This window comes from Drosophila persimilis, unplaced genomic scaffold, assembly GCF_003286085.1.
Source record: "Drosophila persimilis strain 14011-0111.01,24,50 unplaced genomic scaffold, DperRS2 tig00000000-arrow-pilon, whole genome shotgun sequence".
Taxonomy (NCBI): domain Eukaryota; kingdom Metazoa; phylum Arthropoda; class Insecta; order Diptera; family Drosophilidae; genus Drosophila; species Drosophila persimilis.
This window is the reverse complement of record NW_020825288.1, coordinates 18,827,403-18,899,103: the sequence shown is the minus strand read 5'-3', so window position 1 is coordinate 18,899,103 and position 71,701 is coordinate 18,827,403. Positions and strand designations below refer to the sequence as shown.

The window sequence follows — 71,701 nt, the reverse complement described above, 5'->3', positions numbered from 1 at the left end:
CCTGCTGCGGGCCATAGCCATGATGCCGCTGCTATGTCGCTGAATCGACAATGTGGCGACTCGTCCGCTGTAGAAAGGACCAGTGAACGACACCGGAATTGTGGGTTCACGACCACGGGAAAGAATGTCAGCAACCCGCCCATTCATACGCCGCCGAATCACACACTGGGCTTCAACTTCGAGACGCGTAAGTAAATCAGTATATATTTGTGGATACATTTTAAAATATATCTTCCTTCACACAGCGTACCCATTTCACAAGATCAACCTGGCTCAATAATAGCAGAGAAAACTAAATATTTTTGATTGGGGAAAATGTCCTTTATCCTTGATCCATCAAATCAGGGGCATATCTCGGCTATTTATGGGCCGATCGGAGAGCGGCATGTCTTTTCGTGATCGGGCGAGTCCTGCCAATCAACTTCCACCGGAAAAAGGGACATCCATATTTTCACGATTTTCGCAAAAAATCTTGATGGTTAGTTACATCATTAAAATTGCCAAAAATCAGCCTCATTTTCGAAGTCGAGATTTTGATGCCGTTTGACCCTCTGGATCCCCACGGTCCTGGGAAAGTAGGTCCCACACCGATCTGGCCCTTTTAGTCTGAGATATAGCCTACCGAAGATTTGGATTTGCGTATCTTTGAAATACTAGTTTCTTCTGTATGCTATATCTCTGCGATACGGCAGCCGATCTGGGCGTGGCATGTCTTTTCGTGACCGGGCGAGTCCTGCCAATCGACTGCCATTGGAAAAAGGGACATCCATATTTTCACGATTTTCGCAAAAAATCATGATGGTTACATCATTAAAATTGCCAAAAATCAGCCTCATTTTCGAAGTCGAGATTTTGATGCCGTTTGACGCTCTGGGTCCCCACGGTCCTGGGAAAGTAGGTCCCACACCGATCTGGCCCTTTTAGTCTGAGATATAGCCTACCGAAGATTTGGATTTGCGTATCTTTAAAATACTGGTTTCTTCTGTATGCTATATCTCTGCGATACGGCAGCCGATCTGGGCGTGGCATGTCTTTTCGTGACCGGGCGAGTCCTGCCAATCGACTGCCATTGGAAAAAGGGACATCCATATTTTCACGATTTTCGCAAAAAATCATGATGGTTACATCATTAAAATTGCCAAAAATCGGCCTCATTTTCGAGGTCGAGATTTTGATGCCGTTTGACCCTCTGGATCCCCACGGTCCTGGGAAAGTAGGTCCCACACCGATCTGGCCCTTTTAGTCTGAGATATAGCCTACCGAAGATTTGGATTTGCGTATCTTTGAAATACTGGTTTCTTCTGTATGCTATATCTCTGCGATACGGCAGCCGATCTGGGCGTGGCATGTCTTTTCGTGACCGGGCGAGTCCTGCCAATCGACTGCCATTGGAAAAAGGGACATCCATATTTTCACGATTTTCGCAAAAAATCATGATGGTTACATCATTAAAATTGCCAAAAATCGGCCTCATTTTCGAGGTCGAGATTTTGATGCCGTTTGACGCTCTGGATCCCCACGGTCCTGGGAAAGTAGGTCCCACACCGATCTGGCCCTTTTAGTCTGAGATATAGCCTACCGAAGATTTGGATTTGCGTATCTTTGAAATACTGGTTTCTTCTGTATGCTATATCTCTGCAATACGGCAGCCGATCGGAGAGCGGCATGCCTTTTCGTGATCGGGCGAGTCCTGCCAATCAACTTCCACCGGAAAAAGGGACATCCATATTTTCACGATTTTCGCAAAAAATCATGATGGTTACATCATTAAAATTGCCAAAAATCAGCCTCATTTTCGAAGTCGAGATTTTGATGCCGTTTGACTTTCTGGATCCCCACGGTCCTGGGAAAGTAGGTCCCACACCGATCTGGCCCTTTTAGTCTGAGATATAGCCTACCGAAGATTTGGATTTGCGTATCTTTGAAATACTGGTTTCTTCTGTATGCTATATCTCTGCGATACGGCAGCCGATCTGGGCGTGGCATGTCTTTTCGTGACCGGGCGAGTCCTGCCAATCGACTGCCATTGGAAAAAGGGACATCCATATTTTCACGATTTTCGCAAAAAATCATGATGGTTACATCATTAAAATTGCCAAAAATCAGCCTCATTTTCGAAGTCGAGATTTTGATGCCGTTTGACTTTCTGGATCCCCACGGTCCTGGGAAAGTAGGTCCCACACCGATCTGGCCCTTTTAGTCTGAGATATAGCCTACCGAAGATTTGGATTTGCGTATCTTTGAAATACTGGTTTCTTCTGTATGCTATATCTCTGCGATACGGCAGCCGATCTGGGCGTGGCATGTCTTTTCGTGACCGGGCGAGTCCTGCCAATCGACTGCCATTGGAAAAAGGGACATCCATATTTTCACGATTTTCGCAAAAAATCATGATGGTTACATCATTAAAATTGCCAAAAATCAGCCTCATTTTCGAAGTCGAGATTTTGATGCCGTTTGACTTTCTGGATCCCCACGGTCCTGGGAAAGTAGGTCCCACACCGATCTGGCCCTTTTAGTCTGAGATATAGCCTACCGAAGATTTGGATTTGCGTATCTTTAAAATACTGGTTTCTTCTGTATGCTATATCTCTGCGATACGACAGCCGATCGGAGAGCGCCATGTCTTTTCGTGATCGGGAGAAGATTTGAATTGGCGTATCTGTAAAATACTGTTACTTTATTTTATTCTTCCTTTCATTTTAGCAGGTCGCACCCTTCCGTACCTAGAAATACCTCCTGCGTACCCTGCCTACCTACCTACCTGCCTACCATTGTTTCCCAGGGGCATCACCCTTTTGGTCTTCTGGTAACATAGGGGATCCTGCGCACGGGGCCACGATGCCCGATGCCGGTTCCTGTCGCGCGATGCTGAGGCTTTTGGCCTGGCCGACCTTGGGTCCGGCCACTGCCAAGGCCCTCTTCCTTGCTTTTCACGCTGTTTGGTGGCATTGGCTGTCCCGGTGTGCGCCATAGTCCTGATGCCGCTGCTGAGTCGATAATATGGCGTTCCGTCCGCTGGATCCCGCCCACGAGAAATAATGTCAGCAACCCACCCATTCGAAACGCGTAAGTGAATCATTATATAACTGTGGATGTATTTTAAAATATTTATTTTTTCATAGAGGACTTATGTACCCTACGATTGAGGCCACAAAACGAGTCATATCCGATTTCGCCCCGCCAGACGGAGTCCTATCCAAGCATTACCGAGGCGTACTCCAGACAGACTCCAGTCCTAACCCAGCCAGACAGAATCATATCACAGCAGGACAGAAGCGCACCCCTGCAAGATCCTAACCTAACAAGCCATCGTCATCCTTCGACCTGGCCATCGACAACAAGGACTTTGACTAGGTCAATCCAGGGAGGGACTACTCCTGCTACTGGACTCAAGATAGAGATCGTTGCTGTTAGGTTTAAGGATATACGCGTATATGTATATATTTATATTGTAGATACAAATTTGATCCACTTATTAAGTTATTCTAAGCTAAGTTTTGATGAATAAAACTATTGAAAAATCATCCTTGCTTTATTCCTTATGGGGGAAACTATTCCGACTGCAGGCGTGGCACGCCCAGACCTTTTCACAAATAGCGGAGAAAACTAAATATTGTTAATTGGGGAAAATGTCCTTGATCCTTGATAAGGACTCCATCAAATCAGGCACATTTTTTCGATCACAGGAAGCCATCGCACGCCCAGATCGGCCAACAAATAGCCGAGAAAACTAAGTAGGTTAGGTTGGGCTTGTTGTAGTCCTTACTGAAGAATCAAGGACATTTTTCTGATCACGGGGGGCGGATCTGTAATATATGTCTGGAGAAAGTATCCTTGATCCTTGATAAGGACTTCATCAGGTCAAGGATGCTATTCCGAACATAAGAAGCCATCGCACGTCTCGATTGGATAACCAATGATGAATTTATGCCATAAACAACAAATTACAACAACTACATCCAGTTATTACAACAATAACAACTTCTAATTTGGTGGCGCTCGAAACCGAGATTTTTCGATTTTCAGATCTGGGATACCAGGCGAACAGAAATCAGCAGAAGGTCGCTCGATTTTCTTAACCCCCAAAAGTATGCAACGATTTTTAAATAGCTAAAGTTGCTTGCTGCTGATTTATGTTCGCCTGGTATTCTAGATCTAAAATTCTCGTTTTTGGCCATTTGAGCGGTCGCAAGTTGAGGGTTGTTGTACAACAACAACAATTTATTTTATTGTTTTCTCCGTTCTCCGTTCTCCGTCTCCGCCCGATCGGGACGTGCGACGGCTTCCTGTGATCGGTATAATATTCTTGATTTGTTGGAGCCCTTGTGAAGGACCAAGGATCAGGGATATTTTCTCCAGACATATATATCTTGTTTTCTACCTTATTTGTGGCCCGATCAGGGCCTTCCGTTATCAGAAAAATATCCTTGATCCTTCAGTAAGGACTACAACAAGCCCAACCACACCTATTTAGTTTTCTCGGCTATTTATTGGCCGATCTGGGCGTGCGATTGCTTCCTGTGATCGAAAAAATGTGCCTGATTTGATAGAGTCCTCATCAAGGATCAAGGACATTTTCCCCAATTAACAATATTTAGTTTTCTCTCTGAAAAGATCTGGGCGTGCCACGCCTGCAGTCGGAATAGTTTCCCCCATAAGGAATAAAGCAAGGATGATTTTTCAATAGTTTTATTCATCAAAACTTAGCTTAGAATAACTTAATAAGTGGATCAAATTTGTATCTACAATATAAATATATACATATACGCGTATATCCTTAAACCTAACAGCAACGATCTCTATCTTGAGTCCAGTAGCAGGAGTAGTCCCTCCCTGGATTGACCTAGTCAAAGTCCTTGTTGTCGATGGCCAGGTCGAAGGATGACGATGGCTTGTTAGGTTAGGATCTTGCAGGGGTGCGCTTCTGTCCTGCTGTGATATGATTCTGTCTGGCTGGGTTAGGACTGGAGTCTGTCTGGAGTACGCCTCGGTAATGCTTGGATAGGACTCCGTCTGGCGGGGCGAAATCGGATATGACTCGTTTTGTGGCCTCAATCGTAGGGTACATAAGTCCTCTATGAAAAAATAAATATTTTAAAATACATCCACAGTTATATAATGATTCACTTACGCGTTTCGAATGGGTGGGTTGCTGACATTATTTCTCGTGGGCGGGATCCAGCGGACGGAACGCCATATTGTCGACTCAGCAGCGGCATCAGGACTATGGCGCACACCGGGACAGCCAATGCCACCAAACAGCGTGAAAAGCAAGGATGAGGGCCTTGGCAGTGGCCGGACCCAAGGTCGGCCAGGCCAAAAGCCTCAGCATCGCGCGACAGGAACCGGCATCGGGCATCGTGGCCCCGTGCGCAGGATCCCCTATGTTACCAGAAGACCAAAAGGGTGATGCCCCTGGGAAACAATGGTAGGCAGGTAGGTAGGTAGGCAGGGTACGCAGGAGGTATTTCTAGGTACGGAAGGGTGCGACCTGCTAAAATGAAAGGAAGAATAAAATAAAGTAACAGTATTTTACAGATACGCCAATTCAAATCTTCTCCCGATCACGAAAAGACATGCCGCTCTCCGATCGGCTGCCGTATTGCAGAGATATAGCATACAGAAGAAACCAGTATTTTAAAGATACGCAAATCCAAATCTTCGGTAGGCTATATCTCAGTCTAATAAGGCCAGATCGGTGTGGGACCTACTTTCCCAGGTCCGTGGGGATCCAGAGGGTCAAACGGCATCAAAATCTCGACTGTGAAAATGAGGCCGATTTTTGGCAATTTTAATGATGTAACCATCATGATTTTTTGCGAAAATCGTGAAAATATGGATGTCTCTTTTTCCGGTGGATGTCGATTGGCAGGACTCGCCCGATCACGAAAAGGCATGCCACGCCCAGATCGGCTGCCGTATCGCAGAGATATAACATACAGAAGAAACCAGTATTTTAAAGATACGCAAATCCAAATCTTCGGTAGGCTATATCTCAGACTAAAAGGGCCAGATCGATGTGGGACCCACTCTCCCAGGATCGTGGGGATCCAGAAAGTCAAACGGCATCAAAATCTCGACTTCGAAAATGAGGCTGATTTTTGGCAATTTTAATGATGTAACCATCATGATTTTTTGCGAAAATCGTGAAAATATGGATGTCCCTTTTTCCAATGGCAGTCGATTGGCAGGACTCGCCCGGTCACGAAAAGACATGCCACGCCCAGATCGGCTGCCGTATCGCAGAGATATAGCATACAGAAGAAACCAGTATTTTAAAGATACGCAAATCCAAATCTTCGGTAGGCTATATCTTAGACTAAAAGGGCCAGATCGATGTGGGACCCACTCTCCCAGGATCGTGGGGATCCAGAAAGTCAAACGGCATCAAAATCTCGACTTCGAAAATGAGGCTGATTTTTGGCAATTTTAATGATGTAACCATCATGATTTTTTGCGAAAATCGTGAAAATATGGATGTCCCTTTTTCCGGTGGAAGTTGATTGGCAGGACTCGCCCGATCACGAAAAGGCATGCCGCTCTCCGATCGTCTGCCGTATTGCAGAGATATAGCATACAGAAGAAACCAGTATTTTAAAGATACGCAAATCTAAATCTTCGGTAGGCTATATCTCAGACTGAAAGGGCCAGATCGGTGTGGGACCCACTCTCCCAGGATTGTGGGGATCCAGAGAGTCAAACGGCATCAAAATCTCGACTTCGAACATGAGGCCGATTTTTGGCAATTTTAATGATGTAACCATCATGATTTTTTGCGAAAATCGTGAAAATATGGATGTCTCTTTTTCCGGTGGATGTCGATTGGCAGGACTCGCCCGATCACGAAAAGGCATGCCACGCCCAGATCGGCTGCCGTATCGCAGAGATATAACATACAGAAGAAACCAGTATTTTAAAGATACGCAAATCCAAATCTTCGGTAGGCTATATCTCAGACTAAAGGGGCCAGATCGGTGTGGGACCCACTCTCCCAGGATCGTGGGGATCCAGAAAGTCAAACGGCATCAAAATCTCGACTTCGAAAATGAGGCTGATTTTTGGCAATTTTAATGATGTAACCATCATGATTTTTTGCGAAAATCGTGAAAATATGGATGTCCCTTTTTCCAATGGCAGTCGATTGGCAGGACTCGCCCGGTCACGAAAAGACATGCCACGCCCAGATCGGCTGCCGTATCGCAGAGATATAGCATACAGAAGAAACCAGTATTTCAAAGATACGCAAATCCAAATCTTCGGTAGGCTATATCTCAGACTAAAAGGGCCAGATCGGTGTGGGACCCACTCTCCCAGGATTGTGGGGATCCAGAGAGTCAAACGGCATCAAAATCTCGACTTCGAACATGAGGCCGATTTTTGGCAATTTTAATGATGTAACCATCATGATTTTTTGCGAAAATCGTGAAAATATGAATGTCCCTTTTTCCAATGGCAGTCGATTGGCAGGACTCGCCCGGTCACGAAAAGACATGCCACGCCCAGATCGGCTGCCGTATCGCAGAGATATAGCATACAGAAGAAACCAGTATTTTAAAGATACGCAAATCCAAATCTTCGGTAGGCTATATCTCAGACTAAAAGGGCCAGATCGGTGTGGGACCTACTTTCCCAGGACCGTGGGGATCTCGAGGGTCAAACGGCATCAAAATCTCGACTTCGAACATGAGGCCGATTTTTGGCAATTTTAATGATGTAACCATCATGATTTTTTGCGAAAATCGTGAAAAGATGGATGTCCCTTTTTCCGGTGGAAGTTGATTGGCAGGACTCGCCCGATCACGAAAAGGCATGCCGCTCTCCGATCGTCTGCCGTATTGCAGAGATATAGCATACAGAAGAAACCAGTATTTTAAAGATACGCAAATCTAAATCTTCGGTAGGCTATATCTCAGTCTAATAAGGCCAGATCGGTGTAGGACCCACTCTCCCAGGATTGTGGGGATCCAGAGAGTCAAACGGCATCAAAATCTCGACTTCGAACATGAGGCCGATTTTTGGCAATTTTAATGATGTAACCATCATGATTTTTTGCGAAAATCGTGAAAAGATGGATGTCCCTTTTTCCGGTGGAAGTTGATTGGCAGGACTCGCCCGATCACGAAAAGGCATGCCGCTCTCCGATCGTCTGCCGTATTGCAGAGATATAGCATACAGAAGAAACCAGTATTTTAAAGATACGCAAATCTAAATCTTCGGTAGGCTATATCTCAGTCTAATAAGGCCAGATCGGTGTAGGACCCACTCTCCCAGGATTGTGGGGATCCAGAGAGTCAAACGGCATCAAAATCTCGACTTCGAACATGAGGCCGATTTTTGGCAATTTTAATGATGTAACCATCATGATTTTTTGCGAAAATCGTGAAAATATGGATGTCCCTTTTTCCAATGGCAGTCGATTGGCAGGACTCGCCCGGTCACGAAAAGACATGCCACGCCCAGATCGGCTGCCGTATCGCAGAGATATAGCATACAGAAGAAACCAGTATTTTAAAGATACGCAAATCCAAATCTTCGGTATGCCATATCTCAGACTAAAAGGGCCAGATCGGTGTGGGACCTACTTTCCCAGGTTCGTGGGGATCCAGAGAGTCAAACGGCATCAAAATCTCGACTTCGAACATGAGGCCGATTTTTGGCAATTTTAATGATGTAACCATCATGATTTTTTGCGAAAATCGTGAAAATATGGATGTCCCTTTTTCCGGTGGAAGTTGATTGGCAGGACTCGCCCGGTCACGAAAAGACATGCCACGCCCAGATCGGCTGCCGTATCGCAGAGATATAGCATACAGAAGAAACCAGTATTTCAAAGATACGCAAATCGAAATCTTCGGTAGGCTATATCTCAGACTAAAAGGGCCAGATCGATGTGGGACCCACTCTCCCAGGATCGTGGGGATCCAGAAAGTCAAACGGCATCAAAATCTCGACTTCGAAAATGAGGCTGATTTTTGGCAATTTTAATGATGTAACCATCATGATTTTTTGCGAAAATCGTGAAAATATGGATGTCCCTTTTTCCAATGGCAGTCGATTGGCAGGACTCGCCCGGTCACGAAAAGACATGCCACGCCCAGATCGGCTGCCGTATCGCAGAGATATAGCATACAGAAGAAACCAGTATTTCAAAGATACGCAAATCCAAATCTTCGGTAGGCTATATCTCAGACTAAAAGGGCCAGATCGGTGTGGGACCTACTTTCCCAGGACCGTGGGGATCCAGAGCGTCAAACGGCATCAAAATCTCGACCTCGAAAATGAGGCCGATTTTTGGCAATTTTAATGATGTAACCATCATGATTTTTTGCGAAAATCGTGAAAATATGGATGTCCCTTTTTCCAATGGCAGTCGATTGGCAGGACTCGCCCGGTCACGAAAAGACATGCCACGCCCAGATCGGCTGCCGTATCGCAGAGATATAGCATACAGAAGAAACCAGTATTTTAAAGATACGCAAATCCAAATCTTCGGTAGGCTATATCTCAGACTAAAAGGGCCAGATCGATGTGGGACCCACTCTCCCAGGATCGTGGGGATCCAGAAAGTCAAACGGCATCAAAATCTCGACTTCGAAAATGAGGCTGATTTTTGGCAATTTTAATGATGTAACCATCATGATTTTTTGCGAAAATCGTGAAAATATGGATGTCCCTTTTTCCAATGGCAGTCGATTGGCAGGACTCGCCCGGTCACGAAAAGACATGCCACGCCCAGATCGGCTGCCGTATCGCAGAGATATAGCATACAGAAGAAACCAGTATTTTAAAGATACGCAAATCCAAATCTTCGGTAGGCTATATCTTAGACTAAAAGGGCCAGATCGATGTGGGACCCACTCTCCCAGGATCGTGGGGATCCAGAAAGTCAAACGGCATCAAAATCTCGACTTCGAAAATGAGGCTGATTTTTGGCAATTTTAATGATGTAACCATCATGATTTTTTGCGAAAATCGTGAAAATATGGATGTCCCTTTTTCCGGTGGAAGTTGATTGGCAGGACTCGCCCGATCACGAAAAGGCATGCCGCTCTCCGATCGGCTGCCGTATTGCAGAGATATAGCATACAGAAGAAACCAGTATTTCAAAGATACGCAAATCGAAATCTTCGGTAGGCTATATCTCAGACTAAAAGGGCCAGATCGATGTGGGACCCACTCTCCCAGGATCGTGGGGATCCAGAAAGTCAAACGGCATCAAAATCTCGACTTCGAAAATGAGGCTGATTTTTGGCAATTTTAATGATGTAACCATCATGATTTTTTGCGAAAATCGTGAAAATATGGATGTCCCTTTTTCCGGTGGAAGTTGATTGGCAGGACTCGCCCGGTCACGAAAAGACATGCCACGCCCAGATCGGCTGCCGTATCGCAGAGATATAGCATACAGAAGAAACCAGTATTTCAAAGATACGCAAATCCAAATCTTCGGTAGGCTATATCTCAGACTAAAAGGGCCAGATCGGTGTGGGACCTACTTTCCCAGGACCGTGGGGATCCAGAAAGTCAAACGGCATCAAAATCTCGACTTCGAAAATGAGGCTGATTTTTGGCAATTTTAATGATGTAACCATCATGATTTTTTGCGAAAATCGTGAAAATATGGATGTCCCTTTTTCCAATGGCAGTCGATTGGCAGGACTCGCCCGGTCACGAAAAGACATGCCACGCCCAGATCGGCTGCCGTATCGCAGAGATATAGCATACAGAAGAAACCAGTATTTTAAAGATACGCAAATCCAAATCTTCGGTAGGCTATATCTCAGACTAAAAGGGCCAGATCGGTGTGGGACCTACTTTCCCAGGACCGTGGGGATCCAGAGGGTCAAACGGCATCAAAATCTCGACCTCGAAAATGAGGCCGATTTTTGGCAATTTTAATGATGTAACCATCATGATTTTTTGCGAAAATCGTGAAAATATGGATGTCCCTTTTTCCAATGGCAGTCGATTGGCAGGACTCGCCCGGTCACGAAAAGACATGCCACGCCCAGATCGGCTGCCGTATCGCAGAGATATAGCATACAGAAGAAACCAGTATTTTAAAGATACGCAAATCCAAATCTTCGGTAGGCTATATCTCAGACTAAAAGGGCCAGATCGGTGTGGGACCTACTTTCCCAGGACCGTGGGGACCCAGAGCGTCAAACGGCATCAAAATCTCGACTTCGAAAATGAGGCTGATTTTTGGCAATTTTAATGATGTAACCATCATGATTTTTTGCGAAAATCGTGAAAATATGGATGTCCCTTTTTCCAATGGCAGTCGATTGGCAGGACTCGCCCGGTCACGAAAAGACATGCCACGCCCAGATCGGCTGCCGTATCGCAGAGATATAGCATACAGAAGAAACCAGTATTTTAAAGATACGCAAATCCAAATCTTCGGTAGGCTATATCTTAGACTAAAAGGGCCAGATCGATGTGGGACCCACTCTCCCAGGATCGTGGGGATCCAGAAAGTCAAACGGCATCAAAATCTCGACTTCGAAAATGAGGCTGATTTTTGGCAATTTTAATGATGTAACCATCATGATTTTTTGCGAAAATCGTGAAAATATGGATGTCCCTTTTTCCGGTGGAAGTTGATTGGCAGGACTCGCCCGATCACGAAAAGGCATGCCGCTCTCCGATCGGCTGCCGTATTGCAGAGATATAGCATACAGAAGAAACCAGTATTTCAAAGATACGCAAATCGAAATCTTCGGTAGGCTATATCTCAGACTAAAAGGGCCAGATCGATGTGGGACCCACTCTCCCAGGATCGTGGGGATCCAGAAAGTCAAACGGCATCAAAATCTCGACTTCGAAAATGAGGCTGATTTTTGGCAATTTTAATGATGTAACCATCATGATTTTTTGCGAAAATCGTGAAAATATGGATGTCCCTTTTTCCGGTGGAAGTTGATTGGCAGGACTCGCCCGATCACGAAAAGGCATGCCGCTCTCCGATCGGCTGCCGTATTGCAGAGATATAGCATACAGAAGAAACCAGTATTTCAAAGATACGCAAATCCAAATCTTCGGTAGGCTATATCTCAGACTAAAAGGGCCAGATCGGTGTGGGACCTACTTTCCCAGGACCGTGGGGATCCAGAGGGTCAAACGGCATCAAAATCTCGACTTCGAAAATGAGGCCGATTTTTGGCAATTTTAATGATGTAACCATCATGATTTTTTGCGAAAATCGTGAAAATATGGATGTCCCTTTTTCCAATGGCAGTCGATTGGCAGGACTCGCCCGGTCACGAAAAGACATGCCACGCCCAGATCGGCTGCCGTATCGCAGAGATATAGCATACAGAAGAAACCAGTATTTTAAAGATACGCAAATCCAAATCTTCGGTAGGCTATATCTCAGACTAAAAGGGCCAGATCGGTGTGGGACCTACTTTCCCAGGACCGTGGGGATCCAGAGGGTCAAACGGCATCAAAATCTCGACCTCGAAAATGAGGCCGATTTTTGGCAATTTTAATGATGTAACCATCATGATTTTTTGCGAAAATCGTGAAAATATGGATGTCCCTTTTTCCAATGGCAGTCGATTGGCAGGACTCGCCCGGTCACGAAAAGACATGCCACGCCCAGATCGGCTGCCGTATCGCAGAGATATAGCATACAGAAGAAACCAGTATTTTAAAGATACGCAAATCCAAATCTTCGGTAGGCTATATCTCAGACTAAAAGGGCCAGATCGGTGTGGGACCTACTTTCCCAGGACCGTGGGGACCCAGAGCGTCAAACGGCATCAAAATCTCGACTTCGAAAATGAGGCTGATTTTTGGCAATTTTAATGATGTAACCATCATGATTTTTTGCGAAAATCGTGAAAATATGGATGTCCCTTTTTCCAATGGCAGTCGATTGGCAGGACTCGCCCGGTCACGAAAAGACATGCCACGCCCAGATCGGCTGCCGTATCGCAGAGATATAGCATACAGAAGAAACCAGTATTTTAAAGATACGCAAATCCAAATCTTCGGTAGGCTATATCTTAGACTAAAAGGGCCAGATCGATGTGGGACCCACTCTCCCAGGATCGTGGGGATCCAGAAAGTCAAACGGCATCAAAATCTCGACTTCGAAAATGAGGCTGATTTTTGGCAATTTTAATGATGTAACCATCATGATTTTTTGCGAAAATCGTGAAAATATGGATGTCCCTTTTTCCGGTGGAAGTTGATTGGCAGGACTCGCCCGATCACGAAAAGGCATGCCGCTCTCCGATCGGCTGCCGTATTGCAGAGATATAGCATACAGAAGAAACCAGTATTTCAAAGATACGCAAATCGAAATCTTCGGTAGGCTATATCTCAGACTAAAAGGGCCAGATCGATGTGGGACCCACTCTCCCAGGATCGTGGGGATCCAGAAAGTCAAACGGCATCAAAATCTCGACTTCGAAAATGAGGCTGATTTTTGGCAATTTTAATGATGTAACCATCATGATTTTTTGCGAAAATCGTGAAAATATGGATGTCCCTTTTTCCAATGGCAGTCGATTGGCAGGACTCGCCCGGTCACGAAAAGACATGCCACGCCCAGATCGGCTGCCGTATCGCAGAGATATAGCATACAGAAGAAACCAGTATTTCAAAGATACGCAAATCCAAATCTTCGGTAGGCTATATCTCAGACTAAAAGGGCCAGATCGGTGTGGGACCTACTTTCCCAGGACCGTGGGGATCCAGAGCGTCAAACGGCATCAAAATCTCGACCTCGAAAATGAGGCCGATTTTTGGCAATTTTAATGATGTAACCATCATGATTTTTTGCGAAAATCGTGAAAATATGGATGTCCCTTTTTCCAATGGCAGTCGATTGGCAGGACTCGCCCGGTCACGAAAAGACATGCCACGCCCAGATCGGCTGCCGTATCGCAGAGATATAGCATACAGAAGAAACCAGTATTTTAAAGATACGCAAATCCAAATCTTCGGTAGGCTATATCTCAGACTAAAAGGGCCAGATCGATGTGGGACCCACTCTCCCAGGATCGTGGGGATCCAGAAAGTCAAACGGCATCAAAATCTCGACTTCGAAAATGAGGCTGATTTTTGGCAATTTTAATGATGTAACCATCATGATTTTTTGCGAAAATCGTGAAAATATGGATGTCCCTTTTTCCGGTGGAAGTTGATTGGCAGGACTCGCCCGGTCACGAAAAGGCATGCCGCTCTCCGATCGGCTGCCGTATTGCAGAGATATAGCATACAGAAGAAACCAGTATTTCAAAGATACGCAAATCGAAATCTTCGGTAGGCTATATCTCAGACTAAAAGGGCCAGATCGATGTGGGACCCACTCTCCCAGGATCGTGGGGATCCAGAAAGTCAAACGGCATCAAAATCTCGACTTCGAAAATGAGGCTGATTTTTGGCAATTTTAATGATGTAACCATCATGATTTTTTGCGAAAATCGTGAAAATATGGATGTCCCTTTTTCCGGTGGAAGTTGATTGGCAGGACTCGCCCGATCACGAAAAGGCATGCCGCTCTCCGATCGGCTGCCGTATTGCAGAGATATAGCATACAGAAGAAACCAGTATTTCAAAGATACGCAAATCGAAATCTTCGGTAGGCTATATCTCAGACTAAAAGGGCCAGATCGATGTGGGACCCACTCTCCCAGGATCGTGGGGATCCAGAAAGTCAAACGGCATCAAAATCTCGACTTCGAAAATGAGGCTGATTTTTGGCAATTTTAATGATGTAACCATCATGATTTTTTGCGAAAATCGTGAAAATATGGATGTCCCTTTTTCCGGTGGAAGTTGATTGGCAGGACTCGCCCGGTCACGAAAAGACATGCCACGCCCAGATCGGCTGCCGTATCGCAGAGATATAGCATACAGAAGAAACCAGTATTTCAAAGATACGCAAATCCAAATCTTCGGTAGGCTATATCTCAGACTAAAAGGGCCAGATCGGTGTGGGACCTACTTTCCCAGGACCGTGGGGATCCAGAAAGTCAAACGGCATCAAAATCTCGACTTCGAAAATGAGGCTGATTTTTGGCAATTTTAATGATGTAACCATCATGATTTTTTGCGAAAATCGTGAAAATATGGATGTCCCTTTTTCCGGTGGAAGTTGATTGGCAGGACTCGCCCGATCACGAAAAGGCATGCCGCTCTCCGATCGGCTGCCGTATTGCAGAGATATAGCATACAGAAGAAACCAGTATTTCAAAGATACGCAAATCCAAATCTTCGGTAGGCTATATCTCAGACTAAAAGGGCCAGATCGGTGTGGGACCTACTTTCCCAGGACCGTGGGGATCCAGAGGGTCAAACGGCATCAAAATCTCGACCTCGAAAATGAGGCCGATTTTTGGCAATTTTAATGATGTAACCATCATGATTTTTTGCGAAAATCGTGAAAATATGGATGTCCCTTTTTCCAATGGCAGTCGATTGGCAGGACTCGCCCGGTCACGAAAAGACATGCCACGCCCAGATCGGCTGCCGTATCGCAGAGATATAGCATACAGAAGAAACCAGTATTTTAAAGATACGCAAATCCAAATCTTCGGTAGGCTATATCTCAGACTAAAAGGGCCAGATCGGTGTGGGACCTACTTTCCCAGGACCGTGGGGATCCAGAGGGTCAAACGGCATCAAAATCTCGACCTCGAAAATGAGGCCGATTTTTGGCAATTTTAATGATGTAACCATCATGATTTTTTGCGAAAATCGTGAAAATATGGATGTCCCTTTTTCCAATGGCAGTCGATTGGCAGGACTCGCCCGGTCACGAAAAGACATGCCACGCCCAGATCGGCTGCCGTATCGCAGAGATATAGCATACAGAAGAAACCAGTATTTTAAAGATACGCAAATCCAAATCTTCGGTAGGCTATATCTCAGACTAAAAGGGCCAGATCGGTGTGGGACCTACTTTCCCAGGACCGTGGGGATCCAGAGGGTCAAACGGCATCAAAATCTCGACCTCGAAAATGAGGCCGATTTTTGGCAATTTTAATGATGTAACCATCATGATTTTTTGCGAAAATCGTGAAAATATGGATGTCCCTTTTTCCAATGGCAGTCGATTGGCAGGACTCGCCCGGTCACGAAAAGACATGCCACGCCCAGATCGGCTGCCGTATCGCAGAGATATAGCATACAGAAGAAACCAGTATTTTAAAGATACGCAAATCCAAATCTTCGGTAGGCTATATCTCAGACTAAAAGGGCCAGATCGGTGTGGGACCTACTTTCCCAGGACCGTGGGGATCCAGAGGGTCAAACGGCATCAAAATCTCGACTTCGAAAATGAGGCTGATTTTTGGCAATTTTAATGATGTAACCATCATGATTTTTTGCGAAAATCGTGAAAATATGGATGTCCCTTTTTCCGGTGGAAGTTGATTGGCAGGACTCGCCCGATCACGAAAAGACATGCCGCTCTCCGATCGGCCCATAAATAGCCGAGATATGCCCCTGATTTGATGGATCAAGGATAAAGGACATTTTCCCCAATCAAAAATATTTAGTTTTCTCTGCTATTATTGAGCCAGGTTGATCTTGTGAAATGGGTACGCTGTGTGAAGGAAGATATATTTTAAAATGTATCCACAAATATATACTGATTTACTTACGCGTCTCGAAGTTGAAGCCCAGTGTGTGATTCGGCGGCGTATGAATGGGCGGGTTGCTGACATTCTTTCCCGTGGTCGTGAACCCACAATTCCGGTGTCGTTCACTGGTCCTTTCTACAGCGGACGAGTCGCCACATTGTCGATTCAGCGACATAGCAGCGGCATCATGGCTATGGCCCGCAGCAGGACAGTCGGTAGCTGCCGTGCAGGCCAATTCCTGCCATGCCTCAACTTTTAAGTACGTTGGTGCAGAGAGACACAGCAATATCGCGCCCGATCGGTCCACAAATAAGAGGGAAAACAAGATTTATATATCGAGAGAAAATATCCTTGATCCTTGTCCTTGATAGGGACTTCATCTGATCAAGGATGTTATTCCGGTTACAGGAACAACAACCATGTTCCATTTGGCGCAATTTGGATTGCAGGGATAATTTTTTAAAAGCTATATTAATTAAGACATAGCTTAGTATAACATTTGTATCTACTATCTAAATGAATGGACACTGACGCACAATAATAAATAATAATGACGCACTGACGGACCGGGGGTGAATCCCGGATGGTGAGCCTAATCGATCAGATGCTACAATGCAGGACGGTTGAGGCATCACTGGGGACGTCAACGTCCACCAGATTTGTCAACAGAGGCACACAGCCGGGCGGAGTCCTCTCGCCCCTCCTATGGGACGTGGCAGTGAACAAACTGCTGCGGGAGATAGAGGAGGTGGCTGCCGCGTGGTGGCGTATGCGGACGATGTTGCCATAGCATTCTCCGGAAAATTTCCGCAGACGTTGTGTGACAAGTACTTTCACGAAAATTTCGAGATGGGCAGAAAAATTAGGTTTGGTAGTCAACCCGTCTCAAACGGAGCTTGTGCTTTTCACTAAGAAGTAAAAAGTTCCGACACCGACTCCCTCAAAACTCTGTGGGGAAGCGCTAGCCTTTAGCAACAATGCCAAGTATCTTGGCCTAATCGTCGACAGAAAGCTCGATTGGAAACTGAGCATGGAGGATAGCGTAAATAAGGACACAGCTGAGTAACGGCCCCCCGTGAATGTTCTTGAGGCAGTCAGCGAATCGGCACACTCCATCCTTGTTGACTTGCCTTGCACGTTAGTGCTAATAAAAAATTTTTTTTGGTGCTAGATTTTATTTTTATATGTAAAGAGTAATTTAACTCATAATTTGTTGCACCTTAGGAATAGGATTTGTTTTTTAATTTTTTTATAAAATCCTTAGCCTGTTTATCGCCTTGTCTAAATTCCAAAGCACGCAGCGTTTCGGAATCTAAAAAAAAATTTTTTTGTTCTATTAACATACTATGTATTTGTACATGTTTTCGAATAAAACTAGTCACCTGTATACTCTGGTCGAGACAAATTCATAATAATTTGTTTTCCCTCAGATTCCATGAGATCTGTGAATGAAGCATAGCATTCTCCTATGTATTGACTTGACATGCCAAATAGATCCTTATCTTTTACACTGAACAAAATCAAACTATCTTCTGCTGTCCTCTGCTGTTCATTCAAATTTCTAAAGAAAAATAACAAATCAATACCAAAATAAAAATAATAATATAAATTAATGACAAAATATACACATACGCATTTGTACTTACATACAAAATTCCTGATCGTACAATGGAAAACAACTTTTATGGTGAACAGTAGTCTTTACTGGTGATATACCATTGAATCGACTCGTTGGCATAAAACAAGCTTTAGTAAATGAATCGACGAAGCCATTTGAATCCATTGGAAGCAAGTTGCGCGCATTTAATATAGTGAGCTTAAAAATGAAAAAAAAAAAATTATTATTTTTTAATGTTGTGATAATATTTTACTTACTAATAAAGATGAATCTGTAAACTCAGCCCTTATAGTAAGTTGTCCGAAGGGTGATAATGGCTGATTTTTTTGATATTCCAATCGCTCAATATAATATTGATGAATAAGATCTGCTGTTTCAAGAGCATACGCGTCAAGTCTCTTTTGAATTGTAGACAAAATGTTTACGTCCGTTGCAACGTTACCCATTTTAAAACAATATATCATTGTCTGAAGGGTGTCCTTTAAATTTTTGAAATATGCTGGTGGCCGCCGTTTCTATAAAACATAAAAGTTTGTAAGTATTAACAGATACTTATCCGAAAGAATACATACATCAAGATTTGATTGAATTAAGTCATACAGTATTATTGATAGCTCTGACCAAATGCTCTCCAGTATTCTTCCGAAGTTTACTTCATTAAGTGTGTTGTAAAGAGTGTCCAATGAACTTTCTAAATACATCATTAGCTGGTCCATAGAATTTGAGTCCTTATGAAGGACTTCCGCACCTTCAGCCAAATAGAGTTTCATTGGGGGTGCCATTTTATGGGAAACAATTTCAATGAGTTCCACAATTTGATTGCGTTCGGTGTCTAATGCATTTTCAATAACAGCATTAATAGTAGATGAGCATCTGTCCGCCTCCAAATTTGTGCGATATTCTCCCAATTTTTGTATCACATTGTCGATGCCAAGTTCCTGAATGACGTGAATACAGACAAATCAATTACATTTTGGTTACTTGAAAGCCAGATTTTGTTTAATTTATACATAACCGCATAAAATTGTATTGTTATTTTGCTTGTACAAAAACAAACAGCACATCTCTCATTATTGCTAATTCTCTTAATACGCTCTCTTCTATATATATGTATATAGAAAATACTAAAATTAACACAATTTTAACGTTTCAAGCCATACAACCATAAATGGGTTGTATAGTTATAGAATAGTTGAATGCCACCTAATGCTACCTTGCGATAGTCAAACCTATTCTACTCAAGTATGGTGACTGGCTCTATTTAAAACTCCGAACGCTAAGTGACAACCAAAAGATCAAAAAACTTACGCCTATGCTTTAGTTAAGGTCTCGGTTTTAAGGTAAGGTTTTTTTCAAGAGCAGGTCAAAACCCCGCAAATGTGGTAAAACAATAGTAGAAAAAGCCTTACCTTTATAAATGATGGTAAGCTCTGACGGATGTAATCCATATTGTTAATTGCTAGACACCACTCTTCTGATAAAACTAGAGGGTCAAAAATGTAATAAATGACAATTTTTAATGTTAAATTGCTTACTGAATATCTTGTTATTATCCCCGAGTTTAGTTAGCTTTTCGACTCTTTGTGACATTCTTTGAGCATAAAAAATGCAGCATCGACATAGATCCTATTTTGAAATAGTAGATAATAATCCGTTAAGAATATTTTTTTTCTTACTTGTGGTTGAGTTCTTACATTTACAATTTTAGCTATAAATGTATAGCAGCCCTCAACTTCCGGCCAATCCAATTGTTGCCAAAATATTTTAATTTGATAAAAAATTGAAAGAGTATCCACGGCAGAAGAGCTGTATTTTACGGTTTCGTCGACCGCCTTCAGTTGGTCCAGATCGATTGCTTTCTGAATACGATTGAGCGCCTTTATTATTGAAATGTCAAGCCAGTGTGTCACACCTGTCTCAAACCATTGATAGAATCCACTCATTTTCAATTCATCGGTACACAGTGATTTTCCTACAAAATATAAATAAAAAATTGCATAATACATATTTTGTATATCAAAAAAACCACGGCAGACTAGCTTCGACTCCGAAGTTTTTTATAACCTTGCAGATTGTTTCTTCATACTCTTGCTAATTGTATAAGCTATAAAAGCAAGTATTTTATGGGAATTTTTATTATGTTAAACGGGATGTAAAAAAATTAAAAAACTTCTAACACCACTTAACTTTTTCAAGATAATTGCAAAATCGAAAGCGGTATTAAAAAAAGTGTTTCATGTTTCATTGATAGTTTTAAAGCTGACGACTGGTTTGCACAAAAACAGACAAACGGAGTGGGCTCTTTATAAATAATGTTTGGTCACAAATGCTTACTTCTTTACTTTGATAAGACCAGATGGTCGAAGTAATTCGCTCTGCAAGGGTATACAAATGAAGATTTAAATTAAAGTTTTACCCAGTTGGACGTATCGCTTGAGCACCAAATAAAGTTCAAATAATGTAGTTCCCATATTCAAATTATCGATTTTTGGCAAATATTCGAATTGATCGTCTGGCACATCCAATCTTTTAATATTATTGCACACGTCTTTGACAATAGGTTCACAGATTTCATTCAGTTTTGAGTCATATAACAAATAAAGGATAGCTGAATAGTTTAATTGAATTTTGCTGAAAAAAATAAAGTGACAAAATAGTTAAATGCACTATCGACACGTAGGTTATACATTTATTTTTACAATTGGCCTCCCAGCTTTTTTTAATTCCTTGTATCCAAAGTAAATAACTACATTTCGGATCAAGGCTGTAAGTGTCGTAACTTTTTCATTCATTAGACTATTTTCATTATCAGTATCTTGTTTTGGTAGAAGCTAATGCTGCTAACAAAATATTAAAAAATACCTTACTATAAAAAAGTTAATGAGACTATGAGAACCTGGCCTAAAAGCTATTTTTGCCGTTTTTCGCACGTCCCTGTATAACCAATTGACCCCTCTCGAACTAGTTCCGCGCCGTTTACCGTTTACTACGCAACTAGTTACGAGGGAAGCGAGTGCGGACCAGGTCTTCGCCGACTACAATGTACTAGTTCTACACCTGGCTACGCAGGAAGCCGCCTTCGCTCCGTTTTCGAAGTCGACAAATAAAAAAACCAGATAAAGAGTTACAATACACTGCCCACTCAGTTAGTTTTTACCGATGCCACGCCTTGCAATATGCACCAAAATGGTAAGTTAATCGTGATATTTAACTCTAAAATATTTAACTTTAAACTCAAAATTTGGCGGGGCAAATGGTGTCAAATTAAACTAGGCTATCTCCCTGGCATAAGCAATTACATCATTAGATGTGAGGTCAGGGGACAGCAGTGAAACAAAAACTTGTCCTTTTTGTGGGACTCCCACCAGTGGTTTAGGCACCACAGGCCTAGTACCTGTGGTGGCAATATCCGGAGGTCCGGACCTTCTGATCACTGATGGGATCGGAATAGACGGGACAGCTATCGAGCTTGCAGACACCATGGACACGGACGCTGCAGACGTACTTGGCTGCACGTTCTCCGAAGCGCTGAATTCGGCTACCGAATCTGCCTCGGCAGCAGCTGTCGTTGGCCTTGGAGTGGCAAACGAGATCAACTGCTGTACACTTGGAGTGGTCGGAGTCAGTTTTTCTGCTGAGTGACGACTGGCACTTGCAGATCCCGCGGAGTGACCCTTTTACGCCTCAGAGACTCATTCAGCAGTTGCAGACTGCCAAATTGAGACTCCATGACTAGGAGCCGATCGTACTGCTTTTTAAAGCCAACGGTCAGCTCCTTAAAGCCCTTCCGCGTCTGCCTCATAAATATGACCATGTCAGTCTCAACCACACGGCATGCCTTACATCTGTAGTGCAAGACATTACGTTTTGATATGGCAACCCCCACGAGGCTCGTAAACCCAGCGCATTTTGCGTGCACTACGCTATCGCAGAGCCAGCAGGGGATACTCGGCTAATCATGGGTGATCTCTTACCGACAGGATTTTTTGGCACGTGGTATGAAAACTCCATAATACAAAATTTATACAAAATTAAAATCAAATAATGTTTCAAAACAAATGGCTATCAAACTAGTGTGCCAGACAAACGCTAATAGGAGGAGAGGAGAACAGTTGCAGCAGAAGCTAATGAGAGAGAGAGAGCTACTGAACAGAAAGTTAAGAGAGTGAGAGAGAAAGAACAGTTATTGAAGTTGAGGTGATAGCAAGAGAGTGATAAAACAACAAAAGCTACAAGACGAGAGACGAGAGCTTTAATGCAATGTAATGCGTACTCACGGCAACAACACAAACACGACCAGCCGACGCCGAAAAATTAGAAGTTAAATAAATAATGTTTAAACACAAATCAAAAGGCATGCACTCGCGGAATAGAATAGATTTCCAGATTGTAGGCTGGTTAGGAAGTTAATTAAAGTCTATTTATGAAAACACCGGTTGTTTATGAAAAAAAGGGAAAATATGCGGGCGCAAAACAAAAAAGCGTCTGATATACGAAGGAGAACGAACGAACAGATTGAACATATTTCTAACCTATTTGCTTCATTTTTTTAAGTTTGTCAATCTACTCCTTCTAATAACATGCCATCTATTCCCGCTTCACCTAACGACTATCCTGCCGCACACTTATATCCTATCCATCAAGTTGTATCCATCCCCTCTTTATTGATTATGATGGCCTTTTAATTAATTTAAAATCGTGTAAATTTTCTTTCTCCACTGGTCCAGATTTGGTTCCCAGTGCCGTGCCTAAACTTTGTGCGGATTCTCTTTGCGTGCCTCTCTTAAAAAAACTTTCTCGAGCTTGGTGATTTTCCCACCTTCTTAAAAAAATTCATAAAAAGGGGTCTAAATCAGACGTCTCAAACTACCGTTTTATCTCCAATTTATCTGCCATTCCTAAACTCTTCGAAAAAATTTTTATTTTATTTTATTTCCATGTTATCAGAATCACAGCACGGATTTCTAAAACGTCGCTCAGTTTCGTCTAACCTCCTGGAATTTTCCTGATATGTAACTGCCGGATTTGCAAAGCAATGTCAAACTAACGTAGCTTATACTGATTTTAGTAAAGCTTTCGATTCAGTTAATCCACAAACTATCTCTGTTAGGATTTCCGACTAAACTTCTTCTTTGGACTAATGCGTACCTTTCCAATCGTTCTCAGCGTGTCTACTTCCAATCTTCTCTTTCTAAACCAGTTTTTTGTCTCTTCGGGTGTGCCGTAAGGTAGCCATCTCAGGCCGATGTTATTTAACGTCTTTATCAACGATTTCCCCCAAGTTTTAACTAATTCAAGAGTCCTAATGTATGCTGATAATGTCATGTTTTTCCTATATCGATCCGGTGTCCCACGTTATTTCTTTATTCGGATCTCGACGCTCCAAACCATTGGCGTTTTATTAACGCTCTTCCTCTTAACATTTTCAAATGTAACGTCATGACCTTCCATCGCAACAACCCTTGCCTTTTTGACTTCACAATTAACAACATTTCCTTGGAACGCCTGTACAAATTTTGTGACTTAGGCATTATCTTCCTACCTAACTAATGTTTTAATTCTCATATATCCCCTACTTCAAATAAAGCCTACTTCCCGCCCGACTAGGCATTAATTTTCTCTGCGTTTGCCCCTTTGTCCATGGAACTACTCTAACCATGAATCTTTCCGTAGCCTTTTCCGCGACTACAATACATTTTTCCATATTTTTTCCTTTGCTACTTGCGCTTCCAAAGTAAAATCTTTTTTAATGGATAATTTAAGTTAACTTTCTTTTGCCTTGTATTGTGTTACCGAACTTTCCAATAGCAGATCATTTTTATGATTTGTACATTCCTATTTTTACACAGTTTAACTCTCCATAGTTGACCTCCAAACATTAAACATTAATCGAGGGGGGTGGTTCCGACCTAGGACATGCATGTGTTAAATTCTCCGCTGAAATACGATCTGAAACCAGGGAGATGAGAATGGTAGCTAGTGCGGCACCGGTGCGGACCTATGTAGTTGCCTGGTACTAGAGGTACTGTTTAATTGATTAGTCTTTCAGTTTTAACGCTAACTCAATAATCCTTAATTTGTTTCAAAGTATCTTTATAAATAGGTGTTGCCTGAGCAGGCTGTTAAAGGCGAGTTCAAGGATCAAAAATTAAAGACGTAACTATAACAAATTATTTTAAAATTAAACTCGACTAAACAAAAAAATATTGTACCTTCACCATGTACTGTATAATAACATTTGTATTGCGATCACATTGTGGTGCAGCCACAGCGAAACGTGGCCGGGCTGCTAGTTTGAAAAATATATATTTGTGAAAAGATTTCTTTTCGTTGTAATGATTTTTATCCGTACGACAACTGGAGCCAGATCGAGCATCGATAGGCCACGTCCAGTATTAAAAAGGCATGCTGTGCCGACACTTCCACATGCAAGCATGCTCTCTATGGCATTTACTCATGTGGGTTTTGAGCGCAAAACCATTTTTACGAGCATTTCAAAAGCCCGACTGCTATGTTCTTACAAGAATGAAGACACACCTTAACAGCCACATTATAAATTATTACATAAATTATTAAACATTATTCATCGTGTGCTCGTCGCTTTAATTAGTATCTATTATATTATATTATTTGTTTTTAAATACTTACTGGTAAAACAGTTTATCGAAATATTCCATTGCGCGCTGAAGGTCCGACCGGATCATTTGAATAAGTTTAATTATATATTGCAATTTTTCTTCATCAGTTTCATTATCTTTTGAGTATTTGCTACCCTCTACAATATGTTCCAGCCATTCTTTTGTACCGGTATTGATAGCATCGATTATGGCCGAATCAACATTGCATATATTTTTTCCATCATTTCTATGAATCCAACCGTATACAGACGTTGGAAAAATATCTATAGTCACCGGAACTTCAAAAAGTTTAACTTTTCCCAAAATATCTAGCACCTCGCTTACAGCTCTTGTTATGTTCAGATCACTGACGTTTTTATATCGTATCTTTCGTAGCACTGCAAAACAAGAGGGTAGTATACGCCTTACTCCATCCCAATATGTAGCAAGATCTTCCGAATCCTTCTGCATACAGCTAATTACTGGAGTCAATACGTCGAGTATAGAATTAAATAGTGAAAAATTAAGCTTATGAGTTTCATGTATGATACTATATGCATGCCATTGACTGATGGCGCAATCAATCGGAGTTAATCCACTTTGAACAGCATGTTGGGATCGGATAATTTCAGCATTTTCGCTAAATTTCCCACTCCACCAATAAAATGCCACTTGCGAGGATTCTAGCTCATACATCAGTAATAGCTTTAGTAAATTTTTATGCTCCTGTACGGCCACGCTCTTGTTCTTTTCGGCGCTTAGGGTGAGGTTTACTAAAATGGATCCTCGGCTTCGAGCCTTATTTCCTTTTTCTAGGTTATACCAAACGGTCAGTCCAGAAACTGGAATAGACTAATAAATTAAAAGCAGTGAGTAAAACAAAAATTTCGTGTTTTGATTCTAGTAATGGTGGATTAAAATTCTATTAAAATAATATTGCTATAGACCTATTCTTGTTTAATAACAAATTCTGTTTTTCAGTTAGTTAATTTTAGTTAATAACACGTTTGTAACAGTGAAGTAACATTACAATATTTCACAACAAATTAGAAAACAAAACGCGTTGAGTAGGGTTAGAGATAGGACAAAATCCAATCTAGAAGATTCGTTGGGAACCCTTATAAAGAGAGCTTGTGAATGGAATGCCTTGCTAAAGTCCGTAAGAACTGAAAACCACGGTGGATTAAGTTAGAAAACTCAAGAAGGTTAGTCGATGTTGAACTAAGTCTGAAAAAACCGTGTTGCGACGGAGACATTAAACTACAACAAAGATTTTGCAGTTGCCGGGTGACCAGGAAGTCAAGAACCTATCTTGAACCTTTCTTGTGAAGCGGAATGATGTAGGACTCTCGAGATCACTTCCAGCAAAAATGGAATATCTGACGTTGAAAGATTTCACAAAACAATAAATGAAAAATTATCTAGTGAGGATAATCCAGAAGATAAATTCACAAAGTTCGAATTAATCGTTTATACTTATAATCACAAAACTAAACAATACAACGAATAGGACACCAGCCGATATATTCATTTATGCATTTATGCACACAATTGAACAAAGTGAATAAAATCACTCAATTGAACAAGGTTTGAGGTTTGAGGGAACAAACTTCCCCATAACATCAAAACCATTAGGAGCGCAACTCAATTTTACTTTAAAGTTAAAAAACACTTAGGAAATCAATAAAATTAAACTAAAAAATTCATTAAAAAGAAAGAAAAAAAATTATAGAACAAATAAATATAAATAAAAATAGTAGAATAAATAATTAAAATTTAAAAAGTAATAAACAATTTTGTAAAAACAATTATAAGTATCTAAAAATGTTAAACGACATTTATTAGATTTAAGTAAATAACTCTCTGCACAGATTCGTAATGTGATTAGCGCAATAAACATAAGTGGAAACTTGTAGCGCTAGGATAAAGCATGAAAATAAATAATTAAATATACCCGTATACTCATTTTGTTTAATAAAAATAAAAGTTAAAAAAACTATGATCTATTAAGAAATTGTGGGTTTGATGCCAAGATTTTTTTTTTTTACTCTTTGTTATTAACATTTTTGAGAGACGTCCATACTCATACATACCTTTAGTGTAATTGCTGCTCTTCCTATTAATTCATTATCATGTTTGCCAGAAGACGCGGTGACAGCTATTTCTTTCATTAATTTACTAAGCCCCTTTACACCTTTCACATCCAATAATTTGTTAACTTTTTCCTTAATCGTTTCTGCTGCATCAAAATCCCTAATAAAAAAATATATCGTATGTAAAAATATAATTTGTATATGGCCGTAATTGATTAATAATAATAGTACATCGGGCTGTATAGATTTGAAAATTAATTTTAAAATTGAAGACTGAACACTGAAAATGCAAGCATCAATTTGTGTACATTGGCAAATACGAAGTCAAAAGATTTAAGAACACAAAATATTCATCCAGGGGAACCGAGTTCATTTTTCTATAGGGCTCTGTTTCAATTAAAGCTCCCCAACCGGGATAGGTTTTTTTATACCCGGTACTCAAAATGAGTATTGGGGTGTATTAGATTTGTGGTAAAAGTGGATGTGTGTAACGTCCACCTGTGACTGATGAGCTCGTGTGGTGGCTCAAAGGGGCCTAACTGAGACCACCGAACGGGTTGCGGGTTGCGGAAGCAAACGGCCTACCTCGGTAGGTCAGCTGCGAATAAGAGGGCTTCCCCCACGGGAGAGTACCGAAATAAGCAGTCCCGGACAGCCAGCTGGTGTTAGCTAGGTAGCAACACTGACGATGCGCTTGTGGGGCCGCCTCAATAAGTAGCTTACATACTCCCATCCCTAAACGATACCTACCCACATCCCAACCCCCACACCCATCTCACACCGGGCCGGACTAAGTGTGTTACTCGACCCGTGCCGAGAGTCAGGCTGGCCGGGGGTCCGGCATAAAAACTAGCGCAGTCGCTAACGGAGGGCTCAGGGACCTGGCAGCCCCCTGTTCTAATGATGGCTTACCCGGGCAACGTGGATCTCTGCCCGGGCTGAGCGTTCCCCTTCTCTGCATCTCGTGGTATGATTATGGAAAAAACAGCAACAAACACAAAAAAAACCCAAAAAAAACACAAAAAAACCACAAAAAAAAACATATGAGTGTGGCACTCCCCAAACGCCAACTGGGAGCAATCCCAAGCATGGAAAGGCAGCGGCCCAAAGGCCTGGCCATACCAGCTCTACAGCAGGGAATACCAGCAAGGTGGAAGGTGCCTGTGCGAACCCGAGGGGATCCCATCCCGAATCTGGAGTGGGTGGCAAGGTAACTCCCGAAGCTGACACCTTGGAAAGGAAGCTAAGCAATACTGCGGCTCCCTGACCTTCTGGTAAAGCGGAGGGGGTTGACTTGCCGTCGACAAGCGCCCAAGCCAAACGCTACACCTATGCCGAAAAGAGGAGTGCAGGGCACATACTCCGTCGGCAACACGCCAGCAGCAAAGCCAGCCCATCAGCCGACTGGCTGAAGAAGGTGGAATGGGCTTCAGCTGTGCTCCTGGAGTTCACCTTAGAACAGAAAAAGGTGGCTCTCCAAGCTAAAAGACAGCGCTCGCAAGAGACACCGGGACCGGTAGCAAAGCGCTCCAAACAAATTGTTAGAAATAATCAAGAGTTGGAAAGTCCTAAAAGACCATGCCTTTTCGGATCTTCGTCTTGTAAACAGGTTCACGGAGGCATGCAATAAAGCCTTCAAGGCAGCATGCCCTTCTAACAGACAAAGGGGGAAAAAGAAACCCCCCTGGTGGTCAAAAAACTAGACATCCATCGTAGGACTTGTAGGACTCTCGAGCCATAAAAGCTAATGAGGATACTCACTGGGCAGACTATAAAACCAGTCTAGCACTATACAAGAAGGAAACGCGGAAGGAAAGAGAAACCTTGCCAACAGTGTTAAAGGTTACAAAAGGTACAAAAGTGTTATGTCTATAAGAACGGGGTAAATGGAATATGTGTGTGAATATATGTGTTAATGTGGCACTACTATGGATTTGTGAGGGTCAGCAATTGCACCAGTGTACTGTCCGCAGAATTTGCTTCAGTGTCGGTTTTCGTTGACCCAGCTATAGTGCCGTATCGTGAGGTGTTTTATTTAAATGGGTATAAAGGTCACATAACAGTGTCATGTGTATTTCGTAATAATACTTATGTGTATTTCTGGGACTTCAGCTAAGCCACCAGTATAAAAAAACATTATAACGTTCAACGCTAATCGTTTTATTCCAATTGAAATAAAGAGTAGCCAAAAAAGCTTGGCAGCCCAAACAATTAGGAAACGTCGAAAACAAATTATTTCTGGTATCGTGAAAATCATTTAGAACGAGGGGGAACGTTGTGAGTTGCTGGGGATACCGCAACTCTACATTTATACCCGATACTAAGTCAGTATGGCTCTCCTCCGGCAGACGCCGCTAATATTAAACGACCCGACAAAGACTGCTTAGTTTTCTCGTATCTTTAAAATTGTGGATGCCACAGATTTTCGTCCTTTGTGGGGGCGGAAGTGGGCGGGGCGAAATTTTGAAATATTCTTGTAGCAGTGGCTACACAGCTAAATATGATGTGTCATAGTGATATAAGTGCACATAGTCTCTTTGAATGCCAGCTTACAATGTTTTATATGTTTAGCCTCTCAGTATATAAAAGGATATTTATACGTACCAAACTTCGACAATTAAAACTTCTTCACGCGGGTTTTCAGTTATTGGCCTGTAAATACAAAAATATACTATTAAAACAGGGTACAAGTCATAAAGCCCAAGGGCGACCACTCCCAAAGTGTCTTAGCGCCCGCAGGCTCTATGACAAAGAATGAGTGTCATAAAGCCGTAATTTCGAAGAACTGGCAAAGTGCATCAAGAATCAATAAAAGTACCGTTAAATGAGGGGGAACGTTGTGAGTTGCTGCGGCGACCGCAACTCTACATTTATACATAATACATAGTCAGTATGGCTACATTAAACGAAGTTTTTAAATACACTTGTGCAGCTTCGATATCATAGGAATGGGGATACAAAATTTGGTTGCTCTAGCTCTTATAGTCTCTGAGATCTAGGCGCTAATGTTTTGCGTTTTGAGTCAGGGCGAGAAAAAATGAAATTGTTTTATTCATTCTTGCTATAATAATGATACGATCCAAGGACAGACTGACAGACGGACGGACGGACTCGGCTATTGATGCTGATCACACATCTACTTTTACCACAAATCTAATATACCCCAATACTCATTTTGAATATCGGGCATAAAAAGTTTATTGTGTTATCTCGTTTTTATCTCATTCTACATGTTTTCGGCACAATGATCTTCTAATTAGTTTGTCATTGGGCGCTATGACATGCACCCATTATAGCAGGCTTCTATTATGGGATTAAATGTTTCTATATAGTTCCGAGACTTAACATCGTTTATTAACAATAAGTTAAAGTTTAACGCCTTGGACCATATAGTATATATGCCTTTTAATTGTTTTTTACCGAGCACAATGTCCACTGTAGCTCCTGCAGGGTTCTTGCGAGCTCTAGGAATTTCCGGCATTGCCGCACTAATAAAACTCAAAACTGATTAAACTTCTGATATCGGGGAACAATTTTTGATGCAAAATTAAACAGATTCATTAAGTCTTTTAACTGCTGACGACGGAACTCCATGTGTCCTCTTTCAGGCTTCGCACAGTGGGGGCTTAGGCCATTTCAGCTTCCTAAACGCTAAAAGCTTCACAATATTGTGTCAAAGTTGAACTTTATTCCGGTGCAAATTTGCCTGTATAAAATATATTTATTATTTTTTTATCAATAAAGAACGTGTAATGGTCAAGTTCGCCATGCAATTGTATCTAATATAATTTGAAAAAAAAAAAACAAATTTTAATAAAAACATTTTAATTATAAAATATTGTCTAATTTACGAAAAACGGTCAAAAGCGGGACTTGATGGCTGCTCGCATGGTTAATGCCACTCATTCAACGGCTCGCCATACTCTCGAGGAGAATTCGTCTTTGTTCGCATATGATATTAGAGGCCGTTCTCGAATGCCCGAGTTGCAGCTTCCTCGATTTGGTGGAAGCTACATGGATTGGCCAGAATTCTACTCGAATTCTACCGTATCCAAATCATTGAAATATTTCAATACCTTCGTGGATGTCTGGACGGTGCTGCGCTAGATACGATTCGTTCCCTGGAGCTTTCTGAGGAAAATTACGATGAGGCGTTGAGATTATTGAAGTTGCGATTTGACAATAAACTTTTGCATTTCGGGCACACGTCAAGGCTATTTTCGGGCTGCAAGGGGTACTGAAGGGCAAGGCTATCGGCTTGCGCGCGCTCATCGACAAGATTAATGCGCACTTGCGTGCTCTTCAGACCTTGGCAACCCCTCAGGGGATTTCGGATGGGTTACTGATCTACATCATAGGCACGAAATTGGACCACAAGACCAAGGAGAAATGGGAGGAGAACCAGCCGAAGCGAGATGTCGGATGCTGGAGAATTTGGGATCAGCCCTGGCAACAGTTCAACAGGTGGAAGAAAACAAACCTATCGCCCTTATCACCTCCAGTAACGACCATCCTAACCCCACATGTAACCATTGCAATTCCTCCGAGCATTACATATCTAGATTTCAGGCATTCCTAAAGCTCTCTGCGTTTGAACGTTACAAAGAAGCAAGGAAGAGCCGCTTGTGTTTGAACTGCCTTAACAAAGGTCATGAATTGCAGAGGTGCAGGTCAGGATTTCGCAGGCATTGCCAGGCCAAACATCACACGCTACTCCACATCCCATCGGGAACTGGTGCTTCATCTTCATCTTCACCGACCGAGGAATCGATCCAGCAAGACGCCGCTACTGTGCTTCTAGCAAGCGGATGTTCTAGCCGTCCCCCCTCAATTCAGAAGTCTCAGCCTAGCTAGAACCTGTTGCTACCTACTGCACTCGTCCATGGAACAGATCGTTATGAGCATTTATCCAATGTCGTGCCATTTTAGATTCAGCTTCTCTGGTTAACTTTTTAACATGGAGACTCGCCAATCAGCTGCAGTTAAATACTCATTCGTCTCACGTTTAAATCGCCGGTATTGGAGAGTCAATCCTACCGTCCAGCAAGGCTGTAGACATCGTTCTGCAATCCCAAGACGAACGCTATCGCGGTTCCCTCTCGGCAATTATCACTGCCTTAATTAAGGAAATGCAGCCCAAGTTTTACCCGGATGCAAAGAATTGGCCAATTCCGGAAAGTGTGGAGCTAGCTGACCCTGAATACTTCAAGCCCCAACGAGTCGATCTGCTGGCTTATTCTTCGACTATTGTGCGTCACACAGATACGGCTTTCGGCGCAGCTGGCAATTCTACAAGAGACAAAACTTGGTTGGATAGTGTCAGGAAGCATTAATAGTTCGGAGAATAAGCGTGCAGCTTTTGCCGCTTTTCAAAAATTGACGATTTTCGACCCACAACGCTGGAGTACCATAACTTGACGCAGCAATGCAGGAAGCAGCTCCTCAAGTGCCAGGATGGTGGAGAGGTGGAGATATCAGACGGGCATGACCTCCTGAAATCCTTTTAATTGCTAATATTTTTTTTTGGCAACGACTTGGTTTAGAATTCTCTATACGGGTGAGGTCGGGACTCTGCGGTGTCCATTGCAAAACATTGATTCCCTCTTGGTTAAGCCACGACTTGACTATCCTGCAGCAATGTATCGGGTCGTTGTCCTCTTAAAATATCCTGGCAAGTGAAAAATTATCGGCATATTCCCCAGATAAATTGTTTCTCAGAATGTCTCTTCACATTTCGGCGTACATAATACCTTGAATCTTCACCAGGGGACCTAAGCCCATTGCTGTCCATCATGAATGTTAAAAAGCGCCTTCAATTTGCCACAGTGCATGGTCACAAAGGTCCCAATTTTTTAAATATGATTGTTTGGATCGAAAAGTCTTTAGAAGTGATGGTAAACTATATGTATGAGGTCCTCCCAACAAACAATTAAGTCCAAAATACACAAAGAAGACCGTTAAACATTGTCTATATGTATAAATATTTATATATGTATAAATATAATTTGTGAAAATTATGATTATGATTTACTTTAATTTTTATAAAAAGTGCAAAAGTGAGTACATACTCATAATCACTGACTTTCGCCACCCATAACAGACAAACGAATAAAGCCAAGTATACCAAATTTTCCCCCATATCAATACTTGTATTCTTAACAAATAAACAATTATTGCAAGAACTATTGCAGCAGCCTATGCAGCCGTTTTGTTTGCACCTAGCTCTCACCTCTTGCACCTTGGCTACCTTCTTATAATATATCTTCAACTGACACAGTCTTGGAAGGCTTTACTCCGGTTGGATTCACTATGAAAAATGCATATCATGGGCCTATTTTATTGATAAAACGATTAGTGCGGAAAAGAAATGAAAAAAATATGTTTTTTATATTGTTACATTTCGACGATTCGTATTTTGGTTTGAGAAAGGGAGACAAAGAGTCATTTTCTATAATCTAGGAGGGCTTTATTTCCGTTTTATTTAGGTTCCGTAGTATAATCCGGCATGACTACAAAAGTCTACTTAATCTTGCTTCCCTCAAATTTTAATTTACCTGCCTATTCGGCTGCAAAATAAAGAATATTTCTACCAACTGCTTCTATTTCTCCGAGATTTATTCTTTGACAACCAGCGAGAAGTGTAACAGAGAATTCTGTAAGATGCAAAATACAAAAAAAAAAAATACATGTGACAAGCAAAGGAACTCTAGATTGCTGGAGTTGGAAATATACTCTTATTAGATTTATCTTTTTTCACCAACATATGTTCGGGTTGAAAATTGTGGCAAAAGGTGGAAGTGTCATGCTCAAAAAGATGGCCACTATATTATGGGAATTATAGCTAGTTTACTTATTAATGTTTGCTTCTGTGCATTACAAAAATCGGAGCAATTTAAGCATATTGTGAAAGGGTAAAAATGTATAAGCTTACAATGAAAAATGCTCCTCCCATATTGGATTTAGTGTAGCGGGCTTAACAGATGAGTTGTAACGATGAGAGTTCCTTGATTCCAAGTACAATGTCACAAACGGATCAGATAAGCCGTTTGAATCCTTCGATAGTAAATTCTCGGCCTTTATAATCTCGATATTAAGTCTAACATTTGGCGGTTCTTTCCGCACGGCAACTTCAGAAATTTCCAAATGCGTCGAGTTCGGTATTTTGAATGCATCTTGTGCAAATCCAACAAGACTTTCTATGCGTCCTTCGTTATTTTCGCATCCAATATTATTGTAAATTTCAAATAAAATTTCTTCATACAAATCTTCAACCTGCAAGAAAATTGGTTCATAAACAAAGAATATATTAAGCTTTATACCTTTACAAACATATCGTATTTTCAAAATTGTGGATACCACAGAATTTCGTAATTTTTTACTTGATTAAACATGATTCAGTGTGATACCACAGGAGCCACCTGGAGGAAATTTATTTGTTATTATAAAAATAATTCGATCTGATCTAAATTCAGCAATCAGCTAGTTATACATCCTCAATGATTTATTCACAACGCAGAGTGTGTTTTGTGCGTTTTGTGCGGACGGATGGACAGACATACATCGGTACATTGACTCGGCTATTAATGATGATCAAGAATACGTCGGATCCTAATATTATATATATCCTAAAATATATGTATATACTTTTGGACTTTTTTGTTTACTCTGATGTATTTGGTATAAATTAACTGTAATAGTTCGGTTTGAATTTTTGTTTTAAATATTATAGTTCTTGTTGGAAAATAATTTTGATTTGCTTCTATCCAAAAGGCTAAAAGATAAGTAACTAAATAAATAACTACACTATACACACCTGCATTTATACTTACAGTCATTGAGTGGCAAACAGCCTTCGCATGAGAATCAAGTAAATGCTTGTGTACGCCACGCAAGTGCTGACTTGATATGCTGCCATTTCTATTCAAAATGCACATTCGTTTTTCATGTGGATATTTTAATGATTGCGTTGAAGCAATCTTTCTCATATGTTTTTTCTCTTTGTAATCACGTGGAAACGATAAAGAACTCATTTTTTAACTTCTGGTGGAATTTATGTATACACATTGGAAAATACGTATTCTTGAACGCGATGAAAAATACTTTAAAAAATTTAAATCACCACCTTCTTTCAGTCTACATGCAATATATAAAAAAAGATTGCGTACCCAAGTACAATAGCGTCCAACGGTCTCAAAAGTATTTGCCAGATCCGAAATATCTTGACGTTGACCATGAGAAGAAAAACCAATGAGATTGCTTTAATAGACATTTCGAATGTAAGACACCCAGTAATTGTACTTTGTGCGTACAATATATAAAATCTAAACAAATACCCTAAGTAAATTATCTAATCGGAAAAGAAATGTCCAAAGTGATGAAAATGCCGGATTTTTAGCGGTTCAAATAACAAGATCCCATCAACTTTTGGTGGATTGGTATCACAATCTTTACATATTTTGATGTACTGGTAACAAAAGTTAGAAAAGATCTTTCTTATAGAAACCTATGCAACTGGTATATATGGATCTTCCTGGATTAATGTACGGAAAAGTGTAAACATAACATTGTTGTTAAGGAGCTACATACATATAACACATAACATACAACACATATGTATGGTTCCTTGAAGATGATCAAAAACACATCCATCTTGCTTTAACATACATTTGTATAAACACAAAATACCTTTAAATTCTACAAGTACTGGGTATTCAAAGTATACCCTCAATACGATTACAAATGTTTGGATGTACATATAGATAACATATGCATACATATGTGTCAATGTGAAAACAATTTTGAATCGAAAGTGGAAAAATGGTTCAGTTTGGAAGGTAAGGGAACAGGTTCCATTTTGTGTTTACAAAGCAAAAAGAATAATACATACGTAGATATGATGTATGTACATACATTATAATTTAAACATATGTTTTTTACGTACACACATGTTCATTTCAATTCTTTTTATACTAGTTGCATGTACATATGAATCTTCTTGTATACATACATATTTATGTATAATTATAGAGCAATGATACACATCTTTGTTTATTATTATTATTCCACTTCTTCGGATACGTCTTTGTTGGTTTACGTTGACTAAACTCCCAGAACACCGAAAGCAACAGATATAAATACCTGGTAATATACCTGGTAATCATATTTGTATACTCTGTGTGTATATTGATTTTAAATATATGTTTGCAATTCATGGAAGGAAGAATCATCGCTGGCCCTGAGAAGTTTATATTGTTACGCATAGGCAGATCAAGTAGACCGAGGATTGGGTTGCTATGCCGTATTGAGTCAATAGTATTGACTGAGAATACTCAGTCTTGGCTCAAAGTTGTTTGGAACAACATATGTACATACATAAATACATATGTATTTAATTTAAGGTCTACAGTAATTATAAAATTAACTCTCTTTCCATATTCCTCAATATGAAAATACACGTAGTAAAAACGTAACAATATATATATTCTAGAGCAAGTATCAATTAATGTAGGGAAGACAGATTTTAATATCATCAGCATACATTAGAGCATGTATGAGGAAACTCTTTAAAAAATAAAATTAACCGAACCAGACCCAAATGACCTCAAGGTCATCGCTGAAGCGAATGGGGCTGGAACCATCTGGAACCACTCGTGCATCTTTCCCATTAAGGATTCTGTTAAAGGCCTGATCTTTCAATGGGGGGGAGTATGTTCGGAGCAGCAGCCGAACTTGTTAGAGTTTACCTCTTTCATTATTAAAGGCTTTCAAGGTAACTTACAGACGGATGTTATTTACACCGACTTCAGTAATGCATTCGACTCTGTAAACCATTGCCTTCTAGCACATAAACTTGACCTTTTAGGGTTTCCGCCCAAAATGATGGTACTGATACCTGGTCATATAGTAGAGTCTTTCTAGGGTCAATAGTGACACCGAGATGTCCGAGATAATATTTAAAGGTGGCTCATAATCGATTGTACGATTGGGTCGATAAATACAGCCTAATAACATGATCTTATTCATTTGGCTGGACATTTCCAAGAAGAGATATTCAATACGACATTCACTAGGTTGTGTACACTTAACATTATATTTCAATTTCTTATATATTATTTATATATTATATATATTATATATTATTAATTTCTTAATAGCTCTTAAGTCACGTCTTTGTTTCTGTTATCGCGCGTCGAATTGTAACCTTAAAAACGGAGCAATTATTTTCTTGTAAATTTTGGAGTCTGGATGTCATCTCTAGTCATTGTCTCTATGGTAAGGAGTAGTGGCATCTGAGCCGAGCCGACCCCCAGAATCTAAGCAACGCATAAAGCAATTGTTGGGAATCGCTGAACTCACTGTCAAATAGACGGATTTTGCGACGCATCGTTTCGTGTATACGTCTTCTGTTGCAAGCTGCCGAGCTTTTTCGGCAACTCTGACTCCACATTTACAAATTAAGAATTGCTCCGTTGTTAGGGTTACAATTTGGCGTTTATTGCTATTGTTGTTTGTGTGTTTTGTTAGAAGCCGTGGCCGTGAAGTTAGCTTTAGGTATTACCGACTGCCTTGAAGAGGACTGACCGACTGCCTTGAAAAGAACTGGCCGACTGTCTTTTAGGTGTTATGTGCCTTCGACGAAGAGGACTGGCCGACTGACCAACTGAAGGGTCGAAATGGATTATAAGAAGTAAGAACGTTGCATATGTGTGTGCGTGTATGAGAGCGCACATAGGATGAGCACTATAAAAAATAACTTAAGATAGAAGTTCTTGACGTGACCTAAAACCTATTAAGGGCTGCTGCTTGCTTGGACAGGTCGCAGTGAAATTGTTATCTTCTAAGTCTAAAGTAGCAACACTGAAGAAAAAGTCCCTTCCGAAGCTTGAACTTGAACATCGACTTTTCTTTTGCACAGCTAATTCTTACATAGGTTTAAATTCGTCTGCTAGGAATTATTACAGCCCTTGAATAAATAATAATAGCGCTCCTTGTTCAAACACCTACCTTCGATTGTGGTGTTTGGCCGAACGGTTTAAAAAACCTGACTTGTAACGAAGATCTGACCCTCAGATGACTGATGCAGAACTCATAACTTTGTTGGAGGGGCCAAGCTGGATGAGGTAGATAGGAAGCTGATCCAATATATCCGAAAAGCGAAGGTTCTTAAACCAATGGCAGACCTCTCGGATTTGTATTCCATCACAAGGCAGGAAAACTTAGCACCAAGGGTTAGAGGCCGATATTTTACTCAAAACACTGGAAAAGCTGCTGAATCTGCATATCAGTAAAGATTTAGAACGACTGATGTCGAGCAACCACCACACCAAAGGTAAATTGGAAAAGCACTTCACAGCGGAGAGTATGTCGAATGAGTATGTAGGCGCGCCCTAGGAGCGACCAGCATACACCTAGCAATCAATTACTTGATACAAAATTTCTAATTTGTAGGTGGGTTCAATCAGAGTGGCTTCCATGGTAAGTTTTTAAAGTCCAAGTCCACCAAAACCAGCTTTGTTTTTTTCTTGCATCCTTTCTACAAGGTGCGCGCACTGAACTAGGATGAGTGTGTGAAAAGGAGAGAGAGAGAGAGAATGAGTAACCGCGTAGAAGGAAGTAGCGTAGCCAACCCCCGTCTCATTTGCTTAAGTAACAAATAAAAATACCCTCGATGGTCAGACATTTAATTTTTGACACATATGTTTTGAATAAAATATCCGACGACTTTTTATATAAAAGAGAGATCACTTATGGTGTTGACATCACATGTGTAAACAGTACGGTTGATGATTTTGGTGATACTTCTCATACATTTTCAAGAGTATTTAAGTAACCACAGCATTTCATTATTAAATTTTTAATGGAACATTATTAATTTTAAAGTCTAACGGGAATTAAAAGATATTGAAAGATTACTATGTATATACTTACATTCATTACAGTTCCAGAGTCAAAAACTGTATCACCAATATCATTTGTAGGAGCCCAAGGAGGTAAAATTTCCTCCACAAATGTGTCAATGGGATCCGCATGATTTGGCTTCTCTATAATTAATTCGTTTTCTTCTATTTGAATATCCTCTTTTAAAGACGACAGTGGAGTTCTTAAAATGTTTTCATTTAACTGAGATTTCTGTCGTAAAAGCGAACCAAACTTTTCGAAGAACCCACCGTCTCCATCCTGTAACCTATTAAATAGAAATTTTAAATATTGTTTAGCAAACGAAAGACACTTTTTTTATGTATTTCTCAGTCCTTTATATTCCTTTCAAAATGTTTGTCATAGTTTAAAGCTCCATTGAATGATTCGGTTAATTTTCATTCTGATACATGTAAACCGTATAAAGGAAAGCTTTGACGTTTTTTAATGTTTGACTTATTATAATAAGTAAAGTTAAACAATTATTTTTCCTTAAAAAACAATCAAAAACGAGCGAGAGATGCGGCAAGGGCCTCTCCTCGACATTTATGGCCAATGTTCAGTCAGTATGTGTGTTTCTATCTAGCTCCCTTTCACCAGAGGGCGCCCACTGCATGAAGGATACCGTGTGAGAGACAAATAAAATTAGTAAGCGCCTGGCTGAGGTTACGTAGCCACGTAGCCAAACTGCAATCTAATAGATACGGTCATTCTCTATGATTGTGCCTTTTTGGTTTTCTTGCTCATATTTTCGAAATTGTGGATGCCATAGGCTACCCATAACTCTTCCAAATCAGAATCAAACAAATGTGCCATCCTCATCTTCTCATTCTATTTCCAACCTTTCAAAAATCCAATTTCTTCTCTTGACTTAACACTCTTTTTCCGGACAGTATCGAGGTTCCGACTTCCGAAGTATTGGCAGGACCCACAACTTTTAGAAAGGACCGTTTGTCTCGACGTGCTGGAGGGGTTCTAATTGCAGTGGACTCAAACTTCACGTCGGATCACTTCACAGTCTAGGTTCAATAAGAATTGCAATTCCTGTGTGAAAAACGGTTTCTTCCCGCTTTCCTTACATTAATTGCTTGCTCGCATTATTATTTATATTTATAATTTATGAGCAGCACTTGTCATATGATAGATACTTCTTGGTGACTTCAATTTGGCAGGAATTGTTTGATCTTCGGTAAATAAGTCTAGTAACCTAGTGCCCATGTCACGACTTGACTTTGTTCCTGTCTCAAGTCAACCATGTGAAAAGTTCCTTGGTTCGATTGCTTGATCTGTGCTTTGTATCGGATCCGACCATAGTGTTGTTAGCCCAACCCCTTCCACTCACTATACCCATGCGGTTTACCGAAGTCCTACGGCATTTTGGCTTGCTGTTTCATGAGATTCAACTAGTTAAGCCAGTGATTTTACCAAGTCCTGGCTTTTATAATTCCTCTCCATAAGAAAGGTAGTAAGTCTGATGCAAAGAACTATAGAGGCGTATCGAAATTATCCGTTATTCCTAAAATGTTTTAGAAGATTGTAACTCCACACCTGAAACACCTGAGGTTAAGCTCTGTGTCTTCACTTCAATCCCGCTTGCAATCCGATCTCCGATCTCAACTTTCAGTCATGATGTTGTGCAAACTTGATTAACCTTAATGCCTCGAAATGTAAAGTAATGACATTTTATCGTAACAGCCCCTTGTTCGCTCCTTAGACCCTGTGCGGTGATTCTCTTGAGATTATTACCCTTGTTGACAAGGACATGGTTCTGCTAGGGTTTATAAACAAGTGGTCAAAGGAATTTTACGACCTCTATATAACGAAGACACTTCATATCTCGCTAGTTCGTCCGATCTTAGAATACGGCTCTTGTGTATGATGCCATCAGTAAATATTACACCAGGACCGTATAATTCCTATTAGTATTTATATTTCGAATGCATGCTTAGTTCTTTTAGCAAGTTAGGTCTAGTATATTCTCGTATATCAGTCTAACATTTATCGATCGGTTCGTTTGACGAGTCGCGCATCATGCGGCAGCGCTTTTCGGTCGATTGGGCGGGAGGAGACCTGCGTTACTGCCTGAGATCCGCGCGTAACAGGCTTTAGCTTTAGTGCAGCTCCGATCACAAATACACAATAAACACTAATTTAATTATTTACAAATACGTGCGTTATTATTTTGAAAGCAAGGTCATTTATTTGATATCCTCCTCTAAACAAGTTTGGTGGTGGATGTTCCGTTTCCGACCCCATTAAGTATACATATGTGTATATTTCTGATCATCATCAATAGCTCAGTCGATATAGTCTATGTCTATCTCAGAGATCGAGCAACCAAGTTTTGAATCTAGACTGTTACAAGTGTACTAAAAAATGTGGCCCCGCCCCCACAAAGGACAAAAATCTGTGGCATGAACAATTTTAAAGATACGGAAAACATAAAACACACAATTATACAGACTGACCATATCAAGAAGATTGAGGAATCTGGACAATTATTATAGCCAGAAGAAACAAATGAAATTTGCAACTGCTATGCAACCCCTTCCACGCGCCAACTTATTCTCTCTCTCTATATTAAAAAAATTGTTGTCAGCAGGAAAGAGGATAAAATATGTGCAATAATTAACATTAAAACTTAATAAACGGTCGTGGTTTCTCTCTTTCTCTTTATGTTTTTCCCATCACTCGTGAGAAGTGAGAGCAAAACATGGTTTGATCGTGTTCCGAACATAATACCCCCCTCTTTTCGCATTAACCACCAGTTCAATTGGAACCTCCGATAAAAGTTCGGACGCTTACGTGTAATTGCGTTTGTTATTAGATTCTGGGACCAGAAAGCTTCATCCATGGGCATTTTCTTTGCCACTTTTCGCATTTGTGTCTCGCACCGTCAGCTCAGCTCAGCTTGGTTTGATCAGCTCATTCTTTTCTTTCTTTTTTTAGAAATACTAATCTAAAATTCCTAGCAGCATATAGTGCAATTAGGACACTTAAAATTAATATGCTTCTTGCAATTGCCATATAAAAGCCTTTACTAACTGACTAACTGCAAAAACAGAGATGGTTATAGTTTGCATTTAGTCAGTTGCCAAAGTCTAATGTCATGTGGCCATAAGCGTAAACTCTATTCCCCAACAGAGTATTCATTTGTATGATATGGTTAGGTACTCACATACGTACATATGTACATACATACATATGTGTGAGTCACATTTCTTTATTTCTGTTTATTTTCTAAGTTCATGGTCTCTAAGTACATATGTATGTATGAAAGTATGTAGATGTGTGGCGTGATATCGAAACAGAACGATTCCAAAAAATATTCATTAATACATTTATTTGTGATAATGTACATGTCATCATATTCGTGTGCATTATTATGTTTACATACATACATATGTATATTTTCATATGTATTTTATATAGTTGTCTATTAAACTTACTGATATTCGTGTTCTGTGGGTGGATTCATTTTGAGCTCGTGCAATTTCAGGAAAAACCCTTTCCACATTTGTTCCTCATCCATTGTTAATTTTTAGTCACACGAAAAACAGCAGCTAAGAATGAAAGATCAGAATGCACTAGACTTGAACAAGCTCTGAGAAGAAACTGTGATGATTCAAAGCTGAGCTGTCTCACATATAGTATGTACTTTTATTTTTCGTTTAAATTCACAAGTTCCACTATGAATTTACTACTACATCAAAACATGTTCATATATACTTATACTTACATATGTACATACCGGTATACCAGACCAGCGGATCCCACGACATATGTATGTACATATTTATCTATGTAATTATCATTAAAATGAATTATTATGTACAGAAAATTTTAAATATTTTTTTTATTTTTTCATTTGGTATAGTCTTGACCAGACCAGAGTCTTTTCGGCTACGTATGTATATATATTTTTCTGGTATTGTTTTCAGCCCGTTTATTTTTGGCCAAACAGCATCATTGGACGACTAATGAAAATTCGATTATTATCTACCACAATCCACTCTACTCTCCTTTCCTAAAACTACTTTCAGACAATCCAGAGGATGTCTATCATTATTATACCCGATACTCAAAATGAGTATAGGCGTATATTGGATTTGTGGTGAAAATGGATGTGTGTAACGTCCAGAAGGAATCCTTTCCGACCCCATAAAGTATATACATATATTCTTGATCAGCATCAATAGCCGAGTCGATTGAGCCCTGTCTGTCTGTCCGTCCCTATCAGCGCCTAGTGCTCAGAGACTATAAGAGCTAGACCAACGAAATTTTATATCCGGACTTCTGTGATATGTCACTGTGTCACCCGCCCACTTCCGCCCCCACAAAAGACGAACATCTGTGGCATCCACAAGGTTTCATGGTCGGCTTTGCCAATTGCAAAATGTGAGTTCAAGGATCTCAGCGACAATAAGAGCTAGAGCAACCAAATTTGGTATCCACACTCCTGTGATATCGGAACTTCACAAGTTAGTTTCTAAATTTTGCCAAACCCCTTCCGCCCCCGCAAAGGACGAAAATCTGGGGCATCCACAAATCTCAGAGACTATTAAGGCTAGACTACCCAAATTTGGTATCCACACTCCTGTTAGATCTCACTATAAAATGTGTATTAAAAAATTTCGCCCTAGCCCTTTCCGCCCCCACAAAGGACGAAAATCTGTGGCATCCACAATATTGAAGATTTGATAAAACTAAAAACACACAATCATAGAGAATGACCATATCTATCAGATTGCTGAATATGAAGGAGATCGGATCATTTTTATAGCCAAAAGGAACAAATCAATTTGCAGTGGCTACGCAGCGTCCGACGACCCGCTCAGACTGGTTTGCTGTCTCTCTCGCACGCACTCTTTGTCGTATCGTTTAATTTTAGCGGCGTCTGCCGGAGGATAGCCATACTGACTAAGTATCAGGTATAAATGTTGAGTTGCGGTCTCCGCAGCAGCTCACAACTTTCCCCCTCGTTATTATTTGAAAAGAGGAATAGTACGGTCTCGGAAAAATCAGTACAAAAACTTTGAACTTTTTATCAACGTGTACCTTCTCATAATGATCAGGGCATGCTACTATCGTAGTCATGTCTGCAACGATTCCCTGTAGTCCCCAAGTATGATAGGCACGGGTATGATTCTGATAGAGAACGTGATAGATGGTGCTTTATACCGAGAGGTCTCAGGCCTGGGTTTTGTTTAATTTAGTTTGATCCTCGAGTTGGACTTGTAGACTTTCGTTTCTAATTTATTTTAACCACAGAATCTGCAACATGCGTTCAATACATATGTAACTCTTATCGTGTATTAGATTAATAGAATTACTTTTATTTTACAATCCTGAAAAATTTTAATGAATAATTTATATATGTATATGTATGGGCGTTTCCAATAAGGCCAAAAATTTAAAAGGCAATCAATACACACTTCCATATACTTTTGTCCAGATATTATTTTCTAAATTAATTGAAACACAATTACTTCAACCACTTGACATATAATTTCGTTAACTTTGATCTGAAAACCTTTTAAAATAAGCAAAAGTTAACTTTCTCCTATAAGAAAGGTGATTCTTGATATAAGTTGAATGTGAGGTGATAAGGTAAAAAAAATGGAACTATTTTACGTTCGCGACCGGGTCTTTATTCAATTTAAGAACACCAATAAGATTATTGTTTGAGATGCCAAGCTTTTTTGGCACCAATTTGTTTCCAAAATAAAAAAGAGAACTAGGTTAAACTTTATAATATATATTTGATTTTGTGGCTGAGCTGAAGCCGATTGCTTGCTAGGGCCAAATAGGTAAGAGGTATGCAACCGATGCGCAGAGGGGTTAGCATGGAACTAAAACACGAAGGCGGCAGATCATGTGATTGCCGAAGTGGCGGCTGCAGAGAGCCCCTTTAGCGGGAGAGCGCAGCAGCTCTGCAGAACGTCAACGCATGCAAAACATAGGCGGCTCACTCTGCTCATACAATAACAATGTTTAAATTTACGGTTATTCTTCGGCGGCTGGCCCGAACATACTCCCCCCGTTGGGAGCTAGTCTCTCAACAGATTCCTCCTGATGTTTCCTGAGGATGTCTTCAGGTCAGCGACGCGCCACACTCCTTCCTTGCCCATAACGACATCGACCACTCTAGCCAGTGGCCAACGCGTTGGAGGAAGATTTTCGTCATGTTGAACTATGGAGTTGCATGCCGGAACTTTTTTTAATTCAGAGCACATTTGTCGTAACTCTGACATTCCAGCAGACATTATTAGCATATCTTTCCAATATGGGTCTAAGTCATAGTATACGATCATGGTCCACTCAGAAGTTGCTATTCTTGGTGTTCCAAGCTTCTCATAGAATATTCCAGGCTTGTTTGCGTATTGTGTCACATTTATTGACTGTGACACTGTTAATGGAAGCATGAGCAACAGCACTAATGATGTTGATGTTAATATAGGTAACAATATTCTTGTTCGCTGTTTGGGTGGCTCATCATTTTCCGTGCTGTCATTGATCACGTTGTTGGAACGTTTGATTGCCACATCTTCGGGAAATAGCAGCGCTACACGAGTGATCGGGCGCTTGTATACGCCAGATGCTGTCTTAACATCAACTACTCTTACGTTGTTGTCCTGTCCAGGATATGTCTTAATGATTCGACCCATTGGCCACTTCATTACTGGAAGTTTGTCATCCTTCACCAAAACTAATAGTCCTTCAGGTACGTTTGGTGAAGCGGTCTTCCACTTATGCCGAGCTTGCAATTCTTGGAGGTATTCCGCAGACCATAGTTTCCAGAATGAACGCTTTAGGCGCGATACCAATTCTCAGCGCTTTAACAATGTTTTTCCATGTTGATCAACATTGACGTCAGTGGCGTTGTCAATGGTTCAACAATCAAGAAGTGTCATTGGGTGAGTGCTGTTGTATCAGTCGGGCCATTTGACATTGGAGTAATGGGTCGAGAATTGAGAATCGCTTCAATTTCGATTATCACTGTGCTCAATTCTTCAAATGTCAAAGAGGCTGAGTTGGTGGTTGTTATCAACAGCTTCTTGATGATTTTACCGTCGCTTCCCAGAGGCCGCCAAACGATGGAGCTCTGGGAGGAATGAATTTAAATTTCACTTGTTTTTAGCTGTAATGATTCCTGATCAGAGCACTTGCCCATGAGCTGAATATAGATTCTTCTAATTCTTTGAGCTGGTTGTTTGCATCCACACAGTCGCAATGAATAGTTTGGCACTTCCCACGTCTGCTTAAGAATCGTCGCAGGGCTGCCAAGAATGCATCTGTGGTCAGGTCGCTTACCAGCTCCAGGTGCACTGCCTTTGTGGAAAAGCAGAAGAACACCACATGCCTTCGAGGGTCAACCTCAAGCTACTACCTTCCGCACCACGCTGTCTTCGAGCCTGAGAGCACTACCACGAAGGTCTTCGTGGTATTTAACGCATCCAGCCCTTCGACCAACGGAGTGAGTTTGAATGATCTTCTGCACGCCGGCCCGGTCCTCCAATCTGAATTGACGCTCCAGATCCTAAAGTGGCGTTATTTACGGTACGTGTTCAACGCGGACATCACCAAAATGCATCGCCAGATTTGGGTTGATCCGAAATTCCAGCGACTATTATTTCGAAACAAGGAGGGACTTTGGAGTCAGGTGTGCTCCTTTTCTTGCCATCCGGGTGTTGCAACATCTAGTAGGCGACGTCCAGTCCAGATTCCCGAGAGAAAGTTACATTATCCGGTCATTCATGTTTGTCGACGATGTCCTAGCCGGAGCTAAAACTCTCGGGATTCGCTGGAAAGCGACTTCAGACGAGTTCTTTTTTGTCCCTCCTGAGCTGGCACCTGATTCGTCTTACACCAAGCGAGCAGTTCTGTCCTAGATCGCAAGGTTGTTCGACCCCGCGGGGTGGTTCGCCCCATTCATTGTCCGGTCCAAGATCTTCATGCAAGAAATCCAAGCTTCCAAGCGAGATGTGCCAGCGCTGACAAAGTTTCCCGCGGGGTTACCGTTCTCGACGAAATCCGTATTTTTTTGGACGTTGACATGCAATGACTGCATCTATCAAGAGGCGATGCAATTACTGCACCGTCAAGTGGCCCGTGTGACACCAGCAGAAGGCTGTTAAGCGCGGATCCCAGGCAAAACGCAGCCCTCCTCCCGCCCAACCGACCGAGGGGCGCTGCCGCATGACGCGCGGTGCGTAGCCGAACCAAACGCGAGCATGCAAGAAAGATAGATATTAGACTAACATTCGAGGAAAATTAGCACTAAACTTATTAAGAAATTAAGCATGCAATAAAATACAAAATACAAATACCACTACAATTACTAATTACTAGAAAGTTGTGTAAGGATTAGTAATTTAATAAGAGGAAGAGAATTAGTGGAGGATATAATATGGTAGAGGGAATTATAATCCGAGCATAAGACCCTAAACGGTTCATGCAAGGAATAATTCGATCTACAAAGTGGAAGGAACAACGGTATAAAGTTTCTAGTCAGTCTAATAGGAATCGTGAAGTTTATGCGGCTCAACAGATCAGGGCTGTCTATGTCACCCCTGATCAAGTTGTGCATAAATATCACACCAAGCATTTTTCTACGGTTAACTAAGGATGGGAGGTTCACTAATAATAGTCTACTAGAGTAAGATGGGAGTCTTACACCCGCATCCCAGTTAAGGCCCCGCAGAGCAAAGAGTAAAAAGTTTTTCTGTACTGATTCTATACGGTCCTGGTGTACTTTGTACTGAGGGATGGATTGGATTGGCTCCCAACCAACGGTAAAAATCAAACATAGTGGGTTCTGCGATGCATCCGATAAGGCTTACGGTGCCGCGATCTACGTACGCATTGAGGTTGACCATCTCTTTGAGGTGCAGCGTCTCACAGTTTAGAGCTTTGCGGTGCAGCGCTTTTTTCCGAAATGGCGGCGGCTATCCTGCGACCGATATTGAGAAGTGGTGTCACGTTCCATCCGAACAGAACCCCGCGGACGTAGCCAGCAGAGGCGTACCGTTACAGGAGTTAGCTGAGAACCAATTCTGGTGGCACGGACCAACTTGGCTGCAGAGGGGCAGAGATCAATGGCCAGTACCCGTTAACAACTCTCCCATTATGACCTCAGAGCAGAGTACTGTTAAGCTCCATTTCGCACAAAACCCAGCCGAAGACTTCCTCGAAGGATTCTGCAGTCTGGAGAGAGCTCTACGAGTCCGTGCATACATCCTGCGCTTTACGAAGCGCTGCCAGAAATTAGCCACCGCGCAAGAGGGCCATCTTACGAGCGGCGATAGTACCGAAGCTGTCTTACCTGCCTAAGTGGTAAGCGTCCAACGCCAAGGTCAAGTTCTACCCTAAACATTAACCCTTTCCTAGACCGTCATGGGTTTATCAGAGCATGCGGCCGTGTCGCAGGTTCTGAAATGCTAAAATATGACGAACGACATCTAATTATTCTTCCATAAAACATTCGGTGGTGCACCAACACTGCTTTCCAGTGACTTCCTTGACCCGCTTAAGGACTCGGTGACTGATGCGTATCGCCATCAGCGGGAGCTCCACATATGGGATGGGTATGGGGTCTATGTGAAGCCGGAGTGAAGAGTTTCAAAACTCTCTTCTACAAGGCCACGTTCACTCGGAGGTATACGTTTGATGAGCTTTCTACGCTGCTCGCGAAAATTGAAGCGTGCCGCTCTCAGCGATGTCCGACGATCCGACGGAGTTGCAACATAGTGAGAGCAATTTGCTGTCAACCTTCGGGGACTTCTGGATCAGATCGCTTTCTTTAGAACCTACAGGAGGTTCCTCATGATCTTCTTAAGTGACGATTAGACGTTCCCCACGAACGCTAGTTGTCTGCAATAGCTTGTCAATGCATACATGTTGTACGTAAGTCTTTACGAAAATTTACATATTCATCCGTTTTATCGCGAAGTTTGAAGTCTTTTTTATTGAAACGATTCCACGCATTTTCGATTGCCGATATTTTGGCTTGAAAGTAAGAGGCCTTTTGCTTCCTTTCTTGGGGATCTCTTCTAAAGTTCCGAATGCGCCTTGATATCTCCTCGCCAATATCTTGCTGCACATCCATTGCCATATCGGCAGCTTCTTCCTCCTTTGTGTATCCATTCTATCTGTTTGTACTTCTTACTTTTGACCCGTTGGGAGTGTTTTATATGCTTCGCAGCTGGATACGCTCCGAATCGCAACCGTTGTCGGTCAAAAAGGTAATAGTACAGGTGATGTGTTGGATGGAGGGATTTGTGCTGTTTCCAATCTATGGAACGCATGAACAACAAAAATTGATAGCCTCGATGGTAATCGAATTCTGTAGCTGTTTTTTTGTGGGCTGATAACCTGAATATGTCAGATTTTCCAAAGTTATACTTATTGGTAGGAGATGCTACCGTAAGTGTATGGCCTGGTACCAAATTTTACTGAAGATTTCCTGTTGACTTCTTCAATCTGATCTCCAGATCGAATCCTTTGACTATATCTTGTCTGACAGTTTGAAGGGATGACCACGGTCGGGGGTCACCAAATGTGAATGTGTATGTGTGTGTAGGAAGCTGGGATGTATACGGTACATAAACCGTCTACAGTTTGGTCGTCGCAACTAGAACTTGAACCAGTTGGACTGCGGAGTGGGTATCCTACGGTGCGCAAAATGAGGATCTGAAAACACGGCGACAGCCTCTGATGATTGCGATGGGAAAATGAGTGACAGGCAGTTGTGGTACTGTTTCTGATACTGAGTCTTATTGAACGAATGCATCTCTTTATATAGCTAGCAGTTCTACTCTTATTGTATGGGAAGGAACGCACAGGTTCCTTGTGAGTCTATTTTTAGATAGGGTGCACTTACTCTGTGCGGCGGTTACATTTGGAACACCCCCGCTCAGACCATTTTATTTTTATTTTATTTGTCCTAATCTCAGCCCATCCCAGCTCAATTCCAGCCTTTTTCATGGTATTACTATTATGTATATATTATAATAAAATTAATAAATAAGAAATATATCTATTAAACTTACCACTGGAATTTGCTACTCCTTCTTGTTCCATTTTACATTTATTTTCATCTGTTTTATGCTGTGATTGTTGATGTTTTTTGTTCATTTGGTCACAATCATTGCTTACGTTTTCGCAGCTAATACCATTTTTTTGTTGTGAATGACAATTATTTAGAGCTGCATTTGAAAACCATCGGCTAACTATCGCGTAGAAACGTGCGGCGTAGGAACATTCAAAATGGATGGAGAACTAACTGGGAAATTTCCGGAACGGCAAAACCTTACAGATCATCCCCGAAACGGATGGTGGAGTGTTGTCAGTATAAATAGCCTATTAATTCGGATCTAGAGGCCTGGCATATTTGTGCAAAGTTTGAAGTCACTATCGTTAAATTTTAAATACACACAGGTGAATTTTTCCATGTAGATATATCTGTTTTTTCGCTGCACTGCAAACCACGTAAATGGCTGCGTGTAGACCACTGATGTAAATAAATCTATATAATTCCGTTTCAGGCATTCCACTGAAATAATATTAAATGTTGTATAGAATTATCAAATTAAATGAGTACCATTAATGTCTTTCAATCGAATATAATCTATCGATAATTTGCATATAGACAGTTCTAGCCGGTGATTTTTAGACTACGTGTCTAAAAAGAAAATGTGTGGTTGATCGGTTTTAAGTTTTAACTCTTGTCTGGCTTGAATGAAGATATGAATCGAACGCCAAAAATGATAAACAGTAAAGTCGCTGGCTACAGCAGCCTTATTACGTTTTCAATATTATTAATAGCCTGGCTAGCCGGATTTTCTTCACGCCTCTTTGCTGTCATACGATTTGAATCAATTATCCATGAGTTTGATCCCTGGTTTAATTATCGAGCCACGGCTTACATGGTGCAACATGGATGGTACAAGTTTCTTAATTGGTTTGACGAACGAGCTTGGTATCCATTGGGTCGTATCGTTGGTGGAACCGTATATCCAGGATTAATGATAACATCTGGAGGAATTCATTACCTTCTCCACGTACTCAACATTCCCGTCCATATTCGTGACATTTGCGTATTTTTGGCACCTGTTTTTAGTGGCCTAACATCAATTTCCACATATTTATTGACAAAGGAGCTATGGTCGTCTGGAGCTGGATTGTTCGCTGCAAGTTTTATAGCAATTGTGCCCGGATATATTAGCCGCTCAGTGGCTGGATCGTATGACAACGAAGGAATAGCTATATTTGCTCTTCAGTTCACATACTTCCTATGGGTGCGTTCAGTCAAAACAGGATCCGTATTCTGGTCGGCAGGTGCTGCAATTTCGTACTTTTACATGGTTTCTGCATGGGGTGGATATGTATTCATCATCAATCTAATTCCTCTACATGTGTTTGTGCTACTCATAATGGGTAGATACTCGCCCCGACTGCTGACGAGCTATAGCACATTTTACATCCTTGGACTTCTTTTTTCCATGCAAATACCTTTTGTTGGATTCCAGCCAATACGTACAAGCGAACACATGGCAGCACTTGGCGTATTCGTGCTTCTCATGGCTGTGGCTACGTTGCGTCACTTGCAGTCTGTATTATCGCGACACGAATTTAGAAAACTGTTTTTTGTGGGCGCTCTGCTTGTTGGCGTAACGGTATTTGTCGCAGTAGTTCTTCTTACAATGTTTGGCGTTGTTGCACCATGGAGTGGACGATTTTACTCACTTTGGGACACTGGCTATGCAAAGATTCATATTCCAATAATTGCGTCTGTATCGGAACATCAGCCAACCACTTGGTTCTCATTTTTCTTCGATCTGCATATTCTTGTATGCGCTTTTCCGGTTGGTGTCTGGTATTGCATCAAACAAATTAACGATGAGCGAGTTTTTGTGGTGCTTTATGCCATAAGTGCTGTATATTTTGCCGGAGTAATGGTGCGCCTAATGTTGACCCTAACACCTGTGGTATGCATGCTTGCTGGTGTGGCATTCTCCGGATTGTTGGACGTCTTTCTGCAAGAAGATTCTTCAAAACGTATGGGCAGTGCCATGAATGCGGTCACAGAAACCGATGACCAAGAAGACTCTATAGAGAGGAAAACTTTATATGATAAGGTAAATATATTCACATTTAACACAGTCGTATCCCTCCATGTAATTCTGCATAAACTCTGAGATCTCTTTATCTTCGATAGAGTACCCATAATTTGAATTTACACCAAATAGTCCTTTATGTTTTTTCTTTTATTAGAAATCTGAAAATGTTGCCACAATCACAAGGTACATACCTTGCTATCCCTCAGTTTATAATACTTATAAATATTTACATAAGTATGTATGCTTTGCGCTTATTCATACAAGTTGAATTTTCAAGTCTCAGGGTCTGAAACTGTTCCTTTTGTTATAAAACAAGGAAATTTAAAGTTTCAGTCCGACTCGACAACGTTTAGAGGTGACGACTTGAGGTCAAAGTTTAAAAATACGATATTTGGCCAAGGTTTGTATGGCAGCAAAACTATATACATTTTTGTTTCCCGGCAAGTCCAATTCCCTTATTCCCACTACTGAAATTTCGGTAAGGCGAAATTTTGAAATATACGTTTTATAGTGAGATCTAACAGGAGTGTGTACACCAAATTTGGTTACTCTAGTCTTAATAGTCTCTAAGATTTGTGGATGTCCCAGATTTTCGTCTTTTACGGGGGCGCCCCGCCTATTTCCGGGGGCGAAAATCTGAGTTATTCACAATTTTGAAGATGCGAGAATACAAAAACGCCGAGTCATAGAGAATTACTATATCTAGCTGACTGGACAATATAATTCAGATCGGATAATTATTATAGCCAGAAGAAACAAATCAATTAGTCCTGAAGACTTTACTGCAGAGTAATTAAATTTAATTTACAATGAATCAGGCCCATTGAAGGTAAAGTCATTATTGTTTACTAATCGATCAGAGATTCCATTCTTTAAATTCACTTCAAATTTCACTCTGGAACAGTTCGTTATACGGAATTAGTTATTCGTTATAGGAATTGAGAATACAGGTTTAGGGTAACTTCGTATAGATATAATTTTGATTTGATAATTTTAATTAAATTTGATAAATATTTTTGTTTGAATCTGATTAACTTTGATGATGTGTATATAATGTCTTATAATTATTCAAACTACCACTTTCAGGCTGGAAAATTGAAACACCGAACTAAACCTGATTCACCACAAGATAATGGAATAAGCTCAAATTTAAAGAGTATTGTGATTTTGGCGGTTTTAATGCTGTTAATGATGTTTGCTGTGCACTGCACCTGGGTAACTAGCAATGCGTACTCCAGCCCGTCCATAGTGCTTGCCTTTCATAACAGTCAAGATGGGTAAGTAAATTATCTTGTGCCGCTAGTCATTATACCTAGTGATCTTAGATACATACATAGATAAAGCTCCGGTTTGTACGATATCTCCTTCCTCTCGCAGACATCCTTCACTCAAAGGTATACCGAAGATTACGCAAGGGATGGTTAGACTACTAACCATATTATAGCATTATTTGTTAAACCTCTCATTATCACTGCATGCTTTTTCCCAAAGGTTTTATTGCTGGTCTCACACTCAGCGATTGCTAAATTTTTAATGTCAGTTGGACAATAAGCATATACAAAAATTATTAATCATTTTGTTCTTCAATTCCTTGCTTTAACAAAAATTTTAGATTACAAATACTCTAGTAATACATTTTATTGCTTTTAAATAATTTGTGGCGTTGTAATGGGAATCGAGACTCTTTTTGCAACCTACGTGGAATATGTAATCAGTAGATATATATACATATACATAAGCGGTGCGTACTGTACAGCATCATACACCGATGTTACACCAATGTGAACCAATTATGACGGGTGTCTCCGGTAGGGTGTCAGTTCAAAATAGTAAATTTGTTCTCCACGGCGTTCCCTTGGGCCCGTGCTATCCCTCTTTTAATATTACAGTCGGCTATTGTTTGGTACTATGTATATTTGGTAGTTTGTTATTGAACCTAGTAGTTTTTGATTAAATTTGTATTTTTTTTTTTCAGATCTCGCAATATCTTGGATGATTTTCGGGAGGCATATTATTGGCTTTCCCAAAATACGGCTGATGATGCAAGAATAATGTCGTGGTGGGATTATGGGTACCAGATAGCTGGCATGGCAAACAGAACAACTTTAGTGGACAACAATACCTGGAACAACAGTCATATAGCACTAGTCGGAAAGGCTATGTCTTCTACTGAAGAGAAGTCATATGAAATCATGACATCTCTGGATGTTGATTACGTTCTTGTAATATTTGGTGGCGTCATTGGGTACTCTGGTGATGATATAAACAAGTTCCTTTGGATGGTTAGAATTGCCGAGGGAGAGCACCCCAAAGACATTAAAGAAAGCGATTACTTTACTGATAGAGGTGAATTTAGGGTAGATGCTGAAGGCGCTCCAGCCTTACTTAACTGCCTTATGTATAAGCTAAGCTACTACAGATTTGGAGAGCTAAAACTCGACTATAGGTAAGTATCCACATTTCTCGCTGCTGTGAATTAATATTTGACTATTACCACAATTTTAAAGATAACGAGGGGGAACGTTGCAATCATACCAGTCGTTGCAATATTTCTAATTGAGCCGTCGTCGTCGCCAAAACTTATATTTTGGCGGTGATTGGCGGCCCAGCTATGCGAGTGTGCAGGGGGCTTTCCCTCTAGTAATTTAATATATTTAAATACATTTATTTTACAGAGGACCATCCGGATATGACCGAACTCGTAATGCAGTTATCGGAAATAAAGATTTCGACTTGACTTATCTCGAAGAAGCTTATACTACTGAGCACTGGTTAGTGCGTATATACAGGGTCAAAAAACCATTCGAGTTTAATAGACCTTCTTTAAAAGGCACCCAAAGACTTCTTCCCCCAACTAACTTTATATCTAGAAAGGTATTGTAATCAATTTACACTCTTCGCAATGTACTAATGAATATACATTTTCCAGAACTCCAAACGTCGCAAGGGTTACATTCGAAACAGGCCGGTTGTAGTTAAAGGAAAAAGAACTTTGAAATAAATTCTAAATATATTTAAATGAATATATCGCCAATCTATGTCTTTTTAATGTTACATATACATACATATATGTATGTATGCTGAATGTGGGTTTTCTTGCTACCCAAAAAAATTTGTAAAGCACTCAAAGTGTTACTTAAAAAAAAATAAATACATGGTAAGGGGGGAGTGGGAGCGAATTTTCGTGTCTGAAATTTTCGTTTCCCTTAAGCTGCGATACAATTTGATACAAAAAACTATACTAGAGCATTATATACTTCTCTATAACTGTGGGCTTTTTTTTAAGGGTTTAGTACATATTTCTGGTGCCTGTGTGCACTCAGCATGCAGAATCATATGCGGAAAAATTTAAATGATATGATAGCCTTAACACGTCCCAAGAACTAATTGAGCAAATAGTCATGTCACATAATGTAAGATTCAGGCATTCTTGCACATTAGTATGTCCTCCGTCATACTGTTTGCATTGGATACCACACAATTTGAAATCGGCCAAAAAGGGGCTCGGAAGATATAGAATTGAGGAAAACCAGCTTCCAAATACCACATAGCGCCACTCAATACATTTTTATCCAACCAAAAAATCGAATCAAGGGGTTATCTTCCTTGCAGACATTTACTTACGTCTGGAATCTTTTTGTGTTCAGCTATCAAAACAAATTCAACTGATAAATTAGTATAAATGAATCGGTAACAACTAAACAGAGTTTGAACGAACAAGGCTGATGAACTCTTGTTGTAGAGATACTTCCTTCTGAGTGCCAACAGTGTTTAGTACCAAAGTTCGTTTTCTCATAGTTAGGCGACAAACTGAAATAGCAGCCTACTCACCTGGTATTGTACCAGGATCAAGATTTATTTCAAGTAGACCTAATTCGGTAGATTGGTTCCTGAAAAAAAAAGTATAAGAAAAGTCATTGATTGTATGCAAAAATAGGTGATTGGTAAAACCAGTACATAGAGGCGTTTTTAGGATTGTATTAGATCCAAGCTGATACCATTCCATGGATTCATAAATAATTTTGAAAAGTGGTTGCTTGTCGGCATGAAAATATCCCAGAATACCGTGCATTAATTCAACACCAGAATGTGTCATGTTACAAGTACGATAGTTATATTCACAGGGCATAATGAAAAGTTTTTCAGGATAATAATAAAAAAGTATATTTATAATGTCTTGATCGCCCCATATAATACTCAGCTTGTACTCTTCATGTATTGCAACGAACCTAAAAGCGAGCGAGAGAACGCCGGTTCTGAGCTGGAAAAAAAAACGTGGATCAAAGAGTCGATTGGAGAAGCCCAGAGGAGCCAGACGTGCCCGCGGAAAGTTCGAGTGGTTCGCGAAAAGTAAAAACACGTGGCGTACGAGATCCACGCCAACGCGATCAGTGGTACGAGAAAAAATCCTGCACAGACGCCGCACTTACGGAGGAGAAGAAGCTTTCGACGAATACAAGCGTGGGGTAAGCGAGTCTCTAGTCGTGAATACGGGCTGCTGAGCGGTGCGATAGGTAGGGAAATGAGAGAATAAAGTGAAAATTTAATGGATACAACGAAAACATAGCCTGATCACCAACAATCCATACACTAGGGAAACCGGATGTCCGGGGTTTCGCCTTCTCTGTACATCCTTACGCCTCTGGCCCGAGTCTCCTCTTGCCCCGCCCACGTGGTGATCCGTATTCGTTACTACGTCGGTACCCCGCGTGACTCCCTTCAGTAGTTCGTAGCCCGGCAGGATCCCGAGGCCGCTGCCGGCGATCGTCTAAGCACTCTCGGTGACCCCTGTCGGCACTCCCGCATGATCCAGTCCCGTAGTTTGTGGCCCAGCAGGATCCCGAGGCCGCTGTCCGGCGATTGCCTAGGAGCTCTCAGTAGACCGACAGGGTCCCGTAAGTACTGTCCTGCGATAGCCTAGGTACTCTCGGCGATACCTGTCGGCCCTCTTCCGCTTCGTAGTAATTCTCAGGCCGACAGGGTCCCGTAAGTGTTGTCCGGCGATAGCTTAGGCACTCTCGGTGATACCTGCCTGTATTATCGCATAGCAAAGCACCCTTCCGCTTCGTAGTAATTCTTAGGCCGACAGGGTCCCGTAGGTACTGTCCGGCGATAGCCTAGCTACTCTCGGCGATACTTGTCGGTATCTCCGCATAGCAAAGCCCCCTTCCGCTTCGTAGTAATTCTTAGGCCGACAGGGTCCCGTAAGTACTGTCCGGCGATAGCCTAGGTACTCTCGGCGATACTTGTCGGCTTCTCCGCATGGCAAAGTCCCCTTCCGCTTTGTCGTAATTCTTAGGCCGACGGGATCCCGTGAGTGTTGTCCGGCGATAGCCTAGACTCTCTCGGCGATACCGGTCGGTATTTCTGCATAGAAAATCCCCCTTCCGTTTCGTAGTAACTCTTAGGCCGTCGGAGTCCCGTAAGTACTGTCCGGCGATAGCCTAGCTACTCTCGGCGATACTTGTCGGTATCTCCGCATAGCAAAGCCCCCTTCCGCTTCGTAGTAATTCTTTGGCCTACAGGGTCCCATAAGTACTGTCCGGCGATAGCCTAGGTACTCTCGGCGATACCTGTCGGCCCTCTTCCGCTTCGTAGTAATTCTTAGTCCAACAGGGTCCCGTAAGTTTGTCCGGCGATAGCCTAGGCACTCTCGGTGATACCTGCCGGTATTATCGCATAGCAAAGACCTTCGTATTAATTCTGAGTTCGATGGGGTCCTGAAGGCGCTATCCGGCGATAGCCTGAGCGTTTCGGTGAAACCGACGGCCACGTCCCATACGGTTCTCCCCCACTACGATCGCTCCCGTCCGCGGGACTGCCTCTCCGTCCCCATCGTCGGTCCGAAATTTGGAGTCCCGGCAAATTATAAATATTGCTGTAATTTCGACCCTGGAGTAGATGGAGATATGTACCTCAGCCAAGATAACTTCCTTACAGTATTCGCTTTAAGCTCTTTATTGTTTTCGTTTGGTTTCTACATGTTTGTGAGAGTGTGTGTTTTTATTTATTTGTCTTGTGTTATTTTGAACCGTGATAATTGGAATAAAATCGTGTAAAAAAATTTAAAAAAAGTCCTTGGTAAAAAAGGGATTAATTCAAAAATGACATCTCATAATTAATATAAAAAAATAAAAATAAAAAACTATGCAGCGTTTATTAAATAAATATTACTTTTTATTTAAGGGCATGCCAAAGGTTACTGCCTAACCCTGGGTACTCCCTTGCCTAGCTTGGTTACGTTACCTTCAACATCAACAAATCTTTAATGAATTGGGTGCTTACGGATTTAAAGCTTTTTTGGAATACAAATCTGTCCACATCTGTTGCATTTCTATTTTTGGATTTTCCAGGGACTGATTAGATTTTATTTTCGTGTATTCTTCTAAAACATCGTGTTACGTTTGTGTTAGCAAAAATCTGCTCCAAGGCTCACAAGCTGTTGCCAAGACTATCTTACCAACGAGGGGGAACTTTGTGAGTTGCTGATGCGACCGCAACCCTACTTTTATACCCGATACATAGTCATAGACAAAGAGTGCGCGCGGGAGAGACAAAAAACATGTCTGAGCGTGTCGCCGGGCGCAGAGTAACTACTGCAAATTGATTTGTTCCTTTTGGCTTTAAAAATGATCTGATCTGATCCAGATTCGGCAATCTGGTAGATATGGTCATTCTTTATGATTGTGCGTTTTTATTTTTCTCGTATCTTCAATATTGTGAATGCCTCAGATGTTCGTTCTTTGTGGAGGTGGGGCGAAGTTTTAAAATACACTTGTAACAGTGGGATTAACAGGACTATGGATACAAAATTTGGTTGCTCTAGCTCTAATAGTCTTTGCGATTTGTGGATGTCAAAGATTTTCGTCCTTTGCGGGGGCGGAAAGGGGTGGGGCGAAATTTTGAAATAAACTTATGCACGTTCGATATCACAGGCGTGCGGATACCAAATTTGGTTGCTTTAGCTCTTATAGTCTCTGAGATATAGGGGCTTACTTTTTACGACAGGCAAAGCCGACCATGAAACGTGCGTGTTAGAAGGCAGAGCGAGAGAAAATGAAATTGTTTTCTTCATTTCGGCTAATAGTAATAATAAGAGCTGGTTCAGATTCTGCAGTCTAGAAGATATAGTCATTCTCTACGATTCTGCGCTTATGATTTTCTCGTATCTTTGAAATTGTGGATGCGACTGATTTTCGTCCTTTGTGGGGGCGGAAAGGTGCGGGGCGAAGTTTTAAAATACACTTGTAACAGTGACATATCACAGAAGTCTGGATACCAAATGTTGTTGCTATATTCAACGGCGCTTATAGGGACGGACAGACAGACATGGCTCAATTGACTCGGCTATTGATGCTGATCAAGAATATATATACTTTATTAGGGCGGAAACGCTTCCTTCTGGACGTTACACACCTTTTCACCACAAATCTAATATACCCCTATACTCATTTTGAGAATCCTGTATAATAAACAAGATGTTGCATAACGCTCGTAAACACTGTTCTATGGCAGGGCTGTTCCAAACTCGGTTTCGTCTGTTCGTCACTGCCTTGGGCAGCGCTGAGTCAATATGTTTCGGAGTCTTAACCACCTTAATGGAAGCAAAGATCTTCATGAATTCACGACCAAACAATTCACGGGTAAAATATTCGCGACGGCCACTGATCTGGGACAGAACCCCAATGCGAACACCAGAGCATTAGCCAATATTAAAATTATAATACAATTTCTAGCAAATCTTCAAAAGTTTGTAATGATATAAAAAAGTTCAGAGTTGTGTATTCCCCACGCGAAAATTCGGAAGTTTCGAAATAGCCCCAAATTTATTTTCTATTTAGGAATGTATACAACTCTAAAACTAAAGTATATTATGTAAACAGTTGTACAAAAATTGGTTAATTTCTATATTAGCTTGCGTTCTACTTATCTTACGTATAATGTATGCTTTATCCCTTAAAAGCTATTGCCAAAAAGTTTAGTAGCCATTTTCAGCACTTCTGTTGAGATCTTTCCACAGCTAGATTCATTTACTGATTTTTGATTTAAACCAGTACGTAAAGGCATTAAAAAATTGGTGTTTGTATTAGATCCAAGCTGATACCTTTCCATGGATTCATAAATAATTTTGAAAAGTGGTTGCTTGTCGGTATGAAAATATCCCCGAATACCGTGCATCAATTTAACACCAGAATGTGTCATGTTACAAGTACTCATATACATACAGTGATCTGGCCGATAGTTATATTCACAGGGCATAACGAAAAGTTTGTCAGGATAATAATAAAAAAATATATTTATAATGTCTTGATCGCCCCATATAATACGCAGCTTGTACTCTTCGTGTATAGATAAGATATGTTTTTCCCAATGAAATTCACGCATTCGTGTCAGATTCATTAACATGACGCCGGAGTTCACACCAAGTCGGCCATAGAATGGATGACGCGCAAATCGGTTGTACCAACCTATGTTTTCATTCTCGTGCTCGGGCGTCAGTGCGGCCATTTGACTGTCATTAAACTTTTTAAAAAATGCCCATATTTCAGATATTGGTGACAAAAACAGTGTATCCGTGTCAACATATAGCAATGAGTCCACATTGGTCAATAAAGACTAGAAAAAAAAAAATATTATTATTTTACATTTTAAAATTAAGTTTTTAAATTATATTGTGTGCGCATTCAAAAAGTAAAAAAAAAACGAAGGTTACGTCTGAAGGTTTTTCGTCGGTCTTGCTAGACGAATAAAACTTCAGAGACCATAAGATCTAGACCAACTGCAGACTTCTTGTGTAAGTATTCTTGGCATTACAAAAATTAAAAATATGAGAATACGCAGAATCATAAATAATGATCGTAAGTCCTCACTATGCATCAGGTACTTAAACTAGAATAAATGCGAAATAAATTGAATTGTATTTTTTTAAATTTTATTTGTTTGAGTTATGGTTTATACAAATCTGGAAACAAAAGGGACCATACTCGCTCAAAACTCTCAATCTTGCAGTTTACTGTTAAATACTGTTCGGTACGTTGCTTATCCAACTGCCAAAATTTGGGCATAACATTGAGAAGGTTTTGTACTTTTGTTGTATACTTTTATTGGTTCTATCTATCCCTAGTTATACGTATGTATGTAGGTAATAAATAAAATATAAAGTTTCAACCCGATTCGAAAACCCGATGGTTAAAGTTCAAAAATACGATATTTGGACAATGGTTCCTATGGCAGCTATACTATATATTTCTCTGATCCGATTGAATTTTTGTGATTTAGAACATTAAAATATAATCTAGTCTCCAAAATTTCAGCCCATTGGATAACATTTAAGCCAACAATAAATAGTTAAACGACCATTTTTTTATTATATTAAGGCATTTTTATTATTCAATGGATACTGACTAGCATATTCTTTTGCTATGTTTAGAAACTTCTGAAACTCATCTTCTTTTTTGGTAAGTATTTGGTTATAGTCTTGCATAAGTTTAACACCACGTTCGGCTGTATCACCACTTTTATATTTTTTAATATTTTTAAAGCATTTTGAAAATTTTCTTTTCTAGCAAAATTAGTCGTTTTGCAGAAGTTTCGACATCACCATGGTCAACACAAAGTGCCAAGAGTTGCTTTGCCATTTCTCGTTTCTCCATGAAAGTACCTTTATCGTCAAACAATGTGTTGGAAGCTGCCGAGCTTTTTCGGCAACTCTGACTCCACATTTATAAATTAAAATTTCTCCGTTGGTAAGCTCACAATTTGGCGTTTATTGTTCGATATTGTTTGTGTGTTGTTGTTAGAGGCCGTGGCCGTGGATCGGTCATGCAACTGAAATACTCATTTAGACTTACCGGCAAAAAAAGACGCTGGGCGGCACAGGGCTTGAAGAGATTCATCCACTCAATCTTATTTTGACTAGGAAAGTTCAAAGGTAAAATCTCAAAGTCAAAAAACGATGTTAGGATATTTTTCCAGTCTGTTAGCTTTTCTCTCAATTCTTCATCTTTTTCTTTCTCAGTAAAAATCAAAAATTTAAGATACTCTTTTTCATAATTGAAAACGATTGCTGATTTGATCATTACAAGTGTCTCCTGTACTCGTTGACCACAACAGACTACAACGATGTAGAGAGGCGTTCTTGAAGGTTGTCTGTTTAATAAAAGATTATAATACAGTAGATTATTTGTACGTCAGTAAATACTATCAAACACAAACACTTTTACGGCTTCTATGTCTGTCTATGCACATTCAAAAAGCCCATAAACCATTATTATTTGCCTGTTTGTAACATAGCACCTGTCCGTATAGTTAAGGTGATGCAGTTTATCATGAAGTTTATCATTTATCATACATGAACTAAATAAATGCACGAACTGGGATGTTAAGAGTATTGTAACATAGTAATACGGCGTTTAAACTCCCTGGAGTAAATATTTCCAAGAATTGTTTAAGGTAGTGCTGGTGATTAGAGAAATACGTTGAATAGTTAGGAGAACTAGCCTATTATTGTAAGAGGGTAGTCGAACATTTGCCTCATAGCTCACTAATAACAAAACCCTTTTCAGTAAGGAGTAAATTCAAGCTTTGCGATCCTTTTTTTAAGACGTGACCCATATTAAAGAATTTAAGAATAATTTAATATTTTATTAAACGCTTGACAGTAATGTAATCCACTATTTTCTAATTTGCCTTACTTTTTCCATTATTTTGTCTAGTTAAGCTACGGCTCTGGGTGTCTGCTTAGTTATAAAAACGGACCAGTCCAGTGTTTGCAGTGGCTACGCTGCGCCCGGCAACTCGTTCAGACACGTTTTGTGGCTCTCCCGCACGCACTCTTTGTCTGTCAATGTAGCCATAATGACTATGTATCGGGTATAAATGTAGAGTTGCGGTCGCAACTGAGTATAGGGTATATTACATTTGCGGGGAAAGTGGATGTGTTTATATATATATACATTATATATTCTTGATCAGCATCAATAGCCGAGTCGATTGAGCCATGTCTGGCTGCCCTACTGACATTCTTGTTTGACGCCTAGTTCCCAGAGACTGTAAGAACTAGAGCAGCAAAAATTTGTACACACAGGAGTGTGTACATCGACTCGGCTGTTGATGCTGATCAAGTATGTATATACTTCATGGGATCGGAAACGCTTCCTTCTGGTCGTTACACACATTCACTTTCCCCACAAATTTCATATACCTCTATACTCTTTTTGAGTATAGGGTATACAAAGAAGCCCTACTTCTGAAACAAAACAGTAAAAAACTAGGGGGAACGTTGTGATCTGGTTCATATTCTGCCGTCGAAAATATATAATTATTCTATTCGACTCTGCGTTTTTGGTTTTGTCGCATCTTCAAAATTTTGGATGCCACAGATTTTCGTCTACAGCGACATCACAGAAGTCTGGTTACAAAATGTCGTTGCTCTAGCTCTTATAGTCTTTGAGCACTAGGCGCTGATAGGGACGGACAGACAGACAGCGCTCAATCGACTCGGCTATTGATGCTGATCAAGAATATACCTAATGGGGTCGGAAACGCTGCCTTCTGGATGTTACACACATTTTAAGTATCGGGTATAACAAATCAATTTTCGGTCTCTACGCAGCGCCCGACGACACGTTCAGACTGATTTACTGTCTTAGAAATTATTAGAGCCGTCTGCCGGAGGAGAGCCATACTGATTAAGTATCGAGTATAAATGTAAAGTAAAAAAATCAATTTCTTGTTAAGACTTGAGAAGAAAAACAAGCGCTTAAACGATAATCCACTCTTCTCTACCACTTATCAATTTGCCTGCGTTGAAAAAGCCAGCCACTGTTTAGACTGCTATGATTTTACGACCGGTCTCATTCGCGGATGAAAAGGAAGAGGTACATATATTTAAACAATACAAATAATACATGTATATAAAGGTATATATTTAGTACAGGAGTATTTGTACGTACACTTTGTTACGACTCAATAACATTCCTGTATAATCACATGAAGGTCGCTGATGAACGAAATAAATTAATATCCCTATTCCAATGAGGCATAAGAAACACATATGTAGGTGGAGCTGAAATTCTATACAAATTAGTATTCAATTGGTTTAAATACTAATGCATTTCATAGAAATGTATTTACCATTTTCAAAATTGCTATAAGATATACATGTACATATGCGAAAACACACGGCTTCTATTCAGTATACTACAAATATAGAACTTCCACATAAATTTAAAGTGTTTGTTTATAAATGCAGCGTGCTGGAGACGCAAAAGATTGTTTTCAAAAATTCGATAGTGCTATCGATACAATTGATGTAAAATTAGCCAATCATCGACTGTTTCTGCCCACCATTGATAGAATTACCCATACAGTCTATAGATGTGCCAGTTCATGCAATGAACATATCGAACAGCGAACACAGAAAACAAAATCCCAGGGTCTTCGGCTCTGGCGTTCGGCTACCGTCGCGTCGTCATGAGCCAGCCAGCAGATTTATATCCTTATCTTAAGCAGGCTATAAATTATGCACATACATAATATGTAAACGCCGTCTATGTTTATCACATATGAAACAGTGATTTTAGCTAAAAAATTGACATATTTAAATATAGGATCTAACAAAAAATATATATACTAAAATAAATATGCAAGTTAACCACCGACACTGGACGTGTGCTGACCTAGCGTGAGGTCCACGAACAGAGTCACAGGCGCGTCGGATGTGTCGCAACAATGTTGGCAGCCGCTGCAGCAACCCGACACCACCCACAAGTAAGCAGTTCTCATGGGTGCCCAGCAGCTGCCAGCGACGATGGAGCGCCTGGAACGGCGGCGACTGTGCTGTGGCGACGGCAGAGCCGCGGCAGCACCGGCCGCGAAGCCGGCTGCAATCATAGCTTTTAATTTAATTTATGATCAGTCTTAAGTTTGAATCTAATATAAGCGCAGCATATCACTCGAAAAAGATAACTAATTCTCATTCTTCATATCGGCCAGCTACCGTTACCGAATTTGATATCAATTTTGCTCATGCTCATCAGCTGCTTTTTGACGTATGACAGATGGTGAATGGTGCCAGTGCAAATCGGGGTTTCACATCTTTCAACAAATACCACCGTTCCAGCGGGATATTATTAGTGTGCTGATCCTATAAAATGTTTGCACCCAACTCGATGTCTGCACCCAAACATCGATGACATAGATGTTAATATCGATATTTCTCCATGTTCTCTGTGTTTTTCGCTCTCTACACTTGGTCACACTGATAACATTGTTTTCAAGTTACACGTGGTTGAAAATATTAATTAGTAAATAAATAAATATGTTAAGAAAACAAGCCAGGCAGAGAAGAGAATATTTATATTCAAAAGCACTTAGCGAACGCCTCAAATCAAAGAAAAAAGTCCAGGATAGTGTCGTTCAAAGTTTAGATCGCAACAAAACGCTAAATTCTCCGATTGTAACCAAAGGCATAGATGTATATAGTTCTCTAAAATATGATGATAAAGGTACGTATTTACACTCATATGTACCTTACTTTAAGTAGGATTATTATATTATACTTTATTATTCAGTTCGTCAATAAGTTGAAGACTCAAACCAAAACCAGAATGAACCACACGCTCACAAATGATACAAATCTTGGTCCTTAAGTGCAAAATTATTTTTAAATGACCCTGTAGACAATTTTAAAATTGGGGAATTACACAAGCCAAAATTGTAGCACTTGTTTCTTAGTGAAAGTGGTTGGTAGTCCTCTTACACACTTTGTCGAGTTTGTGTTACGCCAGGAAAAGAACTTCGTCACATCCTCGCTTATATTGTAGACAAAATTGCAGCGTTATTTTTAGTGACTTCGGCTTATAGACGATCTGTGGAATCCACAATTTTGCCACATTTTAATGGATCAATTGAGTACCATTCGGATTTAACTTTTTTCCACAAATCCTTTTCTGCACTTACAAACAACAAACTTTTTGTTTAAGATCTCCCAAAGGTTCTCTATGGAATTTACGTCTGGTTCCAAAGAGGTTATTTTTTTTGTCTAGGAAGCATATCATGGCCAGCTTTTATATCTGGACGTTGTTATGCAACGACTGCAAAAGATCAGGGCTATCCACTTCACCCTTGATCAAATTGTCAGACGATCCATCGAGCTATAGAGAGTCTTTGTTATACATATATGGGTCGTCCAATTCCTTTATAAACCCATGCACGCCCATGGCCTTAATTACCATGGTAGAAATGTGTCCGGAAAACTTTAACTTGGGGTCTAACATAACACCCAGATCATCCACCAGGGTAATTCTCTCAAGAGAACCACGAAATAGGGTATAGGGAGCCAACAAAGGGCTAGAACGATGAAATGTCAATACTTTGCATTTCGAGGCATTAAGGTGTAACAAGTTTGCACAACACCATGACTGAAAGCTATTGAGATCGAATTGCCAGCGAGAATGAAATGAAATTTCCTTACACTGGATACAGAGTTTAACATTATCCGCTCACATAAGTACTCGAGAGTATGCTAATACTGAAGGCAATTCATTAAAAAATGAGTGGGAAAAGTTATCCTGCTGGAACTCCCACTTGAATGGCATTTCCTCATCCGCATTATACTGTCGACTATATTTACATAGTGCAAGGCACATATGTTTTCTTGTATCTAATATATTGCAGCAACACCTGAATGGGATAAGCATTCCCACAACATGATGTTTCCATCAGTATTTATGGGCGACTGACAAGTTTTTTTCTCCCCTCATATCCATTGATCTCAGTTTCGTCTGACCACAGCACATTTTCCAATTTAGACGCAATAATTTGTTGTGTTGAGGTATGGTATGATATACCTTTCAAGATAAATGGTGTTTAAAATTGTCATTAGTCAGCCTGTTTCTCATAGTACGGGCTACTAAAAATGTGCATTTAAATCATTTTTCAAATCTTCCGATGACAGAAATGAACAAGGAAGTTGTCGAACTTCTCCAATGTTGCGCGCTTTCTGCCGAGTTTATCTGGTTCTTGTTTGTAGTGAATCGCAATTTTTAGTTGTGGCAATATCTGACTATGGACCTTGGGTTTCATTCAATTTCCATATAATTTACACCGCGAAAAATTCTGAAAGGAATATCTACCCACAAAGAACAATACGGGATCCGCAAGAATATTTATTTTATATCTTTTATCTTTGGTTTATGATATTTTACCTCTATAATTCGATTTCAGTCGCTTTAAACCAAGACAAGAAAAAAATTTGAGTGCGTTTCTATTTTTTCTGCAAGACAAATCAGTAAGACACAATAATATAAAGCAAGCAAAGTGGTTTTCATGGATAATATTTGCTCCAAACACCAATTTTTTCCTAATATTTTTTCTATGACTGTTCATAAGTATACATGTTTGTGTATATTTATATAATGTATGAAATTCGTTCTTTTCTATTTTTTATATAGTTGTGCAAAATTTAAATACCATAAGAAGAGTGTAAAATCGCTTAAAAATAACCATATAATAATAAGTATAAGTAAAAATACCGTATTAATTTTGAAAATGAATTTGATTTTCTGTTTAAAAGGATATTTATATTTTCTTTTTAGGCATTGAAGTCCGCCTTTCAAATGATGAATATGATCACGCTGGTTGCCAAGATCCAAAAATAATGTTAACGACATCACATAACCCTTCATCAAGATTAAAAATGTTCATGAAAGAACTTCGTCTGATTTTTCCAAATGCTCAACAAATGAACAGGGGCAAATATCAATTGACTACACTTATGCACGCTTGTCGAGCAAATAATGTAACTGATTTTTTGATTGTTCATGAGCATCGGGGCATACCAGATAGTCTTGTGATTTGTCATCTTCCATATGGTCCAACCTCATTTTTTAATATATCCGATGTTATAATGCGACATGATATTCCAGATATAGGACACATGAGTGAGCAGAAGCCTCATTTAATTTTTAATAATTTTAAAAGTCCTATTGGATTAAGAACTGTGCAAATACTGAAGCACTTATTTCCGGTACCGAAAGAAAACTCCCAACGAGTAATATCCTTCTTAAACCATAATGATTCCATTATATTTAGACATCATCAGTATAAAAATATAAATAGAGAATTGAGTCTCAGCGAAATAGGTCCAAGATTTGTACTTAAGCTATATCAAATTAAACTTGGAACATTGGAAAATATAAAGGCCGCTGACACCGAATGGGTTAATCGCCCATACTTAAATACTTCAAACAAAAAACAAATTTTTTCAAATGAATCTGGATTGAACAATTAGAGCACAAAATAAAAATAATAGTTTTACTATAAACTGAATAAAATACGAATTATTTAATCAACTGTTGTATTCATTTTATAAAAGTGTAGATCCATTCTTAACAAATATATAATTAATCAATACTTGCAGGGGTATTGTAAAATTGTCAAGAAATTTGTAACGCACACAATTAAGCATCTCAGACCCCATAAAAATTATATACGTACAGAGAATATACAGTAAATAATTATAAAGAAACACATTTAATATTTTCTTTTTAAATTTGATTATTGCAATGATTTGAGTAAAGGTTCAAAGGCTGAGTTGAAGATTTTTCATCTGAGCTCTGCAGACCGTGAAAGTTCAATTAAGCTTTTACCGTTTTTGTATTAAAAGTTTGTTAAGCTTAATATGGTTAATTTCAACCTTGGTTACATTTTGTTCAGTAAATATTAAATTTGTATATTGTTGAACGTTGTTTGATAGTGAAAGTTGTTTTAAGTTTTAAACCAAGTTTTTTTCGTCACATATTCGATGTAATTAATATGTTTTGCTGTAGTTCTGTTTTCGAAATTTCTGAAAAGTTCATGTTGGTGCTCTTGTCTAATAATATAGGCCATACAATGATATTTAAAATGTTATTTTCTAAGAGCATTTAATTGTTGTGAAAATAGAATTTTCCTGCGACACTTTCATTGAGAACACTATGTACATATGCCACGGGAACTCGGACTGGGATGGAAAACTCGCAATAAATCACTGCACTGGTGTTGGGCACAATCGAAGAGTACTTGTCTTGAACTTGGAGCGATCCGCCGATGCTGGCTGGGGTGAGCTTCTCCTTATGGGGAAGGCGAAGATCCGCCTCGAAGGACCGGAGCGCACGGAGTTGGCACAGTGCTCGGCAATTATTTGCTGCTGGCCTGAACACATTGGATCGTCGCTTGTTGTTTTTGTGTGAAATAGGGCAGCCACAATTCAGGAGCTGTCAGAAGGTGGCGTCATGTGCCTTCACTGTCAAATCCAGCGGACTTGGCGTCTCGTAGATGCGACGTCCCTGAACTCGTTGAGTCAATTAGGCTAGATGGTAGGATATTTGTATGTGGGCCTGCTCATTTTTGCCCAGAGAACTCGCAATTTAACATCCCAGCCGATGTGAGCGATTCGGAGGTAAAAAAGTCCGCCCAAGTTTTAATTTGTTGTTGAAGACTTATTTCCCATTGAGATATTTTCTCGCTAAGTTAATTAGAGTATTTGCCTATGTGTGCTGAATATTGAATATCGACAAGGAAAAAGAGCGCTTCAGAGACAGGCTCTGCATTCGAGCATGTAAATGATGACTTCTTTTGTCTAAAGGTTGTCAGAGAAAAAGCGAAAGTTTTCGCTTATCACGCTAGGAGGATTATTTGAGGATTTTACACTTAGTCTGCTTAGACATGAGATTTGGCTCGTAAATGCATGTTGGGAATGTCGGAGAGGAATGAGATGCATCAACTGTTTTCGCTACAAGCCGAAATTGATGAGTCAAATCATGGCAAATCTGCCGGCAGACGGATTTATTCCTGATCTGTGGTGTCGACTTTTGAGGCGCTATTAACATCTCCCCTCGGATTCGAGGACGTACGCCCATATATTGTCCATTTAGAGCTTATCCCGGACTTGTCAACTTATTATTTTCTCCTGTAATTCAAAAGCTTTATCCCAAGACGTGGCGTTTCGCAGAGGATGAATTCCGACAACGCGACCAACTTCGTCGAGCGCGTAAACAGCTGAGGAGGCTGCAGAAAGCGTTTGAGTTGCAGCAGCCCAACCTGAGGATGCTCGCAGCAGGACAAGGGGTGAAAGTGCATCCGCCCACTAGCAACGCACTTCGGCGGTTTGTGATAGGCGGCAGTCAGGTCGGCGAAGTAAATCGTCGTCTGGCAGATCGCAGACGCCGCGCTCACGGAGAGTGAGGTTCGAACGGTGTTGGCCGAGGCAGAGGCCCATTTGAGCTCCAGGCGACTTACTCGGGACAACACGGACCGTCGCAGTTCTTTCAGTGTGGTGGGCGATGATCCGTGTGGATGCCTTGTTCGCTGATGACATGGCCGAGGTAGACTAAACTCTTGCTAAAGAAACTACTTTGGTTTCTGTTCAGTCGGAGGTTCGCTTCTCGCAGCCTCCTGAAAACCTCTCGAAGGTGGTCGACTTGTTCTTCTAACGTGGCTCCGATGACGATGATATCATCGAGATACGCGAACGCGTACGGCTGGAATCTGGTTCGATGAGCTGGCCCTGGATTGATCCAGTGGAGTCACAGCTGTCTCTGCCAATGTCCTCGTTTCGTGGCGTAGTCCTGATGGCGACTCCTGGTTCGACGGGCTGGCCCTGGATTGGTCCAGTGGAGTCACAGCTGTCTCTGCCAATGTCCTCGTTTCGTTGTCTCTGCCAAAGATCTCGCTGTTCTTCGTTGCCCTGTTTGTGTCGTGCTACGGGCTGGGAAACTGGCCATGGTTGGGCCCATCGGTGTCGCAGTTCTTTCCGTCGGAGCTCTCTTCGTGTCCTGTTGCAGTGGTGTAGTCCTGGGGCTGTTGCGTGGTCTGTTTTGGTGGGGACTTGTTGTCGGGGCGGTCGGATGGGTCGTGGGTGGTTGTAGAGTGTCGGTCTGGCGCTGGTCGCGGACGTCAGCGAAATCTGCGAACGTAACGGCCCGCGAGTCGTGGCTGGGCGGTGCAGGTATGGTCCCGGCGGGCTTCTATTACAACTTCAGCTTTGGATTTGCCCGTCCACAGTGGATCCTTGCGCAGATGCTGCATAGGAAATCGAGTCCCAAGATGAAGTCGTCTAATACCTTGGGTAGTATAAGAAGAGATACCTGTGTTTCTCGTTGATCCATTCGCACTGTGACTGCTATAGCTTGGTTGATCTCTTTCCTGGTTCCGTCTGCCAGGCAGATCCTGGTCCTCACCTCTCGCCTGTTCTCGGCCGTCCCTATCTCTTTCGCCAGCCGCTGACTGATGAAGGACCGTGTGGCTCCAGTGTCGAGGGTGGCTTCAAAAGCTCTCCCATCGATATGCACCAGGGTGGCGATCCTTCCTCCTGTCATGCTTAGTGGGTGGGTTTCTCCTGTTCCTGGGTGCGCGTCTCCGTCCATGTCCCTGTTGGTCCTTCTCTTCCTCCTGGCCGATTCCCCGGTTGGCGATCTCGGTTTTCCCGGATGTCTCGTGTGTGGTGACTCGTTGCGTGTTTGTTCCATTGCCGGTGTAGGCGGCTCGGGGTCGATAATTCTGTGTGGTCCCGATGCTACGGAGTGATTCTCGGTCCCGAGCGGTTTCGTAGGCCGAGATGAGCTGGGTCAATTCCGTGACCCCCTCCGGGGCGTGAGACCCGATGTCCCTGGGGAAAACGTGGCTGCTCTCCTGCCATGGTCGTTTGGTGGCTCGATGTGGCAGGGGGTCTAGTGGTATTGGGTCCTGG

At 40.9% G+C, this 71,701-nt stretch overlaps 5 protein-coding genes across 7 annotated transcripts; 2 read left to right on the top strand and 3 right to left on the bottom strand.

The window, feature by feature from the left end:
- Positions 1-4,676: 4,676 nt before the first annotated feature.
- LOC113567363 lies at positions 4,677-5,338 on the bottom strand. The gene is made up of 2 exons (XM_026994922.1): positions 5,135-5,338; positions 4,677-5,078 (listed from the first exon to the last, which is right to left on the bottom strand). The coding sequence occupies exons 1-2, from the start codon at positions 5,220-5,222 to the stop codon at positions 4,693-4,695; spliced, it is 474 nt and encodes a 157-aa protein (XP_026850723.1). The 5' UTR covers positions 5,223-5,338; the 3' UTR covers positions 4,677-4,692.
- A 12,407-nt stretch (positions 5,339-17,745) lies between these two features.
- Positions 17,746-42,787, bottom strand: LOC6591683 (protein unc-13 homolog 4B). Of its 3 annotated transcripts, XM_026984356.1 has the most exons (16): positions 42,588-42,785; positions 42,298-42,411; positions 38,861-39,116; positions 33,864-34,204; positions 29,537-29,584; positions 26,933-27,092; positions 24,871-25,691; positions 20,639-20,853; positions 19,917-20,194; positions 19,758-19,848; positions 19,632-19,705; positions 18,795-19,160; positions 18,480-18,737; positions 18,251-18,420; positions 17,987-18,165; positions 17,747-17,916 (listed from the first exon to the last, which is right to left on the bottom strand). In XM_026984356.1, exons 2-16 carry the CDS (start codon positions 42,378-42,380, stop codon positions 17,825-17,827), a joined length of 3,432 nt encoding a protein of 1,143 aa, XP_026840157.1. In that variant the 5' UTR covers positions 42,381-42,411; positions 42,588-42,785; the 3' UTR covers positions 17,747-17,824. The 3 variants fall into 3 exon arrangements, with proteins under 3 accessions (XP_026840158.1, XP_026840157.1, XP_026840156.1); XM_026984355.1 differs by lacking the exon at positions 42,588-42,785 and having other exon boundaries at positions 42,298-42,461; XM_026984357.1 differs by lacking the exons at positions 24,871-25,691; positions 26,933-27,092; positions 29,537-29,584 and having other exon boundaries at positions 17,746-17,916; positions 42,298-42,787.
- Positions 42,788-50,575: 7,788 nt separating this feature from the next.
- On the top strand, positions 50,576-55,003 carry LOC6591682 (dolichyl-diphosphooligosaccharide--protein glycosyltransferase subunit STT3B). Its single transcript, XM_002016730.2, has 5 exons — positions 50,576-51,987; positions 53,056-53,246; positions 53,945-54,415; positions 54,645-54,843; positions 54,899-55,003. The coding sequence occupies exons 1-5, from the start codon at positions 50,596-50,598 to the stop codon at positions 54,968-54,970; spliced, it is 2,325 nt and encodes a 774-aa protein (XP_002016766.1). The 5' UTR covers positions 50,576-50,595; the 3' UTR covers positions 54,971-55,003.
- Positions 55,004-59,816: 4,813 nt separating this feature from the next.
- On the bottom strand, positions 59,817-64,149 carry LOC6592080 (glucoside xylosyltransferase 2). The gene is made up of 4 exons (XM_002016729.2): positions 64,105-64,149; positions 63,924-64,036; positions 61,821-62,118; positions 59,817-60,585 (listed from the first exon to the last, which is right to left on the bottom strand). The coding sequence occupies exons 1-4, from the start codon at positions 64,105-64,107 to the stop codon at positions 59,926-59,928; spliced, it is 1,074 nt and encodes a 357-aa protein (XP_002016765.2). The 5' UTR covers positions 64,108-64,149; the 3' UTR covers positions 59,817-59,925.
- Positions 64,150-65,272: 1,123 nt separating this feature from the next.
- LOC6592079 (U3 small nucleolar ribonucleoprotein protein IMP4) lies at positions 65,273-68,500 on the top strand. Its single transcript, XM_002016728.2, has 2 exons — positions 65,273-65,477; positions 67,569-68,500. The coding sequence occupies exons 1-2, from the start codon at positions 65,291-65,293 to the stop codon at positions 68,261-68,263; spliced, it is 882 nt and encodes a 293-aa protein (XP_002016764.1). The 5' UTR covers positions 65,273-65,290; the 3' UTR covers positions 68,264-68,500.
- Positions 68,501-71,701: the final 3,201 nt, after the last annotated feature.

Bases quoted from the DNA above. Each gene is read 5' to 3' on its own strand.
- LOC113567363 (XM_026994922.1), bottom strand. From the start codon at position 5,222: ATGCCGCTGCTGAGTCGACAATATGGCGTTCCGTCCGCTGGATCCCGC. The intron at 5,079-5,134 runs GTAAGTGAATCA...ATTTTTTCATAG, and splicing joins AACCCACCCATTCGAAACGC to AGGACTTATGTACCCTACGA.
- LOC6591683 (XM_026984356.1), bottom strand. From the start codon at position 42,380: ATGGATGAGGAACAAATGTGGAAAGGGTTTTTCCTGAAATTGCACGAG. The intron at 27,093-29,536 runs GTACGTATAAAT...TTTTTTTATTAG, and splicing joins GTTTTAATTGTCGAAGTTTG to GGATTTTGATGCAGCAGAAA. The intron at 18,421-18,479 runs GTAAGTAAAATA...TTCATTTTTAAG, and splicing joins TTACAGATTCATCTTTATTA to CTCACTATATTAAATGCGCG.
- LOC6591682 (XM_002016730.2), top strand. From the start codon at position 50,596: ATGAATCGAACGCCAAAAATGATAAACAGTAAAGTCGCTGGCTACAGC. The intron at 53,247-53,944 runs GTAAGTAAATTA...TTTTTTTTTCAG, and splicing joins TTTCATAACAGTCAAGATGG to ATCTCGCAATATCTTGGATG. The intron at 54,844-54,898 runs GTATTGTAATCA...TACATTTTCCAG, and splicing joins CTAACTTTATATCTAGAAAG to AACTCCAAACGTCGCAAGGG.
- LOC6592080 (XM_002016729.2), bottom strand. The intron at 62,119-63,923 runs GTACGTACAAAT...TTTATTAAACAG, and splicing joins TTATTGAGTCGTAACAAAGT to ACAACCTTCAAGAACGCCTC. The intron at 60,586-61,820 runs GTAAGTCTAAAT...TTTTTTTTCTAG, and splicing joins CCCAGCGTCTTTTTTTGCCG to TCTTTATTGACCAATGTGGA.
- LOC6592079 (XM_002016728.2), top strand. From the start codon at position 65,291: ATGTTAAGAAAACAAGCCAGGCAGAGAAGAGAATATTTATATTCAAAA. The intron at 65,478-67,568 runs GTACGTATTTAC...TTTTCTTTTTAG, and splicing joins TCTAAAATATGATGATAAAG to GCATTGAAGTCCGCCTTTCA.